Source organism: Ambystoma mexicanum, chromosome 3q, assembly GCF_040938575.1.
Source record: "Ambystoma mexicanum isolate Mex_15411 chromosome 3q, UKY_AmexF1_1, whole genome shotgun sequence".
Lineage (NCBI taxonomy): Eukaryota > Metazoa > Chordata > Amphibia > Caudata > Ambystomatidae > Ambystoma > Ambystoma mexicanum.
Genome location: NC_090926.1, coordinates 881,719,621 through 881,791,709, shown reverse-complemented (window position 1 = coordinate 881,791,709; position 72,089 = coordinate 881,719,621).

Genomic DNA, 72,089 nt, shown 5'->3' with positions numbered 1-72,089 from the left:
AGTCATCCTGACAAAGGCATCTATTATGAATCCTAAACTTATAAAGAGAGGCATTATAACTGTTGACCAAGAACTGTGTTCCACTAACATTTGCAGAAGCGGTCTTTCCTTTAAATTGTGATAATACTTCTTGAAGAACTGGAAGCTGTGGAAAAAGCATTGTAGCTAGAAATAACACTGATGCTATTGTGGTGAAGTGGAAAGTCTTATCACCTAGAGGAGAAGCGTTGTTGTAACTTTGGTTAACAAAACTTTACTTGGACATTGAAACATCGAGAACTAAACTGAGACTGTTCTTGTATTGTAGTATTGTATGAGTATTTACAGAGCGCAAACAAAGACAGAGAGGCATCAACGTGCTAAGAGGAGGGAGAGAAAGAGGATCACTTCAGACAAGCAGGGCTAGAACAAGTGAGTTTTCAGAGTCTTTTGAAAAAAAAGATATTCCAGAATGTTACGAAGCTCAGGGGCAAGGCATTCCAGAGCATGGGGGCAAGCAACGTAAAGGATATTCCTCCAGCACTGGAACAACTGAAACTGGGAATGCATAGCAGGGATTGGTTAGCCGAGTAGATAAGCCTCCTAGGATTGAAAGGGCACAAGCCTAGATCATAAAAATTCTGCCCCAACATCGTGGGTGGCACGATGTACAGACAGAGGATTTAAAACTTGACTCAGCTCCTAATATGGAGCCAGTGTACCTGTCTGGTTGCCTGCTCTCTCCTTCTCTTTATTGTCCTTGAACTCTGGTGCGAGGTATGGGTAGACATCTTTGGTGAGTTTTTTTGTGTTTTTTTTCACAAGTCCTGAGAGTGTATTATTCTAGGGGATCCCAGAGCGAGGTGAGCGGCTGCGTTCTGGAGAGTCTGTAGGCACTGTAATAGAGCCTCAGCTTGGCCAAGATAAATGCTGTTACAGTAGTCTAGGGATCCCATAATGGACACGGTCACAATGTCTGTCCTAGACTCAGGTGGTAGGAATGGTAAGACATTTTTCAGTACTTTTAGTTTGGTATAACCAAGTTGGCAAACTGCAGGGATTTGGGCCTCTCCAGAGCCCCATGTCATTAATTTGATCCCCAAGCTCTTCACTACCGGAGTGGGTTCAGAACATGGGCCAAGGGAAGTTGGCCAATACTCACAGTGTAAGAGCATATATGGAATAAAGGCACAATAACCATATACTAATGACACGCCAGTCATGAGGGTCATTTCCCAAACAAGTCTCGTTTATTTTCAGAGTATCTCAGTCAGCCGACCGGGTCTCAATGCCTCACAACGTGTGTTCACATACACCGTGAGAGGAGAGAGAGTGAACAGCGGTAAAGCAGTAATATATATACATAATACATCATCATTCTTCAGCATTATTTGGTCCGCCCCTATATGTGACATACAAGCTAGGGTTCGGTAATTGACAGTTATGCACGTAGCTTCATTCAGTCTAAACATTAGTATTTCTAGCTACGGCTGCATAGACAGTTTTCTGTTATGGAGAACACAGGGCATCAGCACAGGGAAGGATATCATGTTCTAGCAGGGAGACTTTCCAACTAACGTTATCTGTTCGCTGCGCTCATGGGCTAAGGGTCAGACAGTTCTGAAGCAGAGAAAATACCATCCTTCGTGAAGGAGCACCGTTAGTTGCATATAATGCTCATTTAACTGCCTTCAAGACAGCCTGGCACCTGGGCTACTGATTAGTCACCGCTTTTGCACAACTTCAAGGCTTTACCGAATAAGAAAAACAATGTATTTCTGCAGAGTTTCACATTCCTGTCTACGTTAGCATTCAGAATTCAAGCTGTGGCCTTGCACCGTGTGTGGATCTGAAGCACAGAATATGTTTGCAAAGCGTTATAGAAAAGAAAATGGCAGGCAATTACAAAATGGACTCCCAATGGTCACATTCAGGTTTCATTGTTTGCAATGTTTGTCACATGATGCAATTCGCTTCTGGCCAACATACTATTCATACTATTCGGGCTATGCGATTGCATTTAAGGTTTCGCAACAGGTCCAAGGCTGTCCTATGTTGTTTGAACCGACCAACAGGACCTCTGTTTTACCTCCATTGAGTTTAAGCCAATTATTGCCCACCCAGTCCCCGACCGCAGATAGACAGTCTTTCAGATTGTGGGGGGTCAGATTATGGCACATTGAGGCGAAAGAGAATCTGCGTTTCATCAACATATGAGAAAAAATGTACCCTGTGGCTAGCAATGAAATTGTCCAGAACTCACATGTATAAATTAAATAAAAGGGAAGATAAAGCAGACCCTTGGTGGACCCCACAATTCAAGTCTATAGGAAAAGAAGTGAAAGGGGGAAGGGAGACTGTTTGAACCCAGTTGGACAGAAAGGAAGAAAACCACCTCAGCGGAATGCCTGAAATTCCTACCCTCTGAAGAAACTGAAGCAGGTTCTAATGATCAACAGTATCAAAGGCCGCAGAGAGGTCAAGGAGAATCAACGCTCCCACCTCTCTGTGGTGTTAAAGCAGAGCAATGTCGTCCATGAGAGCACAGATTACCTTATTTCTTTTTGTTGAAAATTGCAGTTGCATTTACCATGAATCCTGGGTGAGGGAGTTTGTCCAGGTTCCTCAGAGGTTATCAAGGAACTGTGCAAACAATTGTTGATGTTATTTAAAATGCCATATGTTTTCTTTGTATTTAATGTTTCCCCTTAGCTTTGTTAGGCAGGGACATCCTCGCCAGAGTAGGGCTAGCGAGGTGTTAAATTACTATTTATAATTGAATGAAATGGCAAATGTTGAACAAACATACCAAAGTTGTCCGCCTCTTATTGCTGACCCCTCACAAGGGAGACAACCCGTGACCCCACTGCAAGAGTAGAATTGAGTGCACAGTTGATATTCATTAATGCGCTATTATAGGAATTCCCCCTGAACACATGCCGGACAAACAGCACAAGGGAAAGCCAGGCAAACCAAAATGGAGGCTTTCACATGCAAAGGAGATGGCGGCAGGGCAGCCCTGGAGAAAGACTGTGCCACACAGATGGCCTCCCCCCCAGGCAATATGGAGGAAGCGAGTCGAATTCTAAAGGATATTGCCACGCGGTAAGGTGAGAGCCCCGTGTGTCTTTTTGTTATTGAGTGGTTTGGCCTCATTTAACGACTGCGTTCGCAGTCTGTGTCTTTTATGATTCTTTAACTAACCGATATGTAATTTAGTTCCGATCACGTGATCCGCCAAACGATCACGTGACATATTACGTGAGTAAATAAATACACGATGCAGGACGGGAGGCTGTACCTGCAGCCGACTTTCAGTTCCTGCACCGCGTAGCTGAACAATTTGGAACATGGTAGGAATCTTAGGGTCTTCTTTCTCTGGACACTGACATTATAGAGAATTGCACCTCCAGGGCTTTGCTTTATTAACAATTATGAACATGAGTGTTGATGACATGATATGTTCTTAGATCTTTCAGATTGGGCTCAGTACACTCTTTCTTTGTTGGAAAGGATCACTTTACCTGCCCTTCAAATTAAACACCTTCGTATAACAGCGTAGAAGGATTCTATTCTTTGTTAAATATTGGAAGGCATCTTGGAGCCTCCAAGCGACATGTAGCCCTTGGACATTCCTAAGGTCAGTTAAATTAACAAGTTTAGCTATTTTCCAATACATTGGTGTTCACCTGGATGATGAGACAGTTTTAGTGACTTTGGTATCTTTGTATAATGTTTTTTTAGGTAGTGATAGAAACACAATCCACACCTACACCTGAAGAAGGGGTCAGGACAACCCCGAAACGTGTAGTGGACAACAACATGTGATTGTGTGATCATACTCTGATAAATTATTTGATTTGCAATATATTTAGAAATTCAGAAACTTTTTGGGATATAACTCTGAATTAATTATTTTTGTAAAAATCATTTGTTAGTCTATTCAACAATTGTCATTATTTCTTGTACTAATGAATGATGTAATTAATGTTACTTTGATATTCTGAATGAATCTATAAATACAATTGATCAAAAAAAAGATATACACTTTGTATTTTCTCATTACTTTTTTCTTTAATCTGAGATTTCACTGTGTAAAGAGTTTTTACATTTCATTCAATTGAAGAGATTTATTTCTCGATTAGAGTGACCAGTTTTTCGCCTTACTGGCATGCACGACACCAGTACCCCCATTGGTTCCCCGGTCTCACATTCCCCTCCTTCAGGTAGACATTCTGCTAGGGTTTCCCCATCAGCTATTAGCGGCAATCCACTAGTGCTGCAGGGGTCACGTGAACAGTTTCTGCCCCAAAATAAAGGCCGTTTTCAGCTTCGTTCGTCTCCTTACGGGCATTGGCAGCTGCCGTGGAGGCTACGGTCAGGGAGAGTCAGGCTGTTACGCCGAGTTCCGGATCACGTGACGGTATCCCAATCACGTGATTCCATTCCTGCTCGTCTGATTGGGCAGCAAGCCAGATAAAAGCTACAACCATACAAGCGGTCTTTGCTTCACAGCTGTTCCAGTAACTCTGTTCAGCGTTTTCGATTATTTTGACTCACCTTGACTTCACGGATTCACGGATCACGGTTTACAGGCTCTTGGACTTCTATTTGGATACTCCCTGGCATTGTTGTTCTTTTCTACGTCCTCCCAGCATCATCGGACCTCGGCTTGCTACGCGGACTTCTTTGCTCAGCCCTATTGACTCTCCTTGTATTACGCATCCATCAGAACTATGCCTTGCATAAAATACCTAAGAACCAATCAGGTGTGTGCAGTCAACACTTACCATTCTTCAGTTCGACTGCAGCTGATGTTCACGCACCCTTCCCGCAAGTATCCCAGACCCAGGTTACAGCATTGGGTAGCCCTCTTTTAGGTAAGACTTTTTCCTTGTGTTTATACGCCTGTTGATACTTACTGTGCCTGTCTGTGCTAATACCTGCTTTCTTTACAGCGGCCTTGGGGTTATCGGCGTAGCGTGGTTCCAGCATCTCTTCATCCACACCTGTGGCCTCAAGGACCGCACAGGGAGTATATTTTACACCTCTCTGTGGGGAACTTGGGGACGGAGGCCCCTATACTCTTCACGACAGATCAAGACTTGACACTTACAGGTCTCTGTGGTAATAATCTTATTGGTTTTTGTTATTTGGACCACATGGTTTATTTTCCTTTCAGGCACGGATTACATTCCCTGCAATGGCACGTGACTGGGCGCGGCTTACTCTGCATTCATGCTAATTATTTCTAGCATTCTTTTTTTTTAAACTATTTATTTAAATTTTCAAGAAAAAACAAGAAAACAATAACAAAGAACTAGGCCTTACATGAGTAACATATTCAGCATAGCAATACAAAACCATCATTAAAAAACAGTCAGCAATGAAATCAGGAACAATATTACATATAAAACAAATAACTCATCTATGCAATTAATAACTGACCGATGGTATAACAGTAAGTAATACAACAAACCAAGAAAAACACAAAACATAAGACAAGACAAAACCCAAACCAACAAAAACAAATACCCACCCCACCAAACAATATTGAATAATGATTTACGCACTCTATTTAATCATTATTCATAAAATTCATTAAACGGTCCCCACTGTTCCTTATAAGAATCTTCTCTATGCTGTTTATCTAACTTTATCTTTTCAAAGCTTGAGAGAACTTGTACATTGACAAGCCCTTCTGCCACGCATGGTTTTTTCATGGTTTTCCAGACTCTTAATATTTGTCTGGTTGCAACCAAGAGAACTTTGTTAATCCAACTCAATGTTGTACAAATAACAAACCTACAATCTTTTGGGGATTTCAGAAGCACCGTAGACTGAGTTCTTGGAAAAATGATATTCCATATCATGTCAATCCTATCTAATACGTCATTCCAAAAATACCTTTCTCTAGCACAATTCCACATCATATGCACCAGAGTACCTCTCTCCTTCTGGTATCCCCAGAAACTTTCACTTTCTATCAGTCCTAATCTGTGCATCCGAACTGGTGTCCAATAAAGGCGTCCCAAAATTGTTTGGTGAATGTAACGCAGATTTAAGTCAATTCTTGCCCTGACAGGAAACCTCCACAGACTCTCCCATTCCTTTATTGAAATAACTCTACCCAACTCCTCAGTCCAAGTAAGTCTCAATTTATCCCATGATTCTGTCAAATGGACCTCTAATGGAAAAGGTTTTTAAAAGGTTGACACTTAATGTGGCGCAGTCATGAGAAGGCTGCATCGTTCAGGCCTCTGCATCATCGGAACCTCTAACATTTGTTGTCTTTCCGAAATTAAAGCCATCAGCAATCCATATCTCCTCAACTCCCTCTTATGCAAACCAAACTTTTATCTCAAATGCTCAAAGGTTGCCATCTTTCCATAACACCAAATATCCTCAATTAATAATATACCCCTATTAATCCAACTCCTCCAACATAAAATATTATTATTCTGCAAACCTGCATTGTGCCAAATGGAGGCCTCACTATAAAGGAACAATCCTTGTCCACTTCCCAATATCAGTGACGTTACAGCATCCTTTGTGGCAACCACTGTTTACATGCTAGATACATGTTTAGGTAATTTCCCCAATTAATATAAACTCACAATAGGATATGGCTTCATTTTTTGATTTTCTATTTGCACCCATATTGGAGTCGCAGGACTATCCATGGTGAAGTAAGTGACCGATTTTTTTAAAATAAATACTTTGCAGTATTTTTCGAGGATATTGAAATCCCCCCTCTTGCAAACTACGAACCAGAATATATCGAGGTATTTTTGGCTTTTTAACAATTCCCCACTGAAATTCCTGGAATACCTTATCAATACGCCCTAAATTCTTCTTGGAAAACTTAACATGAAGTGACTGAATGACATAAGACCTTTGGCAATAGCACCATTTTAATCGCATTAATTTTCACCCAAATGTTCAGTAAAAGTCTTCCCCATTTGCAAATATCCCTACGAAGTATCTCTATTACCTTGTCTACATTATATCCAACCAGTTTCTTCAAATCCCTAACAAGATGCACACCCAAGTATTTTACATTACCATTCTCCCATTTGCAGTTCCAATCCAACAAACAACTACGAACAGAAGTGTCCCTAAAAGGGAAGACCACCGTTTTATCACCGCTGATTTTATAAGCCGAAAGAAACCCAACCTCTTCAACCATATGTTTTACAATAGAACCCCCCCTCGTTTGGATTACCAAGAATAATCATGACTTCATCAGCATAGGCTAGCACCTTGACTTCTTCTTCCCCAACCTTTAAACCTTTTAGAATCAAACTTTGTCGAATATAAATAAAAAAGGGTTCCAGTACCAAATTAAAAAAGGTAAAGAGACAATGGGCACCCTTGTCGTGTACTCCTAAACAGATTAAAAGATGTGGTCAAATTCTCATTCATCCAGACTCTGGCACTAATATCCAATTGAAGCGCACCTACAGCATTAATAAACAAGGGTCCAAAACCCAGTTTCGCTAACATATAATTTAGAAAAATCCAATTTACCCTGTCAAAAGCTTTATCAGCATCTAAAAAAAGAAATAATAATTTGCCAGCCTCTGAGTTTGTCAAATTCAAAACATCTAGGAGTGTTCTAATATTATCCTAACCATAGCGTTGTTTCATAAAACCAACTTGTGTTTTATCAATCAGATCCCCAATATGCTTATCCAGCCTGTTCACTAGAATCTTCGTAGAAATCTTACATTAAGAAATGATATAGGATGGTAATTACTGCATTTAGAAGGATCTCATCCTTCCTTAGGGATCACTGTAATCAGAGCCTCTTTCATCGAGGGACATATAGAACCTTCCACCAGAAAATGATTGTAAAGAGCACACAGTTCCGGCGCTAACTGAACAGCAAAAGACTGATAAAATTCAACTAGGAGTCCATCCAAACCTTGCGATTTCCCAATTCTTAAACCATTAATAGCCTGTACAACTTCTTGGACATAAATAAGGGCATCTAGAAACAATCTACCTTCATTAAAAAGGCAAGGAACATCAATGTTTGCAAAAAAAGTAATCTAGTTCATGTTCTAATGGAGCATGATCTTCAGTATATAGTTTGGCATAAAAAGAACAACAGCTTTCACTTATCTCTTCCTTCTTAACCGCCACACCACCCAAATCATTATCCATTTTTTGAATAAAAGACCTTTCTGAGAAACCCTTTAGTTTTTTGGCCAACAATCTACCCCTACGATGTCCATCCTCCCAATATCGTTGTTACATGTAGAAAACGTCCCTATCTGACTGAGCATCAATTTCACACCTTAATAGCTCCCTTGCCTTGTCAACTTTAATACGATCCTCCTCAGACCTTGAACAAGCATATCATATTTGTAAGTCACATAACTCCAATTCAAATTCTCTTAATTTGATTTGCCCCTTTTCTCTTACTCTAGGGGTCCGGTTCATCAAATCCCCCCGAATTGAGGCTTTAAATGAGTCCCTTACCATGAAACTATCCATTGGGCCATTATTCTCTGAAAAGTAGTTCACTATAGAATTACATAAAGCCTTCCAAGCCTCGTCTTCCTTCAGGATAAATGGCTTAAGCCTCCACCTACAAAAATCCTTTTTGTTCCGCCCCAAATCCAGCATAATCCCAACTAATGAGGGATCCGAGAGGTGTCACTCACGAATGTCTGCCTCTATTACAGCCTCAACTAATTTATCAGAAACAAGGATATAATCTATTCTAGAGAAGGAACCGTGAACTGGTTACCAAGATCAGCATTCTTAAATATTTTAACTGTTTTTTTTCTGTTTATTTTGCTTTCCTTGTAACCGGTGCCCTCAGCGGTCTTAGAGGATGCCTGGCCTCCTAAAAAGGGTTCTGAGGCTCATGCTTGGACTGCTGTCCCATTTTCATTACTCACTCCCATACACTGCTGCTAGGCAGTCTGTCTTCCCTCTTTACTGGCTGCACAAGGGGTGTCCACCTTGGAGCTTTTAGTTCCATTCTTGCAGGACCTCAGTGGATACACACAGTAAGGCGATAGCCCCTTGTGTCTTTTTGGTATTTGTACCACATGGTTTATTTTCCTTTCATGCACGGATTAAGTTCCCTGCCACGGTGTATGAATGGATGCCGCTTACTCTGCGTTCACGCTAATTTTGAGCATTCTTAATTATTTTAACTGTTATTACTTCAGTTTATTTTGCTTTCCTTGTAACCAGTGCTCTCACTGGTCTTAGAGGGTGTCTGGCCTCTTAAAAAGGGTACAGAGGCTCGCGCTCGGACTGCTGTCCTATTTTTATTTACCACTCCCATACACTGCTGCTAGGCAATCTGTCTTCCCTGTTTACTAGCTGCACAAGGAGAGTAGCCTAGGTAATAGTTATGTGTGTGTTTAATGCACAGCCTCATCGACAGTGCAGCGGTCATGCGCAGGGGGCGAGATACTGTTGTGCCGAAGTTGCACCTAAGTTAAGGTCGTCTGGGCCTGTCCGGGATGAGGACGGGCTCAGAGGGCTGCGCTTGGCACTGCTAGTCCAATATTCACGTTCTGCTTTTTAGTGCTTGCCCCTGCTATCACAGCATTTCCTTTGAACTTTAGTGTGAATGACTGGACTAACGCGCTCTCATGTACAAGTACGACTCCTGTATTTAATGCTTATTTTCTTAATTCTCTTCTCTTTTAGCCCTTGTTGATTTTGTGCTCTGGTTTTTCAGTGACTTTTGTCCTGATATACTTTTTATCACTGAAACTTGGCTTTGTGATATATCGGCTCCTGTGCTCTCCCATTTGCTCCTGGGGGACTATAAAATCATCCATCAGGATAGAGTGGATTTGCATCTGGGTGGAGGGTTTGCAGTTATTTTTAAAGATTCTCTGAATGTCTCTATTATCCCTTTAGCCCATGGCTTAGCCATGGAGGCTTTCTTGGTTCGCTTGGCAGTATTTGCCTCCTATTCTGTCAATTTTGCCCTAGTTTATCGACCCCCTTCATCCTTTACTAGATTTCTGGACCCCATATTGGAGCTTGTTGCTTCTTTACAGGTGAAATACTGCAATCTGGTATTGTTAGGGGATTTTAATATTATATATAACCCCTCTTGCCCCGGTGTTGTATCATTTTGTTTTTACGCTCTTGCTGATCTAGGTGTTACCTAATGTGTCCGGGAGCCCACCCATCAGCAAGAGGGAATCCTGGACTTCATTTTTTCTGCTGAACCTTGCTTCTCAGTTTTACCTGTAAGGCAGGTTCTGTAGGTTGACCACTGTTTGGTCCCCTTTCCAGTGCCTTGTCCACCTCCTGTGACTGAACCCCATTTAGCATTCATCCTGAGGAGAAACGGGCGAGGGTTGGATGTGGTACACATGGTGTCACTGGTTAAGGCAGAGTGCCCCATAGGTTCTTCTTTGGATCTTTCTACTCTAAGGCACTCCTTGCTGCCACAAACCAGCTACCACCACTTAACCATCCCCAGGTGCGTTGCCACCCCTCTAAGCCGTGGTTTTCTGAAGAGCTTAAGAAGGCTCATTTGGAGCTGAAGCAATCGGAACGCAAGTGGCGTTCATCTTTTAGTCCTAGTGCAAAAACAATCTTTGGAACGCTCTCTAGGAATTTTTATAGGGCGATTCAGTCAGCAAAATTAATTTTTTTCACCCTCAAGATTGAAACTGCCATAAATCATTCTAAGGAGCTATTTGCAGTAGTTAAATCTTTCTCCTCTACTGCATGTTTATGCCGGTATCAGCCCCGTCTCAGCTACGCTGTGACGCGTTAGCAGACTTTTTTCACACTAAGATCATGGATATACGCCATCACATCCAACAGGGTCAATCGACCATAACTTTGGCGTCAGGTAATCTGGATCAGCGGACAGCCTCTAGCTGGTCAGCTTTTCCAGTGTTCTCGGATGAAGGTGTGTCTGCGCCCATATGCCAGCTGAAACACGCAGCCCCTTCCGATCCTGTCTCGCTCAGTGTCCTTAAGGACGTTCTGCCGGGTATGATCTCTTGGGTTATCCAAACTGTAAATCTATCCTGCCAGTCAGGATGTATTCCATGAGAGCTTATAAAGGCCATTGCGGTTCCTCTTTAAATAAAACCTCACTGGATGCTTCTGTTCTGGCAAATTTCCAACCTATCTCTCTGCTCCCTTTTTCATGAAGCTTTTAGAGTCTCTGGTAGCTCCACTTTTTTCTTCTTTTTTGGAATCTCTGTCTTTGCTTAACCCCTTTCAGGCTGGTTTGCGTCCCGGGAGAGGCACTGAGAGTGTCCTGGTATCTGTGGTGGATGACTTGGCCAGGCTGGTTGACGAGGGAGGAGTGGGGGCCATGATATTGCTCGATCTGTCAGCAGCCTTCGACACTATCGACCACTCTATACTTCTGTCCCGACTGGCCTCTGCCGGCTTCTCGGGTCTTGTCCTGGCTTGATTTACCTACTTTTTGACTGACAGTGCCCAATCACTGTCTTTACCTCCTTTTCTCTCATCTCCTCACCTGCTCTCCTGCAGGGTCCCCCAGGGCTCCACCTGCCACCTGCTCCCTGAAGTTATTTAACATTGATGTTCAGCCACTTATTGGCCTCATTCGCTCCCATGGCTTCAGGTGTTATTCTTTTTTTTTTTAAATGTTTTTAAAACAATTTTTATTATTTTTAACAAACACACCAAACATTACAACTTTTAGGACGTTCGTAGTCAGAAACAAAGCATCACATTATACAGTGTTATTCTCTGTCCAACTGCCACCCTCCCCCCCAACTCGAGCCGTCTCATCCGCATCATTTGCATGAGCATTTTCAGGAATCTCAGTGTTTGTCGACTCATCTGAGTCTTCTGTTTCATGATTGACCTGGTGGGGGTTTGCCATTGAGGTCACCAGTTGCCTCCAGGCTATCAGGGGGCCCACTTCCTCCTCTCTACCCCTGGTGACAGCTTCGAACCAGACCGCAGTTTCTGCTTCCACCCATCTCAGAAGGTCTGCCCACCATATCTCCACTCTGGGCCTGTGGACCGCTTTCCAACACATCGCAATTCTGCGCTTAGCCAAAATATAGGCCAGGTCCTTCATCTTACTGACATGCTTTAAATTACGTGGCCTGGGGAAAATCCCAAGCATACATGCCCAGGCGGACTCTATGTCAAGCCCCAATCTCCCACCACCCATCTTCGCCTTTATTTCTTCCCAGAATCTGTGCACCTCAGGGCAGGCCCAAAACATGTGCAACAACCCCGCCTCCTCCTCCCCGCACCCGGGGCATTTCTGTATCGCCGAGCCTCCAAACCTGGCTATTCTTCTGGCAGTCGAATAAGCTCTATGGGTGACATACAGCTGGATCTGCTGGAGTCTCGCATTCCGGGACACCTTTTTATGGTACCTTTGAGCTCTATCCCACTGTCTCTCTGTCATGGGTTCTCCCACCTCCTCCTCCCAGTCATGCCTCAGTTGGAGCAGCTCCTTCCCTGCCTTCGCTCTCAGGAGCTCATATATCCTTCATATTTCATGCCCACCCTCTGAGACATCATACATCATTTCTAGGGTGGCATCAGGTTCTTCCATTAGCACCGTCTCTGGCCACCTCCCCCTCACCCGTTTCATGAGCCTGGTGTAAGTAATGTATTGGCCTCTATGCATCCCCGTTTCTTCCTGCAATCTCTGGAATCCCAGTGCCTCCCCTTCCTGCCATATATCTCCGAGGGTGGCTAAACCCACCGGCTCCCAGTATCTTCGGACCGTTTCAAATAATTGGGAGTCATCCCCGCATAGCACCGCCAGCGGGACCTGCTGGGAAAGCGGATCTGGGTCACCCACCGTTCTCCATGTCCTGCACCAGACCTCCCAGCCCAACTTCAATAGTATTCCCCTCCTCGCCAATTTGGTTTTCTGCAGCTACACCGTCTCTCTCAGAAAGTATGGAGCTAGTTCACCTTGCAAAAGCCTAGCTTCTGCCGAGTCCTCTGCTGGCAACCACCGAGCCACATAAAACAACTGTCCCGCCAGGTAATACAGTTCAAAATTTGGCAGGTTTATGCCCCCCTTATCACATATGTTCTGTAGTTTCCACAGGGCCACCCTGTTTCCTGGAGTTGCCCCATATGAAGTCCCTGCATATGCCATGAAGTCTCACAAAAAAGCATCTAGGGATCAGGTATGGGACATTCACAAAGAAATGCATGTCTGGGCAAGACCACCATCTTGAGCAGGGCTGCTCTCCCCGTCATGGCTAGGGGTAATCTAGACCAGAACGCCATGCTATTCTTAACTCCCTCAATCGCTGTCGGCTTCCGGTGTTATTCTTACACGGACGACACTCAGATCTTGGTCCGTTTGGATCTTGGACAGGGTGAGGTGTTGTCCTGCCTGCGTGAGTGTCTCGAGGCTGTGAGGAGCTGGATGAGTGACAACTGGCTTAAACTCAACGGGGTCAAGGCTGCGGTCTTGGTGGTGGGTGCTTCTTCGGAACTGGGCTCTTGGTCTTCCTCTTTCTGGCCAGCCTCACTGGGTGATTTTCCCATTCCAGGGACGGTAGTGAAAAATCTTGGTGTATATCTCTCTTCTTCTCTTTCTATGGCTTCTCAGTTGAGCACAGTATGTAAGACAGGAAAGTCTCTTGGTGAAGGTTCTTAGCTAGGTTCTGCCTTTCCGGTCTCCTCACCTACATTGAGCAGTAGTTTCCTCACTTGTTACCAGCCACATAGATTATTGTAATGCCCTGTATTTTCCCATTGGCCTGATTCATTGCCTCCAGCTATTGGAGAACCTGATGGCACGGTTAGCTCCTGCCACCCTTTATGGTTCCCACATTAGCCCGGATATGAGATCCCTTCATTGGCTCCATGTGAAAAAGAGGATCGTTTTTAAATCTCTGTGCCTGGTCCGTCGGGCCTGCTAAAAGGTGGGAGCTGCTTTTTAGCAGCAGAAATACCTGCCTTATATTGCAGGAAGAGTGCTCCGTTCCAGTAATGAGTGTAGGTTTGTGGTCTCTAGATTCCATCTCTACGGGGTGGGGGGTGGACATTCACAGTGGCTGCGAAAAATCTTTGGAATGACCTACCAGCTTGTTTAAGGCATACTAGTAATCACTTGCAGTTCCGCTGTCAGCTTAAAACCTTGCTATTCTAAAAGCTTGGGTTGGCTATTGTTTTCTTTGAGTGTATTCTCGCACCAAGATGCCTTAGGGTGGACCTGCGTGCTATAAATGCATATATCATAACATAACATATTGCAGCGCGGCGAACAACATTGCAGAGGAAGCTAGATGAGGTGATCATTGATGCGGGCCTCATCAGGCAAGATGCCTGGGCACTTGCTTATAGAATCAAAACCATGGAAATGCAAGTGGATGAAAACAAGCAACAGATTGCTGCAAACCTGTTGGAGGTGCAGGAACTGAAAATGTGGGTGAAAATGCTGGAACATAGTGCCAAGGACGCTGAAGGCAGAGCTGACTGAACAACATACTGTGATGACTCTTGCAGAATTCTCACAGAATCCCTGCTTAAAGTCTCCTCCCAGATGGCCAGTGAAAGGCAGACGCTTCCGAATCCTAGCTCTGGGGGAATCCTATCCCTGGGGGTGGTATTAGCCGGGTGGATCACCTGGGAGGAGAAGGGCTCAAAAAGAACAGGAGGGTTCCGCTAGGAGGGATGCAGTACTTATCTTTGAAGGATGAGATATCCATGATGCCAGAATACCTAATGGCTTGTTGTCAGAGTCAGACTACCTTTCATGAAAGGTAACCCACGTGTAGGTAGTGAAAGCCATTATGGTCAGTATGATAATCAGAACATCAATACCCTCCCTTCTGAGAACTATGATCTTTCCTTTGGTTTAAACTGTGAAAACAAGAAACAACCATTAATATCTTTAAGGCCCTCATTTAGATGTATGGTTTAAAAACAGGGTGAGTTAAGTAAAAGGAACAATGAAATCTCTGATAAAAGGAAGAATCAGAATGTTGGGGACTTCAAGTTGCATAATGTCATAAGCACTGGGACGAGGAAGAGGAGCTCAGAGGCACAGAACTGCAATATGCAAACTTGTGTTCTGAAACAATCTACGCAGGAATTTTGATTATTTAAATCCACCTCAGGTGCGGAAGCGGGGGAGTGGCAGTAGTAGTAGTAGAAAAAGTTAGCAGCGGCCGTGTATGCAGTAGGGGCAGTGAGCCTAGGACGCCGGGACCACCCTGTGTTTGTGGTGGGTGATGGTGCTGAGAGAGTCTTGAGAAAGAGAAGCCCAAGCTGCAGAGGATGCACAGCAGAAAGTGCTGTTGTTGCAGGTTACCCCATGGGAGAGAGGCACTCTCTGCACGTTGTGTCTGTTTCCGGTGACTGGCAAGCACCGGGACGCAAGTGGAGTAATGAGGACTCCTGCATGGGAAGGCACCTGTCACGGGACCGCAAATGGAGCTCTCAGAAGCTCCTAAACCTAACAGCAGAGCAGAAGAGGCAGCGGGATACACGAACACGCAGGGAAAACCCAGTGAGTTATACTCTGATAGGTGACCCCGGGGTGCTCTGTTGTAAACCGCTAACCATTTGCCAATCACTTGAATACCAAACTAATGAATATAAGTGTTTTTGGCCTAAAGATTATATGAAAAGGAAACAAAAGAGAAAGTGCTTAACTATCTTTTGTAAGGAAGGCATGGTATCAACAGTATGACAGACACAAGTGACCACAGTTCAAGGGTGTTATTAAGAAGTGTTCACAAAATGATATGTCAAGATGTGCGTGCCGTTGGCCTCCCTGCCCCACGTTTTCAGCATGGGACAAGGCGGTACACTTGAGCTTAGCACAGTCTCTAGCTTCTCTAGCACGAGGATACAGTTCAATCATTAGCATCAGGGCCTTCCGTGCCCAAGTTGCTTTGCTTTTCAAAGTCTCTTCATTCAGAGGGCCTGATGCCACAAACAAACAATACGTTATTTTCCGCTTCCAGATTATCACAAGTACTCAAGTTCTTAGGCGATTCGCTATTCACCTCGGATCCCCCTCAGCTGGGCTCAGATCCTTTCACCACAATCTTCGTACATTAGTTATGCATCTAATTCCTCATAGGATATTCTTTCTTGGGTGACTCACGGTTCACACCAGATCCCCCCTCAGTCGGGCTCAGATCCCAGATCCCCCTCGGTCAGGCTCAGATCTCAGCTCGGATCTCGGATCCCCCGGCCGGGCTCAGACCAATTTCCATTCAACTCAAACTTGCTTTAACAAATAGCTTTCAGCTGATCTCCCTCCTCTGGGCTCTGACTAACTTCCTTTATGATTTAATCAACTATCGAAGACTTTCGAATGTGCACAGAGTTTTTTGCTTGACCCGTTGCAGGAGCATTTCGATTTCACAATTCTTTATCACTCTTCACATTTTCCACCTTTCAGCTGGATACCTAACAGAGACTTTAGAATGAGCACCCACATGGTGCTGGACCACTCGGTCCACAGTATCGTACCTTGGCTTTCAAAGTTCACTCACTCATCTGCTGATTAATTGTGTCCGCAATGCTTGCAACTTTCATTATACAATGTTGCCACTTGCAACCTTGGCTTCAACACAGACGGGTCTGGTATTAGTCTTCCCAACTCACCGGCTGTGCTGACTTCACTGGCGCTGCTTTGTTGTAGGAGCCAAGGACAGTACCACAGCGGCAAACGATTCTTCCTGCCTTGATTCCTGGTCTTACGTTTTCTATTCTCGAAAGGTTTGTTGAAAAGATCAAGGGCATTTCCCTCCTTGCAATCCTCTTCGGTTTTGCCGTATTTTGCCTTGTATTAAACTGCCATCTTGGAACCGCTGTTTCATTGTGTGCTTTGCCTTGCTTTATAATGACTCTGAGCCTTTTCCCCACTCACCTTAAGAAAGGACTGAGATGAGAAGGAGCAGGTGAGCAATATGGAGCACGGAACTAGAGACGCGCGTTAGTAGTTTGTTGAAAGTAGACAGTGGCGCAGTGTTTAAAAAAAGGAAGTGTCAAGATGGTGAGAGAGTTACTGTCGGGCTAGCCAGAAGAAGCAGCCTGTATTGTGGAGTCAGGAAGAGGCTGGAGATGCCTTCGCGAGAAGCCCAAGAGACGGAAGTCTGCCGCAGAGATGCCGAAATCCGGGAAAGCTGCCTGAGAAAGTCAGAGGTCTGTCTCGGAGACCGGGAAGCAAGCAAGGCATCTGCCAGACCGGACAACAGACCATAGACCGACTCGGAGGGCGTGAAGGGACCTGAAACTGCCACTGAGAACCGGTTAGCCCACACACAGGGATTGGGATGGCGGGCGGTTAAAAGGGTATGTCGCGTGCCAAAAGTATATAAAGGTTGGGGAAACCCAAATGAGGAAGTAGGGCTCCCGGGCCATTACTGGAGAAAACCACGAGTGAATAAGAACGGGTCTGAGACCCAATGCCATACTGAAAGTGACACTGAGTTGGAAAACAGTAGGCATGAGAAAATAAAGAAGAGATGGGATAATCTGAGAATTCCTGGTGAGGAAGTGAACCGGGCACTGAGAATTGCAAGTCTGGAACTCGGACCCAAAGAAGTCTATGAAGTGAAAGTCCTGGCTGGAGAGTATACCAGGCAGTATAACTGTGAGTCTGGGACCCGCTCCCAAAGTGTATGAAGTGAAAGCCCTGCCAGGAGAGTATACCAGGCAATGTAATTGCTATTCTGGGATCCGCACCCGATCGGAAGAGAACTGTGAGAAATGAGAAGAGGAAAGCAACCTCTTGGGAATGCGAAGAATCCAGGGGAAGGAAGCAATACCCTCTGGACAGAAATTGTGTTTGAACTGGGAAAGCAAGAAGCAACAGAGTGCCTCTTGAGTGGGCAAAATACATGGGAAGGAAGCAATACCCTATGGACAGAAGTTGTGTTTGAACTGAGAAGGCAAGGCGCAACTGAGTGCCCCTTGAGAGAAAATCCAGGGGAAGAAAACCATACCCGTTAGACTGGAGAACTATAAATCTTTGAGAAAAAGAACTGTCTTTGTTCTGAGAAACTCAGGGGAAGGGAGGATCGCTCCTGAGGATTGTGGAACTTTGATTACTTGTTTCCTTTTACACCTTTTCACTTTGGAACTGTGTGTTGAAACTGTGGAGAGAACCCCGATTGCTTGCTTGATAGACTATACCCCTTTTCACAATGCAAGTTTAGAATGTAAGGGTCAGATTAGGATTTTGGACCCAGGACAGAGATCTCATTTACTTTTTGGACATTCTGACAAGTGACATCCTTAGTTTCATTGAGGCAGGGGAACCCCTCATAGTGACATGGTGAGATGGGTCTTTTCCCAACCCATTTTGTGTTCATAAAAGTCAATAGCCATCATCACAATGCCTTTGTGTCCGAGTCCTACTCCCGATTCCTTACAGTAGCCTTTCCAATGCATTAAGGAAGCTAGGAGACCGTGGTATGGGCCTTTCGCTCTTTGACATCCAGTAGCAGTTCATCTTTATTGATCTGGAATTCTAAGGCTGGAACAGTTTTATAGCCAATCATACAGTTAGACGGATGATGTTGGAGAACACCATATTATTATTACAGGAAACATGTACATGGTTAATAACTACAGTACATGGAGTTGGTTATAATACAATGAAGCAGTTGACAGGGCCTAGTGATGGGGGTTGCCCAATAGGGGGACTAATCACTTTGGTACAAAATGAAGTAGTTGAAGCCATTGAAGTTATATCTAAAGACATTTATGGTTTACTGGCGGTGAAGATATCGCTTAAAGAAAACCACGTTTTGAACCCAATGTATGTTATTAACATCTATTGGAATTCTTTGTGCCAGGATCTTGACTCGTTTTTAGCCAAAGTTTTTGATCTCTGTGAAAGATTAATAGTGGATGTAGGGGGACCAAATGTACTTCTTGGCGTAGACCTAGATTCTGATTGTTGAACAGTGCCTTGATCAAAGCATGGAACAACTAAACACTCAAAGATCGAGAATACAAGGAAGGAATTGGTTCGAAAATGATGCCTTTGAACTCTTCGTATGCTGCCTCCTGGGAGAGGATGCGCCAGGCCTGGTCCGAGGACTTGGGGAGGGAAATCACTGCAAAGCAACGGGATTATTTGTTGCGAGTGGGGATCAGATCTAAGATGGACATGAATCTGCGGTTCATTCGTCCGGAGATCCTGTTTCATCTGTATTGTACCTGCGAGCGGATCTTTAAGTTGGGTATGACGAAGGATGAGGCTTGTTGGGGCTGTGGTCAAAGGGGTGGCACATTTTTCCATATGCTGTGGAAATGTTCTAGAGTGACCGACTATTGGAGAGGGGCTCTTGACAAATTGGATGTGATCTTGGGAACAGCATTTCCTAGAAAGTTGTGTGCGTGATTCTGCTTGCGAAATCAGGAAGGTGTAATGTGGCAAGAAGTCATGGTATTTGCTGGTAGTGGCCATCAAACAGATCCTTCTAAGTTGGAAAACAAAGAGGAAACCTTCAGTAGATAGTTGGCTGTTGGATTTGCAAACACTGGGGAGCTATGAGAAATTCATGAGCATTTAATGAGCTGTATGGTTGAAGACGGGTTTTGACGGGTTTTGAATGGGGTTAGGGCTTCATAGCGTGACAGGTTTAGGTATGAGATTAGACTAGTGGGTGATTGTTGTGTGTGTGTGTGTGTGGTCTTTTCCTTTTCCCTTTCAGATTCTATCTAAAATGAAGGCATGGGCTTAGTGGTTTATGTTGGTCATGTACCAAGCGTTGTTGGGAGAGTGAATGTGCAAATCCTTTTATTTTGTTTCTCATGAGGCTGTCACTTGATTCCCTGTAAAATTGACTTACTGTTTTTAAGCCTGTGTTGATATTGTTTACTGTTGCTGTTTCGAAATGATAACGTTTTTAAAAATAGTTAATGGTAACATAAAAGGGGATATTGCGTGTAAACCCACTTGGAAGGGACACAAGTCTGTTTCATGTCTTGACTATTTGGCCTTAACGCCCATCTTGTTTGATTATTGTGACCAATTCTCTAAAATAGAGGAGAATGCTAGTGACCACATTATTTTGAAAGCAGTATGTCATTTCAGAGTGGCATTTGCTATGAAAGGGCCCCATACGAATCTTATGATAAGCAATCAGGTTACCAGGGTGATGAAGAACATTGCTAAGAGAAATAGGCTTTATGGAAAAAGTTAAAACTGTGGTGGATGCGACCAGAGTTGAAGAGAAGACATGTATATTCTCGCTTGATCAGTACCCACATTTTATTAAAAACTGCGAGCCAATGGCTAAGGAACAGAGAGGGAGACAACCATGCTATAACAAACAAATCCAAACTAAAACGAGGCTGATGAGGGTTGTCATTAAACAATTAAGAACGTTGCACCAACATAAAATAGATTACTGGAAAATCTATACAAAAATAAAGCAAACTACAAAAACTGGCTCTGGTCGTATAAACATCCATGCAGTTTTAAAGAGGGGGAGAATATGCTGAGGATATTGACTATGAATAATTCCTGATGTTTCGGGGGACTAGTAAATAGTAGAACTATGTCGCAGGAAAATCTCCAAGCAAACCCAGTTATGGAAGAGTCATGGGCAATGCATATTAATCTCCTCTACGGGGATAGTTTCCACCTTGTTAATAACATACAAATAGACACTAACAGGCCCCAATTTAGAATGAAGGAGATTGAGATGCTGATCAGAAAGGCCTCCTCGCCGGCGGCCCCTGTTCCATGCGGAATTACCAACCAGATTCTAAAGAGCAATGTGGCTACATTGACCGTCGTACTATATACATTCTTTGTAAATATTGAGAAATAAAAAAATCTGCCAAAGAGCTGGTGTATGGCGACTGTTATCCCCATTTGTAAAAAAGGTGATAGGTTGGATCCTTCGAGCTACCGACCTATCGCCTTACTGGACCCAGAGAGCAACATCTTTGCTGCATTGGTGCATAGAAGAATTGAGTAGTGGACAGCCCAAACAAGCTCATTAAGCATTAGACAGACTGGATTTAGAAAAAGCATGAATACCTTAACAAATGGCTTTATTGTAAACTGCATGCAAGACAAAGTATTAGGCGAGGAAGGAACATCAGTTTTTATTACCACTATTGATCTCACGCAGGTGTTTGATACAACACGTAGAGAACATCTTTGGTCATAACTGAAAGCCTAAGGCATCCCTGTGTATCTACTGGACATACTTGTACAGCTTCATTCGAGATCAGAAGTACAGGTGAGGTTGTACAGGCAGGGGTTGGTAACGGGGGTCCTGCCCCCCCTTTAGGAGATTTCAGCAGGGCTGTGTTCCTGCCCCCTGCCTCTTTAATTTATACCTGTCCGATTTTGACTCTGCTCTTGACACTGTCGTCTTTGCTCTGCCTAAGATCGGCAATTTGGTGACAAGCTGGTTATCGTAAGCGGATGACATAATTTTAATAGAAAGAACTCAATTGGGGTTCCAGCGATTGATTGAGGCAACAGTAGAATATGCGAAAGGAGAATGACTTCACCATCAACTGTTGAAAAACGGATGTCATTCAGCTTACAAAAAAACATTAAAAACCGTATGGGTATGTCTGGACATTGGTGGGTATATGTGTTTGTCCTGTCAATGACATAAAGTATCTGGGTTTGGTTATTGACTCACAACCGAAATAAAAGGTACTGTTGGACCAAATTAAAGCCTGTCACAGTAAAATAGCTCAAGTCTCGATATTGTAGGTTTATAATACGTCCCTTAATTGAATATTATAGTTCCAATGTGACTTCAGCACGTCTATACCGCTTAGAACTGAATCACTTGCTTATTGAGAGGCTATTGAATCACTCCTTTGGAAGCACGTACTGTCTCTTTCAAACTGTGTCCCTATTTAGGCAATACGATTTTGCAAAGATGGTATTACTGGAAAGTGCTAACTTTGTACGGAAATATTCTAGAACCTATTAGGGGGGCCCCTCTTATAAATTAAATGTAAGCGCAAACACAGGGGAAAAGATAACCCTATTGGTCGTTTCTGTATATTTGCAGAACGAATTCTGACTGAGAACAACTGTTCAGTGCAGTTGTTAATAACCAATCCTTGTAAAGCAAATAGGTTCTTCCATTCAGACTGGGGAAAACATTTCTCAGATGAAATCACACCGATTGTATACGAATCTAGCAGTTGTATTGTCAAATTATGTATCCACATTTCCGAATTCGCATTAGACAACCCAATTTCTTTGCTTCAGATTAAACATTTTTTTAACGGGTGAAATTGCATATCTGCGTTCGAATAAACCTTTAGATATGAGAATGTGTTCTTTATGTAAAAAGACAGAAACAATTCACACGAGCGAGCACTTAATCATTCATTGTACAGCTCTCCCATTTATAAGGGGTACAGTATTTGAGAAATGTGTACATGTTGTTGCCTGGTTATTGTTGCGACTGGACCTGCGGGCAGGCAGGCCGGTCCATCTCTCACTGGGGGCACCCAGCAGACATGCTGACATCAGAGCTGCGGGCTGGCATACGGGCACATGAGCCAGATCGGGCAGCAATGGGGGCACCCACCGGACATGAAGGTGACGATGGAAAAAACACAAAAAATGGAGGAGGCACCCCGATAACTCGGGCAGGGTCTTCCTCCTCCCTGGGCAAGGGGGAGGGATAATGAGAAGCGTGCTAAAGTGCTTGGAAAGTCCGCGAAGGGCAACAAAGGAAGGGGGCGGGCTAAGCCCCCATACAAGCAGCGGGCGTCCGGGGCAGGAAGCATCCAGCCCCTCCTGAAGAAGGACGCCCCCCGCAGCAGAAAAGGAGTTTCGTTTTCCACCCACCCACCCTACATAAGGGACAGCTACGGGGAGGCCTAGTTGTTGACGTCATAGGACGGCGAGGCAGTGTTTTGGCGACCAGTGACAAGAGACAAGACTCCGAATGAGCCATGGGAAAACCGGAAGGGTCTACGCTCTTCTCGGACCAGCACCTCTTGGGAGCCTAAGCGGTGGGGGCGTCTGGTGGTAACAATGAGAGGCTCAGCTTCCTGTGAACAAACAGCTCCCTCCCAGCCCAGGAACACCTGCAGGGGCAAGCGGGTCTCAGACACAAACGGTTGGGGGAGTTGTGCCTACTATGGACTGTGTTGGGAAAAGGGGGAAGCAGGTTTTGGACACGGAGCAGTCGCCGCACCTTCTGAGGTATTTTCACAATTGTTTACTGTGTTTTTATTATGTGTGTGAAAATAAATCTGTGGCCTTTTTTATGCCAAAAAGAAGACATGTTTCATTCTGCAACTTACTGATTGGGAAAGGAAGGGGCCAAGAGGAATGAGCAAGACTAACATATGTTGGCATAGTAATGGACAAATGCCTGGGTTATGGTTGCAGGCGTCACCCTGTAAGGGCCGTGATCACATGGACCCTAACAGAGGCCTGAGAGCACCCATGGCAAGCAGCGCTGGAGGTACCCAGCAGAGACTGTGGAGCATGCAGACAGACATCATGGATAGCGTTGTCCATCAGGTGTACTGTCCAGGCACAGGGCCATGCAGCAGCAAGCCCTCTGCCTAATGCGCAGCACCTGCCTCGCACTGCACCCACGACACATACAGAAGGCAGGAGTCAGGTCGATGGACTAGCTGGAAATGGCTAGTCCCTTTTATTATATCGGTCACATGGTAGCCCTGGGAGATACCATACTCCCAGGAGGGGTGACACACCACACTCCTCCTTTTCCGTATCAACAAACAGATAGGAAACACCAGTAAACATTACAACACTCAAACAATACAAACAATAATGCTTGGAATACAGGTACAACTAATATTCACATACCTAGGAACTCCGGTTGGGGCACACACCCATTCCGAAACATAACACATTTACAAAACCTTGGTACCCATGTGGGGTGACCGTCAGGGTTGGTGGATTGTTGATGACACATTAGAAGGTCCACATTCATAACAAACCCTTTATTAACCTGGCTGATTGGCACCTGAACCACTGAGAGACCCCCATCGTTCACACCCGACACCATTCGACAGCCTGCCTACCACGCAGCAGCACAGCTTCACATGACATTTTGCCAGGGTCTGCGTGCTCCCAGCCTTCATATGCATGGCTACTGAGTCCACTTGAAGCGCTTGCAGGTCTGCAGGAACTTTTTCAGTCATCCTTTGCTATCTGTTCAGTACAGTTCAGAGTGCAGGGGCCAGCAAAGCCGCACCTGGGGGCACAAGGGGCCACATCGGCCATGTCCCAAGATGGTGGGGGCAAAACCGTGGCAGGATGCTGGTGGCAGAAGGACGGGTCACTCACCTCACTTCCCCCTCCTCATAGGGTGTGCTGGCAGGACACTGCTAAAGGCAGAGTGCGCACAAGCACTTGCGAGAGCTGCAACCCTCCTGTGCTACTTATTTTCTCTTTCCCCTCCCACCTCTTCAGGGGAGTTGCTAGGTCTGGAAAAGACCCGGGGCTAAGCTGATGTCGGAACTGTTGGGACTCGGGGCTAGCTAGTCTTTCGGCTGTAGCTCCTGAGATTCTATCTGGGCCTACAACCAAAAGATCAGGGACTATAACCCCCTTAGACCCCCCATAGCAACGCCCCTGCTCTTCAGTATTCAAATTTTGATCTCACCGCTGCTGGGCCCGGGATCACATTAGTGCCTCTACTTTCCAGAGCTCCGATGGAGAGCTTGCATACTGCACCACCAGCCCCCGGGATGTTAGCAGGGGCACTCGCATTTTTATTCTCGCTATGATGACCGGAGCACAGAGCCCTCACGGATTGCCCCCTTATGTTCTTTCTTTTTGTGTGCTCTGACAGAGAGCGCTTTAGAACACACCGCTGATGCGGGGATCGGGCAGATGGCCGGGGAGCCGGTGCGGCTGCACATTGATGATTCGGTACAGCCGGTGGCCCTCAAACATCGGAGGGTACCTTTCCACCTCCGTGAGCAGGTCGACAAAGAACTGGACAGCCTCGTCGATCTAGACATCATAGAAAAGGTGGAGGGCCCGACTCCCTGGGTGTCACCCATAGTTGTGGCAAGGAAACTCAAACAACCGGGCGCAGTCCGGATCTGCGTGGACATGAGGATCCTCAACAAAGCCATCAAGAGGGAGAGGCACCTCACACCGACGCTGGATGACATCATTGCAGAGGTGCAGGGCGCTCGCTTCTTCTCGAAACTCGACCTCCGGGCCGGCTATCACCAGGTCGTCCTACACCCCGAATCAAGGTACATTACCACCTTCACCACACACCGGGGACTATATCGCTACAAGAGGCTGAGCTTTGGGATGTCCTCGGGGCGGACGTATTTCAGAACATCATTCCGGGTGCCCTAGCTGACCTCGACGGCATCCTAAACATAAGCGACGACATTCTGGTGTTCGCAAGGACGGAGGTGGACCACCTGAGGCGTTTGGCAAAAATATTCCAGAGACTGCAGTCGTTGGGACTCACCCTCCACAAGGAGAAGTGCGAGTTTCTGCGCACCTCCCTGGAGTTCTTCAGGTTCGTGTTCAAGGGGGGGGGGTGTCTCCTGACTCTAAGAAGGTACTGGACATACAGAAGGCACAACCACCGGAATCTGTGTCGGACGTGCAAAGCTTTTTGGGTACGGTCACGTACTGTGGGCGGTTCATCAAGAACCTGGCATCCAGGTCTGAGCCTCTCCGGGCCCTGACAAGAAAAGACACCATCTGGAATTGGGGTCCACTGGAGCAGGCGGCTTTTGATGATATTAGAAGTGCCCTCACGGCCGAGGACACAATGTCGTTCTTTGATCCTGCACTACCATCGGAGATCATCGTCGACGCCAGCCTATTTGGCCTGGGTGCTGTGTTGACACAGGTTGACCGTGACGGCGGCGTCCGGCCTGTCGCGTATGCCAGCAAAGCGCTGTCAGACGCCGAACAACGCTACTCGCAGATTGAGCGCGAGGCGCTGGCGGTGCTGTGGGGATGCCGCCACTTCCGGCTCTATGTACTCGGACGCCCGGTGACAGTGGTTACTGACCATAAACCACTGCTGCCCATCCTAGCAGGGTCGTCATCCAAGCCGCCGGCACGCATTGAGAGGTGGATGCTGGCTCTTTTGGAGTATGGGGTGACCCTGGTTTACCGGCCAGGGGCAAATAACGCAGCTGACTACCTATCCAGACACCCCGGAGCACCTGGAGAAGGAGACTGCGACACCTGTGAGCAAGAAGCTGAGGAGCATGTCCAAGTCGTGGTGGAGGCAGCCACGCCGAATGCCATGCCTCTCCAGGAGTTTGAGGTTGCGGCGGCACAGGATGAGTGCTTCAAGGTGCTGAGGCAGTCCATGCAGCAAGGCTCCTGGAAGTCAGCGCTCGAGGCCCTGGCGGGGCGCACTCAGGAGGCCCGGACTGGTTTAGAACAACTATGGAAGGTCCGCGAAGAACTGTCTTTCTCTGCATTGGGCCTGCTACTTCGGGGTGATCGGATTGTAGTTCCCCAGTCAAAGGTGGGTGAGGTGATCGCACTGGCACACCGGGGCCATCAAGGGGCCGCCAAGACCAAGGCCCGCCTCCGGATGAAGGTGTGGTTCCCCGAGCTGGAACGCAAGGTGGATGACTTTGTGGCGGCTTGTGTCTGGTGCCAGGCAGCATCGCCCTTACAGCGGGAGCCGGTCATCGAGGCGATGCCAAGGGGGACCCATCCGTGGGAGGTGGTTCATGCCGACTTTGGGTCCACCACCATGGGCACCCACTTCCTGGTCCTGGTGGACGAGTACTCCAGGTACCCCGAGGTGGAGTCCGTGGCATTTGAGCACGTGGTGGTGGCTGTGGAAAAGTTGTTTGCGGCTCACGGGTTTCCACACACGCTGTGCTCGGACAACGGTACGCCATTCCAGGGTGAACGTTTTGCCGAACTGATGGTGAGCTGCGGGGTGGTGCACCGGAAGATCATGCCTCTCTGGCCTCGAGCGAATGGGGAGGCGGAACGTCTGATGAGGACCCTCAATAAGACATTTAGGATTGCCCATGGACAGGGGCAGTCCCTACAGAGAGCCCTGTACCAATTCTTGAGGGTATACCGCACCAAGACCCATGCGTCCACGGGGGTGGCCCCGGCGGAGGCGATGTTCAGAAGGTGTCCGCGAGGATTGTTGCCAGAGGTCGGAGAACGAGAGCTTGCGGTGATCTACGACCAACGAGTCGAAATGGACCGGCGAGTGAGAATTGAGCAAGAGAACGTGCGGAGGGGGCTTCGCCAACAACAGCTGGAGCCGGGCGATGAGGTTCTCATTCGCAATCGACATCCGCATGGGAAGCTCTCCCTACCGTATGAGCCTGAGCCACTGGACGTCGTGGCGGTCCGCGGCTCCATGGTGACTGCGTCAGATGGACGGTCGGAAGTAACTCGCAATGTAAGCTTCTTCAAAAAGCTCAGAGATCCTAGGACTGACCCACCTCCTGATCCGGACTTGGGAGGAGTCCTGGAGGACGAGGGAGAGCCACCCTGCATGCCGGAGTCCCCAGCTCGGGGCCCGTCGATGGACAGATCACCCGTGCCGGAGGCGAGCCGGAGGTACCCCCAGAGGGCTGGGTGAGGGAAACCTGCTCGCCTCACCGATTACGTGCTGGGACAACTGGCTGATGATCCAGAGGGTGAGAAATGCTAGCTAAGGGGACCCGGGTGGATGCCAATAAAGGGGTGTTCATGGCATAGGGGTTTGTAGCTTGTTCTAGTTGCAGTGTTGTTTGGTTTGCAGTGCATAGTTGAATGGCAATTGTTGGTTCTCCCCGAAAAAGGAGGAGTGTGGCGCCGCCCGATGACGGGCGCGCACGCGGCGGCGTGACGTTGCACGCCGTCGCGTGCAGTACAAATAAACGGGGCGTTTCCCGGCTGCATCAGAGCGACCGGGAAGCCCGAACCAAGACGGACGTGAGCGTCCCAGTCCTTGGTGCCGGGGCTTGCGGCGATGCGCGCGGGGGGCGCCAGTCACCCTCAACACTCGGGATCTTCTTGGTGGGGGGACCCAAACTCCTCCTCCCCTTTTCCGCAGCTGACACTGCCTCCTAGAGCCCACAGCAGACCCCTCGCAGGGCCCAGCAGGAAACGCCAGACAGCCACGGCGGTCGCACAGGCTCTACATCCTCGTTGCCATTGCATAGCTCTCAACTCACACGCTTTTGGCTGGTGTCACCCGCCTTGTAACGAGTGGACTCACCCGCCAAGCTTCCTGTAGGCCATTCATTTCAATGGGCCTCTAACCCGCCAAAAACAAAATCGGGTGTTTTCACCCGCTTTTGCGACTCAAATGGTTGAGAGCTATGCCATTGTTGAGAATGGACCTGCAGGCACGCAGGCCAGTCCATCTCTCACTGGGGCTGCCAGCAGACATGCTGCCATCAGTGCTGCGGGCTGGCTCAAGGCCCATGAGCCAGCTCGGGCAGCGGTGGGGGCACCCACCAGACATGGTTGCAGGGGTCACCCTGCAAGGGCCGTGATCACACAGACCCTAACAGTGGCCTGGGAGCACCCAGACCGAGCAGCGTCGGAGGTACCCAGCAGGGACTTCGGCGCATGCAGAGTTGCCCGGCAGGGTCTCTGACCTACTTCAACAACCATGACATCATGGACAGCGTTGCCCAGCAGGGCACTGTCTAGGCACAGGGCCCTGCATGAGCAGGCCCTCTCTCTACTGCGCAGCACCAGCCACGCGCTACACCTAGGACACATACAGCAGGCAGGAGTCAGGATCACGTCGACTGGCTAGTCCCTTTTATTAAATCGGTCACATGGTCACCACCATGTGACCATGGCACAAACACTGGGAGATACCATACTTCCAGGAGGGGTGAAACACCACTGTCATTGACAAATTCTGGAATTGCGTTAAAATTGGCCATGAGACTAGACTGACGATTGCAGTTTTGAAACTCTTGGGTGTGGCAGGAGTGATTTCTATTAAGGAAAAATTATTTGAACAATTTTGTTGACTGCTCCCCAATGCTACCAATATATGACAGCGAAATGTGTCATGACTTCACTGTAAGATTGTTTCGTGGTTGTTTTAAAATGGAATTTTTTCTAATGGAACGTTTGCTTTTTTTTTATACTGGAACATAATATATATTGGCTAATCCCCCACACTAACGTGAGATGGGGGTTTAGATTCTATTAAAGACAAGGAAGCGATTATTATGCATAACAATCTTTACTCTGAAACCACAGCAGCAAAGAAAAAAACTTTTACAAACAAAAATGTTGTAAAGAACAGAACTAAATAGAGTTCAATGTCAATGTAAGGGAGCTCCCCAATCCATCATGGAGGACAGGTCATGCCCTGCAGGAGACCAATGAGCAGGGGCCCTTCCTTATATAAGTCCATTACTCTAATCCCAATTCCTCTTTCTGTAGCTGTCTTGAACCAGACGTCCACTGCACAGATCAGATGATAAACGATGAAGGCAAATCCAGCGAAGCTCTCGTACCACGCACTCCATAACTTGTAACTGCGAGCCACACTCCTGATCAGAACCTCAGCTCGTAGCTGTAAGAACAACAAGCAAGAAGGGTGGGTGGATGGGAAGAACAACAAACCAAAGAATGTTCTCTCTTGAAACACCTGTGTACATGCGTGTCATAACTGTCATATCATATCACGGGTGGGTGGATGGGATAATAATCGCCTCCTTGTCTTTAATAGAATCTAAACCCCCATCTCACACTAGTGTGGGGGATTAGCCATTCTATGACAAGACAGGAGGCTCATATTATGCAAGTTCGAAGCCCTTGCATCGCATTAGTACAACATGATCAATACAATAGAGACAAAATAAAATAATATAATAAAATAATAGGAAAAGAAAATGTTTAAAATGCTTTCATTAAATCAATCAGCTGACCACAAGAGAATTGCCCAAGACTAGGCTGCCCGAATAACTGTCTTATAAGGCATAGCCAAATCCACTGCAAGAAAAAACAACTGGAAGATTTGCCAATTCCAGCGTTCCTTACAGGCCACCAAAACCAACTGGTGAAAAAAAGAGGGTGGAAAACACTGAACAAAGTTTTCTTATACTAATAGGTTAGGAAAAAACCCATCAGAATAATAAACTCCTCTGTTGTCCAATCAACCATTTAAACACTTAAATTCATACCATCTTTGGGAACCTAGATAACAAACCAAAGAAGATAAGCACTTAGCTCTCCTGGGGATAAAGAAAAATACCCCTAAGGGGTGAAAGCATTTTAGGTTCCATCCCATGCATTAAAGGAAGATATTGCATTAGAAGCAGGGCATGTCATATAACTACACTGGGGAACAAGTGGAAAGACAAATCTTCATAAAAAGTAAAACGGGAGTAAAAATGTTGTTTTATTAATCTGTAATAGGACAACCTATCCTGAGCGGAGCTGAAAATCAATAGACTTAACACACAATTGTCTTCAGACATATGGGTATATTAAATAAGGTATGTCTTCTGGAGGCAGAAGCAGAATGGAAGAGAGGGGCCCCACCTGAAAAGCTAAACATGCCAACCTGATAAAACAGAGACCTTCAGACCTCCCAAGCTCTTGAAGAAGGACTCTGCTACCATGACAAAGGCAGATATTTACAAAAACCTGACCCTTAAGAGACCAAACCTGGCAAGGAGAAAAAATGTATCTTACATCCAATCGCTACCATTATAGTGATATCTGAACCCCCTTGTAGATGTGCCCGGTGCTTGAACCTTGTTCCCTCATCCGTGGTTGAAAAATCCCCTAGAGGATCATAAACTAACCGAAGGAGGACCCTTAAACTCCAAAGTCTTAGCAAAAACTCTAAACTACAAAGAACTGATCACTAAACAGTTAAAGTGAAGTTGCTCCCCAGAAGGACCCGCCTCTATCTTAGGCAGTCCAAAAGGTCTACCTGCCATGCAGGTGACTAGGAGAATCAAGTAATTAACTAAATATATATATATCCCAGCTCTCTGGGAAACACACTGACAGACACCTTTTGATATTTAATGTAGAGACGCTGGAACACAATGTGAGAAGAGGGTCGTAATAACTTGGATGGGAGATTAGTAGCGCTCTCATACCCCTCTATCCCACCAAGGGATATTGAGCCTTCCCAAAGGAGGATAACCCTCCCCCACTTATCTAAGGAACACCTTGCAACCCAGACGAAGGCTACCCTGAGGACCACACTAAAGCCCCACCTTACACCTTTAAAATAAATAAATACACTCTTGCACTTCTAACCAACCCCCTGACCGTGGAAGGGGCTCCAATTAACTTATTGAAATACCAAGAATTAGCGCAAAGGAAAGTAAACTGACGGGAGGGAAATGCTCAGTGTGAGTCTGCACTGGTCACAAGTCAGAACTCCTGTAAAAGGAAAAACAAAAACCATCGGCTGCTACTCCAAGAGGTGTAATATCATGATGCAATCTCCCCCGAGGATGGCGGGAATGTGAGGGGAAAGGACTCTGGGGAATTATCATGTCCCGTAAATGAAAGGTTGTGAAAGAATATTGGGACCACTGTCCCCTCAAACCCTGAGGTCTGAGTCTTTGTATGCGTGTGAGGCTGAACTGGCCACTAAGGGAATCAGGGGAAGGAAAAATATTAAGCACATTGCCCATAGCAAAAATAGCACTTTTATAGTGCTACAAACCCTCAGGTATACTAGTGTTGCTCATCACTACTACCAACAGTGTGTGGTGTGAGGTGTTTACTTATCGATTGCAGCAGGATGAAAGACTGATTTAAACCTTTCCAAGTTAGGAACCTGCATCAGTAGGCTCAGCACGGCTGTGAAAGCCAGCACTCTATTTGCTGCACTGTAGAAAAAATGATATGCATATATAACAAAAGAGGCTAAACAACTCTCTTGAGGGTACAGAAACCTGCTTGTACTCCTCGAGCGGAGGAGAAATTGTAACAAGCTGCTAGACGGTTAGCTGAACAATAGGCCAAGCTTTGGGAGGAAACCCATGGGGCAGGCGCCAGAAAGTTATTATTTGGCAACTCGTCCATCTGATACCAGCAAGTGTTTCCAAACACTCCATCCAAGCAGAACATGGATGCCCAACCTGCCTTGCAACAAAACTGAACAGTTACCCTCGAGCTGACCTTGTCTCCACCAATAGTGTCAAAATGGGACAAATAGAAAGGGAAACACCTCCCCACTAGAGAGCCTCAAGGCCTGCAGACCTCAATAGGGGCATAAAGTATCATTTTTTCTTCCTCATGACGAGAGAAAATTTCTGCAGCTTAATCAGCATGGGTATTGGGTGGAGCAATTGTTATTGGGGAAAGCAAAAACCTAAGGAAAGGACTGAGTTGTCCTAAAACTAACTAAGGTAAAGGGCGCCATAATTTTAACTAAAAGACGAAGGTTAACACCAGAGAGATGGCTAGAGGGGAGGTACAACCCCCACATGAGTCTGTTTATAACTACCTCCTCACACTCTTTTCTTTAAAGTACTTAATAAATAAATAATATAAAATATATAAAGTATATAAAATATCCAAAGAAGAGGGGTTACGGCCTCACAGGGGTCCGAACCCCCGGCCCTTATAAAAGCGGATACCTACTGAACTATCCGGGCTACTGACAATTCTGAGAAACGCAAATGTGTTCCAGTCAACACTTAAACATATTGTTTAGCAAAAGAGTACACTGAGCAAGTGCACACTCAACTGCTCACCCTAGCAGGGTGTGGCAACCAGCAGTACACGAGGGAGCACCTCGCAGTAGAATCCAGGCAAAGCCTGAAACCGAGCAGGTTATGGCATGCTTATAGAAAAAAATAATGACATCTGCCAAATGCAGGACTTAAACAAAGCTGCCGACTTTAAGGGAGGAATACACTGAGCAAGTGTGCCTCCATCTGCTCGCCAGAGCAGGGCGTGATAACCAGCAGTACACGAGGGGGTAACCTCGCAGTATAACTCAGGCAGAACCTGAAACCGAGCAGGTTATGGCACACAAACAGTTAGGGCAATCACCAACGCCATATGCGGCACACAAACAAAGTTGCCAAATTTAAGCGAGGAATACACTGAGCAAGTGTACCTCAAACTGCTCACCCGAGCAGGGTATGGAACCCGCAGTACACGAGGGGTTTACCTTGCAGAAGAACACAGGCAAGCCTGCCACCAAGCATGTTTATGGCTCCCATACAGTGAAAGAAATTACCAAGGCCATATACAGCACCTAAACAAAGCTGCCGACCTTAAGCGAGGAATACACTGAGCAAGTGTACGTCAAACTGCTCACCCGAGCAGGGTGTGGAACCAGCAGTACACGAGGGGTTTACCTCGCCGAACAACACAGGCAAAGCCTGCACTGAGCAGGTGTATAGCACCTACAGTGAAGGTATCCTTTATGCCATATGCCGCACTTAAACAAAAATGCAGACTAGTAGCTCATCAGGCACTGGAGCGGGAGGGTTTCAAACATATAAAATACAAAACATTCATATTCAAAAGTAATTAAAATGATATATAATCTTGTTAAAGTGAAAAATTGCGGACTGGGCTGTCTCAAGTTGTCTCGCATAACTAGGGTGACCAGGCAACCCGGATTTCATTTTAGAAACCCCCTCTGGGATTTGCATGGTTGGGCGGTATGGTAAATAAAATTGTAATTATTTTCCCCCAACATGTTCAGAATTTTTAAGTTGAAGGATTGGTTCGAACCTCGAACCTTCCAGGTACCAGTGACAACCCCTATTGACTGTGCTACAGAGACTGGCTTCAAAATAATAGAAAAGAAGGAAACATAGGAAATAAAGCAGACCCAGCACGCCCGCAGCACCTGACGGTCCCAGGTGTAATTCAAAGGAAAAAGGAGACATAAATGTAACCAATATACATTTTTAAATATCCATGCTGTTCCGGACATTGTATTAGAACTCTGGTACCCAGCTTCCCAACACCAAGCACTTAGCCGTTGATCCACTGGAGGGTGTGCTAACCAAAGAACACTGCAGCCCACAACAGGGCTTTGTACTCGGGTAGCCAGCAGAGCGGGCCCTGAATAAGCTAATTTGACACACACGGAGGGCTAAACCAAACAAAAGAGATGCTCGCGTGCACTGGCCTTGAAGTCAGACATGCGCGACGGCCGTAAACCTAAAATAAACAGCAATTAAACCACCAAGAAGGAGAATGCTTGCGCTCGTCTGTTCGAAGCATTAGCAGCTTCTGTCAGACCATACATTTTATATAAAAGAAAACAGTACACACTTATCATAACGCCCAGAGGCAAACCAGCGCGAGCGTTGGAAAGTCAAATAAACAATACTTTAAAGGACCAAAACATATTAAATGTACACCAAGAAATGCTACAAGTACACAATTATCCTTCCATAATGTAACCAATTAAGGTTTATTTCTTCTGACAACATGCAAGACACAAACTGAAAGGCGTGAACTTAGCTGTGGTGTCAGCAGCAAAGAAAGAGGAATTGGGATTAGAGTAATGGACTTATATAAGGAAGGGTCCCTGCTCATTGGTCTCCTGCAGGGCATGACCTGTCCTCCATGATGGATTGGGGAGCTCCCTTACATTGACATTGAACTCTATTTAGTTCTGTTCTTTACAACTTTTTTGTTTGTAAAAGTTTTTTTCTTTGCTGCTGTGGTTTCAGAGTAAAGATTGTTATGCACAATATGAGCCTCCTGTCTTGTCATAGAATTTGTGATGTGTCAAATGTGAAGTCTGTTATGTGTAAGGTTAGTCTGTCTAGCCATTTCACAATGATTAATAACTAAATAAATAAATATAGCCTGCAGGAGACTGTGGGTCAGTAGCTGAGAAGGGGACAATGTGGTCTAAAGGCACCCTAACATCCTTCTCCCTCCCCTTTAAATCAGTGGAAACCACTGACTTAATGTTTCTAACCTTTAACGTTTCTTTTTTTGGGGGGGCACCCATTACATCTGCTCACAGAATGGACAAGAAAGGGGCTCTGCTAGTTAAGGCTCTCTTTATAGGGAAACCACCAGAGGCATTGATACTTATGAGGGACCTGGCCTTCCTCCCCTAAATTCTGTTGACATTTATGAAACACTGGAGTTTGTTTTGCTGGTATTCTACCCAAATAGAACCTAAGAGGGATATGATATGGCATTTATAACATGCCTATACACAAGTGTTTAAAGGCGCAACGGGCAAGGGAGGGGAAACAGAGGGAAGAAAGAGACAGCGATCCTACTAGGCCAGCTGACATAGAGATCACGAAAGTGCAGGGGAAGGGGAAAAGTGCAATACATAGGATAACAGTAAAATAAATAAAGATAATAAATACAATAAATAAGACAAAAAATAAAAAGTGCGGCCAGCTTGTGGTAAGTGCATGGGTAAGTACAGACATCAGGGGTCAAGTGCTAGTAGGGGCTGAAGGGATACAGAAACAGTCCCCGAGTGAAAGGGTTGCCCGGGGGGCAGTGCGGGTGTGCAACTGGCAGGGAGGAGTCCTGGGCCCGAGATCAGAGGGTAGCCAGTTAACTAGTGCAGTTTAGATACAGCCAGCAGATCAACAGGGGAGAGCAGGAGAGAAAGCAGAAGTAAAGAGGAATGTCCTGAGGTGCTTCCGGAACCAGAGATGGTTCTCCTCAAGTTTCAGAGAGGCACGGAGGCTGTTCCAGAGGGAGGCCTCAGCAGAAGAAAGAGATCTACCACCAACTCACTGCTTGGAGAAGTGACTGACACTGAGGGAGTTGGAGGCGAATGAGCGAAGAGCTCGAGACGTAAGATATTTAGGAAGAAATAGTTGAAGGTATTGAGGTCCCAGGCCCCAGAAGGCCTTGTGAACAATCCAGAGGGTTTTGAACTTAATCCTCGCCGCCACTGGGAGCCAGTGTACAGATTTCAGTCCTGGAGAGATACGATCCTAGGGCTTGAGGCCAAGGACAAGTCTTGCAGTCCTGTTTTGGATGAGTTGCAGAGGGCGGAGAGTAGAGGCAGGCAGATTTAGAAAGAGGCTGTTGCAGTAGTCCAGCCTGGAGAGAACCAGAGCTTTGCAGACAGTGAGCTTCTGGGGGAAGGAGAGGAAATGAAGAATACCTCTGAGGAGGTGCAGCTGGCAGTGTGACTTCTTAGAGACGTGAGGAGAGAAGGAAAGTGTGGAGTCGAAGATGACCCCGAGGTTTTTAGCCTCACAGGTGGGAGCAGGAATAGGGACAAGAGAGGCCGTCCAGAGACTGACAGAAAAGGAGGGAACAGGTGTGCCGATGAGGATAATCTCTGTCTTACTTGCATTAAGGCAGAGATCATTGGCGACACACCACTCCAGGATGGCAGACAGTCAGAGATGAGAGAAGGAGAAGAGGTGGAGGAAGGGAGCCTGAAAATGAGTTGAGTGTCATCCGCATAGCACTGAAAGTTGGGGCAGAGAGCGGCAATGCGGTGGCCAAGAAGTGCCAGGTATTGGTTGAACAGCCAGGGAAAGAGGTTAGACCCCTAGAGAACACCACAGGTAGAGATTGAGATTGAGGAGAGGAAGTACCCAAGTTGGACCTGGCAGGGTCGATCGGAGTGGAAGGAGATCAGCCAAGCCAGGGCCTGATCAATGATACCCAGGTTATCACGGAGACGGTTGAGCAGGATGGCATGGTTGATGGTGTCAAAGACAAAAGAGAGATCAAGTAAAATAAGGACACAGGGGGTGTTGGTATCAAGATTGGCGAGCAGGTCACGGTATTCAGGAAAGCAGTTTCCGTGCTTCTGGCAGCTCTGAAGTCAGACTGATGGTCATGGAGACAACCAACAGATTCAGTGTAAAGATTATGCTGGGAGATGGCCAGCTTTTCCAGGAGTTTGCCCAGGAAAGGAGTGATGGCGATTGGACGATAGTTGGCCTGGCAGGACTGGTCAGCAGAGGGTTTCTTAAGAAGAGAGTGCAAAAGGGAGTGCTTCAGAGGGGAGGGAAGACTCCAGTGGCGAAGGAGTGGTTGCAGAAATCAGCCAGAGCAGGAGCCAGGTGTCAATGCGGTCCTTGATGGTTTTGGAGGAACAGGGGTGAACCTGTTTTGAGGAGACCTTCATAGACCGAACTTGTCTAGAAACCTCGTCTGGGGAGAACAGGGGAAGTCAGAGAAGGGAGGTAGCTGAAGAAGGGCCAGAGGAAGAGAGGAAAGTAGAAGGAGGCGGAGGAGAGGAAGAGAGAGAGAGAGGACAGGATGTCCTGTGTTTTAGAGATGAAATGAGAAGCCAGGGCCGTGCAGAGGGCCTGGGAGGGGACAGGAGAGGTAGAGACTGCAGCAGGATTGGCCAGCTCCTTGCAGATTTTAAAGAGTTCGGCCGAGTTGTTAGATGCCGCGGAGATACACGCTTGGATTTGGGCTCTCTTCTTGGTGCAGACAGATTGCCTTTGGAGCTAGCGGCAGGCCAGTTTGTCAGAAAATGTACCGGAAGCACACCATTTCCTCTCAGCCACCCTGCACTTGCGTTTAAGGGTGACGATCTCTGAATAGTAACAAGAGTTGCACTTGGTTTTCGGTTTCAAGCGGATCCTCATGACAGGGGCAAGAACATCGAGAGTATCAGATATAGCAGAGTGGAGAGTGGAAATGGCTGTGTCAGGGTGTGAGTCAGCTAAGGGATGACTCGGGGGGGGGGGGGGGGGGTGAGAAAGTGGCGGCGAAAGCCACAACTGACAAACGCTTCATTGTTACACCATTTCGCCGATGGCAGATTAGGCGTCATAGGTCCCTGTGTGGAGCTATGATTCGAGGAAACTCTGTTATAGCAAGGGTTGATCCACTGGAGGGTGTGCTAACCAAAGAACACTGCAGCCCACAACAGGGCTTTGTACTCGGGTAGCCAGCAGAGCAGGCCCTGAATAAGCTAATTTGACACACACGGAGGGCTAAACCAAACAAAAGAGATGCTCGCGTGCACTGGCCTTGAAGTCAGACATGCGCGACGGCCGTAAACCTAAAATAAACAGCAATTAGACCACCAAGAAGGAGAATGCTTGCGCTCGTCTGTTCGAAGCATTAGCAGCTTCTGTCAGACCATACATTTTATATAAAAGAAAACAGTACACACTTATCATAACGCCCAGAGGCAAACCAGCGCGAGCGTTGGAAAGTCAAATAAACAATACTTTAAAGGACCAAAACATATTAAATGTACACCAAGAAATGCTACAAGTACACAATTATCCTTCCATAATGTAACCAATTAAGGTTTATTTCTTCTGACAACATGCAAGACACAAACTGAAAGGCGTGAACTTAGCTGTGGTGTCAGCAGCAAAGAAAGAGGAATTGGGATTAGAGTAATGGACTTATATAAGGAAGGGTCCCTGCTCATTGGTCTCCTGCAGGGCATGACCTGTCCTCCATGATGGATTGGGGAGCTCCCTTACATTGACATTGAACTCTATTTAGTTCTGTTCTTTACAACTTTTTTGTTTGTACAAGTTTTTTTCTTTGCTGCTGTGGTTTCAGAGTAAAGATTGTTATGCACAATATGAGCCTCCTGTCTTGTCATAGAATTTGTGATGTGTAAAATGTGAAGTCTGTTATGTGTAAGGTTAGTCTGTCTAGCCATTTCACAATGATTAATAACTAAATAAATAAATATAGCCTGCAGGAGACTGTGGGTCAGTAGCTGAGAAGGGGACAATGTGGTCTAAAGGCACCCTAACATCCTTCTCCCTCCCCTTTAAATCAGTGGAAACCACTGACTTAATGTTTCTAACCTTTAACGTTTCTTTTTTTGGGTGGGTACCCATTACATCTGCTCACAGAATGGACAAGAAAGGGGCTCTGCTAGGTAAGGCTCTCTTTATAGGGAAACCACCAGAGGCATTGATACTTATGAGGGACCTGGCCTTCCTCCCCTAAATTCTGTTGACATTTATGAAACACTGGAGTTTGTTTTGCTGGTATTCTACCCAAATAGAACCTAAGAGGGATATGATATGGCATTTATAACATGCCTATACACAAGTGTTTCAAGGCGCAACGGGCAAGGGAGGGGAAACAGAGGGAAGAAAGAGACAGCGATCCTACTAGGCCAGCTGACATAGAGATCACGAAAGTGCAGGGGAAGGGGAAAAGTGCAATACATAGGATAACAGTAAAATAAATAAAGATAATAAATACAATAAATAAGACAAAAAATAAAAAGTGCGGCCAGCTTGTGGTAAGTGCATGGGTAAGTACAGACATCAGGGGTCAAGTGCTAGTAGGGGCTGAAGGGATACAGAAACAGTCCCCGAGTGAAAGGGTTGCCCGGGGGGCAGTGCGGGTGTGCAACTGGCAGGGAGGGGTCCTGGGCCCGAGATCAGAGGGTAGCCAGTTAACTAGTGCAGTTTAGATACAGCCAGCAGATCAACAGGGGAGAGGAGGAGAGAAAGCAGAAGTAAAGAGGAATGTCCTGAGGTGCTTCCGGAACCAGAGATGGTTCTCCTCAAGTTTCAGAGAGGCACGGAGGCTGTTCCAGAGGGAGGCCTCAGCAGAAGAAAGAGATCTACCACCAACTCACTGCTTGGAGAAGTGACTGACACTGAGGGAGTTGGAGGCGAATGAGTGAAGAGCTCGAGACGTAAGATATTTAGGAAGAAATAGTTGAAGGTATTGAGGTCCCAGGCCCCAGAAGGCCTTGTGAACAATCCAGAGGGTTTTGAACTTAATCCTCGCCGCCACTGGGAGCCAGTGTACAGATTTCAATCCTGGAGAGATACGATCCTAGGGCTTGAGGCCTGTAGTGATACACGAAATTGCAACCTTGCCAATCAGGGCTTTAGATGACAGCATTAGCCGCTGAAAGCCAATAGTGTATTCAAAGTATGTGCTAAAAATGCTGACAGTAGTCTGTTGTAGCACTTCCATTATGCAGTAGTGAGCTACAAGGAATATGCAGGCCTAGTATGAGATAGGTCAAATTAAACATTGTTGATAGACAGGCAGGGAGGGCCCCTAGCCATGTAGCTAATAGGTTTTTGGAGTGTTTGGAACATCATGGCACCTATATAGCGCTTAGATAGCCAGTCTTAAGCGCTATAAACACTAAGCTATGAGTGCATGCCTTTTAGAGCTTGCAGATGGGGTTAATACATCCCTGCTTCCCTTAGAATATTCAGCCTCACTAACGTTAGCCCTGGCCCCAAGCTAATCTTCCTTTTCTCTGGGAAGGTACTGATAAGACATTCCTCAGCCAGCGCAGATGGGAACAAGGGAGGGGGTAGGAGCGAGCAGGGAGCATCTCAGAGAGAGCTGGGTTTTTTCCATGAGCCAGTTGCACAGGGAAAGTTCTGGAACTGTGCGTCATGGTGACTGACAGCAAGAAGTTATAAAATATCCATGCACACATGGATCAGGGGGAGATCGCCTGTGGACTTGATTCGTGCAGAAACAGGTGCCCGGCATTGGCTCATACGGTGTCCTTCAGCATTGTCCTCTGAGCGGGGCTTGTTTACAGCTAGCTTATGAGGGCCCAAGGTCTCCCCAGTGCTGATTAAAGGGACGTAAGACTGTGTTTCTCTATGTTTCTCTATATTTCTCTATGTTTCTCTATGTTTATCTAAGTTCCATGTTTCACTATATTTTGCATTGCTCTAAGTGTTATGCTTTCTAATATTCTGTAACTTGAATACCAAATGTATATGAAATTCACTGCTTAGAATAAATATGCTAATAACACTTTGAGGGTGTCATTTGTCACTTGCATGAGATCACTGCTCAGCACAATAGAACCTGTATTTTGGGCTGAATTGGGTATTTTTGCTCTCAAAGGGCTGGCCCCGAGGAAGATTTTGCCCAATATCAAGACATTTGGTGGCAGCTTTGTGGGATTGTGAAGAGCAGTGCCATGCTGACATGACAAATGGTGTGAGAGAACACAGTGTAGAGTGGGGAGCAGGCTGTCGCATTTCCTTGATGGTCTCACTGCAGCTCTGAGACTTCAAAAGGCAGCAATGTTGTGTCGGCTTGCCGTGGCCGATAGCTTGTGTGGTTAAGACTCCCTTCATGGGATTGGTGCCAGGGAGTACAAGGCAATAAACGAGCGGGAAATGGCTTTGTTTAAAGCACTCCGATGAATGGTTAAGAAAGATGTATGCTCAATTAGAAAAGAATTTTATCATGTGGTTTCCCAAGTTTAAAGTTGTAATTTGGAATGCATAGTGAGACGGAGTTCTCATCTCTATTCTGTCATGAGGGCAGGAAAAAAAAAATAATTGCAGGGATTTGACATGCAAATTGTGAATAGTGATTTAACCATTGACTCAGCCCCAGTGTGCTAGCGAGTGGGGGCTGTAATGTTCGGAGGCGAAGGTTCGTCTTTTTTGATGTATGCTTTTGAAGGGTTGGCATTCCTGAATAATGAGGAAGGGGAATGAGCCATGCTTAGGAGAATGAGTAACATCTGTGCTGAGAGCCTAAAGAGTTTTTTTCTTTCTTTTGGCAACTGTAAAATTCCATGTGCTAATGGTGGCAAATTCTGTTTAAAGGAAACACACTAAAATGGTTATATTGCATTTTAGGCTGTGCCATGCTTATATTGGGTGAGAGACTCACTTAAAAGGAAAGTGAGTGAATGTTATTTGGATTTTCGATTTTTGTGTACTGATTTGAAATTGCAGAACCAGCTTGCAATGGTTGGGGGGAAAGACAATTTATATTTTTCTAAATTGCCCCTGGAGTATTTTTGACTGTCCCCATGCTATGCCATGGATTTGTGCTGTTGCCTCAAAAGTGATGTATGCTTTGAAAATAGTGACCTGTTGACTGTGATACATGGGGAAAAATGTTGTTGACACATTAAACAGCCCACAAGCAATAGAGTGTGGGTTGTTCTTGCAGAAAAAAAAACGTGCAGGGAGCTGCACTAAATATGGCATTTTTATTTTTTAAATGCACTGAACTGAGTGGTTATAGTTTGGCAATGGTACAACAGAATGAAACATCTGTGTGTGATAAGATAGCACAAAGATTTAATGGGTTGTGAGTTCTCTTGAAAGATCGCACATTACAAGAAAAAAAAGACGCTTTGACATTTTGCAAAATTACATGGAGTAGAAAAATGACAAGAAAAGTGCCGCTTTTGAAAACAAGAGTCTTGCTGTGTGTGCAGAGCTTGTGCCTTGAAGCTGTCTTGGGCGAGGTGCGTGAAGGCAAACAAAAGCAGAAACAGTACAAGAAAGAGTTAATCTGGATGAATTGTCTGAAACGAGTGAAGCCGCCACAGTATAAGAGTTATAGGCAAAAGAGATAAGCTGCGTGCTAATGGCGCTGCCAGGTGCACACGAAAGATAAACATGCCTGCATTCCTGAGGAAGGGGGAGCAAAAACAGAGAGCTGTTCAAAAAGTAAAGAATTTGCCTAGTAAACTGTGGTACGGAGCAAAGGCTTCATGCAGGATGGCAGACGGGCACATCACATCTGAACATTTACCTATGCATCTGTGAATGGGCCAAGAAAAGACAGCTGCCCATTCCAACAGATATTACTGTGCAAACCGCATTCCCATGTGATGTGATGTGAAGTGAAGTAAAGCGCTATTGCTGTGCAAGCTGCATTCCAATGCTCCATGTGATGTGAACTGAAGTAAAGCGCTGTGCACTGGAGAAGAAACCTCTAGGCGCTTTGAGAAGAGAAAATACACATCTGGCAAACTGCAAGCTACATTGCCAGGGGATGGAGTAACTGACAAAGACATTATGGCCTTCCAGATGGAAGCAAAACTGACAAAAGTGCTTAGCCGTTTTGCAAGAGACAACATGCAGAGCGGGGCTTTGAAGTACAACATGAACACTGCACATTAGCCATGATCCAGAAGCCACACGGCTTAGTGCAAGAATGAATGATTTGTTGAAGCAACAAAAGAAACTGACTCAGACTATCGCACTCAAAGGAGTGGTTCAAAAACAGCAAACGCCCTTTGAAAAAAAAAAAATGACAAGTGAAAAAACCAGAGGCTTGAAAAGACACTGCTAAGAAAAGAAAGATAAATACTGAAAGACTTTACCTTTGAAAAATGGAGTGATGCCAGCAGGGCAACCTAAACCAAGATCATGGGACACTGGAAGCAAGTTGGCGCCTGGCATTGGTGATCGCTTTGGTGAAAAAGAAAAGCATTGTGCGACCTGGGTACTTACTATATGGCTTTGTAAAAGCACAGATCAGTCTGAGGTACCATTGACCAGCTATGATTGCATTGCACAAATGAGTTTGTGATTAGGCAGTTACACCCCGTATGGTTGAGTGTAAATAAGCCCCCAGAAACATGCAGAAAGGTGATAAATAATTGCAGTAGCAATGACAAAGTGTGTAGTTACCTGATGAGACTTTTTGAAGATGGGGGTGGTATTATGGGAAGGGGTGGATAACGCTGATATTGAAGTTTTGATGACATCCTAACATTTCTGTTTGTATTTTGCCTAGGCAAAGCACGACAAGACATTTCATAATATAGGAAGATAATGTGCAGTTTGTGGGTGACACTGATCAAAGAAGGGTCAGACGCATTCTCAGAGAAAGCGAGCCACTGCGACATGCTATTTCAACTTTAACGTGCCCTGCACCGCACTCAATGCTGTAACCTGCGAATAGTGTCCAACAGAGTAATAACTTTTACTGAATTGGCACGATGCAGACTTGGCTAATTATCAAGTATTTGATGCTACACATTTAAATGACATGTTTTGCCCTTTCTTGTTTAAAGGACTATGGACAATGAATTGTGGACTGTAACATCAGGCACCACATACAGCTGTGTGACACAGCAATTGAATGCTAACACATTGAAAAATGGTTTTTAAATGCACTGTTGAGATGAATCTGAAAAAACCAAATGGTTTTCCTCTTCCAACTGAATGGCTTTAACCAGAGATGTTTTGTTTTTTGAAAAAAAAAATATTCTACATTGCACGTAGGCAGGAGAATGATTTATGAACTGTTGGGGCAGCAGAATTATGCAAGCAGGAGCGTAATTTATTTTGAGATAAGATGGGTGCGCACATCAAAGTCACCTGTGCGTAGGTTAAGATTCTTAATTGAAGTAATGCTGCCAAGTGTATGAGCTATAATTTGAAATGGTAATCTTTGAAACACTGGATACTTTTACAGCCAGCTTAAGGCAGGTAAATGAAACCATGACTGACTTGATGTTTGATTTTATGACACAGAGTGTGACACGGTTTTTTGTTAAACCAACCAGTTTCATGTTTTTGTGGGGACAGCTGTCTCCAGCACACTAATGCAAAGAGTCACCTTTTGATTGTAAACATTTGGAATAATTCTTTGGAAAAGCGCTGCAAATGAGTATCCACATGGAATTGCTAGAGTACTGGCCTGGCACATTGTCAGGCATCTTTTGTCACTGAATGGATACCATTTGTTTAATTTGTCTAATGTGATGTTTTTCTGACCAAGAACTGCAGCGAGTGTTCTCGCCAAGATTTAATGAACTATAACTTGACTAAATGAATTTTTTCCATGGTGTGATGAAACAGCCACTGCCGGATAGTAGTATGGTGTTTGTGGCTAAAGTTAATATTGTATATGGTAGATATCCCACTTGAAGAAGGGTATTCTCCAAGTCACAGAAGGTAGACACTGTGAACCTGTTAGATTTTCCAGTAGTAAGACAACATGTAAATTGTAGACTGGTAATGCACACCTTCATTATTACAGTGCTACACTTAGACATAGATTTATCATGAGGCAATGTTTCCTTAGTACTACCAAGCTGCTACAAATGGAGTCCATTTCTATGGCCCATCACTAGAGTGCGTGTAGCTAGGGAGCTAGATTCATTAATTGCAGGAGCTTTATATGCTTGTGACATAGAAACTGTGCACTATAAGCTAGCCACTATGGGTTCTGATGCCAGCTCTGCTATAGAACTTCTGGCCTAGTGGGGCCCATTGATATGCCCAGCACTGCTACAAGTATTGACAGCCAATTGAAGATAACAGAATTTTAGACATGAAGACATTTTTGTCTGCCATAGGGCAGGTCAACAAGACTGCTAAATACACACAATGCATTGTATGGCAAACATTGTTAAATCAGCAGGTGTTGGCTTTTTACTGGGTGGGGGCGACCATCCTCCACACACTGGCACGCAGAGCTACAGTTACCAGCATACATATGGATTGAATTGCTTGCTTTTGATTGCATGAATAACACATGCCATGCTTTGATGTAAATTAGTAGAATTGTTTTTATTTAGACAACCTGGTGCCCATGGGTTCACCTTGTTCAAGAAATTAGATGGTTTCTGGTTGGGTTCCACCTACCTGGGGGAAGTGTCTAGTCACACAGCCCATAGTCACGCTTGAATGCCCTGGGATCAGGGGGAGGGTAGGCCCTTAGGGTGAAAGGCTGCCAGGTTTTAGAACTGGTAACCATACATAAATGCAATAGTGCATTGTAGATTAGACTACACTGGATTGCCTTGACATTTTAACTGCATGCTGCTTTTTAACTGACAATCAGTTATACAAAATTGATTTAGGTATTTTTGTGTAGGCCAGGTTTTGGCTAGAGTAAATGACCATGTTCACTTGGCGTAGGTATTTTTGTGTAGGCCAGGTTCTGGCAAGGGTATATGTCACTGTTCACTTTGTGTACATTTTTGTTTAGGTAGTGTTTTACCTTGCATGCCACGCTAACTAACCGCTAGAAGATAGTTTGCTTAAACCTCTTGCAAAGCCCCTAGGTCTTTATCACTGCACTAAATACTATGTTGATAGGTATTAGTCAGCATTTGTCGCACAAACGTTGAATAGGGGTGGAATGTAGTGATACACGAAATTGCAACCTTGCCAATCAGGGCTTTAGATGACAGCATTAGCCGCTGAAAGCCAATAGTGTATTCAAAGTATGTGCTAAAAATGCTGACAGTAGTCTGTTGTAGCACTTCCATTATGCAGTAGTGAGCTACAAGGAATATGCAGGCCTAGTATGAGATAGGTCAAATTAAACATTGTTGATAGACAGGCAGGGAGGGCCCCTAGCCATGTAGCTAATAGGTTTTTGGAGTGTTTGGAACATCATGGCACCTATATAGCGCTTAGATAGCCAGTCTTAAGCGCTATAAACACTAAGCTATGAGTGCATGCCTTTTAGAGCTTGCAGATGGGGTTAATACATCCCTGCTTCCCTTAGAATATTCAGCCTCACTAACGTTAGCCCTGGCCCCAAGCTAATCTTCCTTTTCTCTGGGAAGGTACTGATAAGACATTCCTCAGCCAGCGCAGATGGGAACAAGGGAGGGGGTAGGAGCGAGCAGGGAGCATCTCAGAGAGAGCTGGGTTTTTTCCATGAGCCAGTTGCACAGGGAAAGTTCTGGAACTGTGCGTCATGGTGACTGACAGCAAGAAGTTATAAAATATCCATGCACACATGGATCAGGGGGAGATCGCCTGTGGACTTGATTCGTGCAGAAACAGGTGCCCGGCATTGGCTCATACGGTGTCCTTCAGCATTGTCCTCTGAGCGGGGCTTGTTTACAGCTAGCTTATGAGGGCCCAAGGTCTCCCCAGTGCTGATTAAAGGGACGTAAGACTGTGTTTCTCTATGTTTCTCTATATTTCTCTATGTTTCTCTATGTTTATCTAAGTTCCATGTTTCACTATATTTTGCATTGCTCTAAGTGTTATGCTTTCTAATATTCTGTAACTTGAATACCAAATGTATATGAAATTCACTGCTTAGAATAAATATGCTAATAACACTTTGAGGGTGTCATTTGTCACTTGCATGAGATCACTGCTCAGCACAATAGAACCTGTATTTTGGGCTGAATTGGGTATTTTTGCTCTCAAAGGGCTGGCCCCGAGGAAGATTTTGCCCAATATCAAGACAAGGCCAAGGACAAGTCTTGCAGTCCTGTTTTGGATGAGTTGCAGAGGGCGGAGAGTAGAGGCAGGCAGATTTAGAAAGAGGCTGTTGCAGTAGTCCAGCCTGGAGAGAACCAGAGCTTTGCAGACAGTGAGCTTCTGGGGGAAGGAGAGGAAATGAAGAATACCTCTGAGGAGGTGCAGCTGGCAGTGTGACTTCTTAGAGACGTGAGGAGAGAAAGAAAGTGTGGAGTCGAAGATGACCCCGAGGTTTTTAGCCTCACAGGTGGGAGCAGGAATAGGGACAAGAGAGGCCGTCCAGAGACTGACAGAAAAGGAGGGAACAGGTGTGCCGATGAGGATAATCTCTGTCTTACTTGCATTAAGGCAGAGATCATTGGCGACACACCACTCCAGGATGGCGGACAGTCAGAGATGAGAGAAGGAGAAGAGGTGGAGGAAGGGAGCCTGAAAATGAGTTGAGTGTCATCCGCATAGCACTGAAAGTTGGGGCAGAGAGCGGCAATGCGGTGGCCAAGAAGTGCCAGGTATTGGTTGAACAGCCAGGGAGAGAGGTTAGACCCCTAGAGAACACCACAGGTAGAGATTGAGATTGAGGAGAGGAAGTACCCAAGTTGGACCTGGCAGGGTCGATCGGAGTGGAAGGAGATCAGCCAAGCCAGGGCCTGATCAATGATACCCAGGTTATCACGGAGACGGTTGAGCAGGATGGCATGGTTGACGGTGTCAAAGACAAAAGAGAGATCAAGTAAAATAAGGACACAGGGGGTGTTGGTATCAAGATTGGCGAGCAGGTCACGGTATTCAGGAAAGCAGTTTCCGTGCTTCTGGCAGCTCTGAAGTCAGACTGATGGTCATGGAGACAACCAACAGATTCAGTGTAAAGATTAAGCTGGGAGATGGCCAGCTTTTCCAGGAGTTTGCCCAGGAAAGGAGTGATGGCGATTGGACGATAGTTGGCCTGGCAGGACTGGTCAGCAGAGGGTTTCTTAAGAAGAGAGTGCAAAAGGGAGTGCTTCAGAGGGGAGGGAAGACTCCAGTGGCGAAGGAGTGGTTGCAGAAATCAGCCAGAGCAGGAGCCAGGTGTCAATGCGGTCCTTGATGGTTTTGGAGGAACATGGGTGAACCTGTTTTGAGGAGACCTTCATAGACCGAACTTGTCTAGAAACCTCGTCTGGGGAGAACAGGGGAAGTCAGAGAAGGAGAGGTAGCTGAAGAAGGGCCAGAGGAAGAGAGGAAAGTAGAAGGAGGCGGAGGAGAGGAAGAGAGAGAGAGCGGACAGGATGTCCTGTGTTTTAGAGATGAAATGAGAAGCCAGGGCCGTGCAGAGGGCCTGGGAGGGGACAGGAGAGGTAGAGACTGCAGCAGGATTGGCCAGCTCCTTGCAGATTTTAAAGAGTTCGGCCGAGTTGTTAGATGCCGCGGAGACACACGCTTGGATTTGGGCTCTCTTCTTGGTGCAGACAGATTGCCTTTGGAGCTAGCGGCAGGCCAGTTTGTCAGAAAATGTACCGGAAGCACACCATTTCCTCTCAGCCACCCTGCACTTGCGTTTAAGGGTGACGATCTCTGAATAGTAACAAGAGTTGCACTTGGCTTTCGGTTTCAAGCGGATCCTCATGACAGGGGCAAGAACATCGAGAGTATCAGATATAGCAGAGTGGAGAGTGGAAAGGGCTGTGTCAGGGTGTGAGTCAGCTAAGGGATGACTCGGGGGGGGGGGTGAGAAAGTGGCGGCGAAAGCCACAACTGACAAACGCTTCATTGTTACACCATTTCGCCGATGGCAGATTAGGCGTCATAGGTCCCTGTGTGGAGCTATGATTCGAGGAAACTCTGTTATAGCAAGGGAAACCTGTGTCAGCAGTCTAGTTGTTTCACGTTGCTGTCAGGAACATGTGATCAGTCATCTGATCCCTCTTAAGGAACCCAGAACTCCGCTCTGGCGCGTCGCTTCTGCTGAATATGATGCTTCGTAAATTCGCAGAGAATCTGACCCCCGAACTCCATCCTATTGACAACTATCTAACTCTCTTTGTCTCACTAACGTTCCTTTTGTTTGTAGAATTGTGTCGCGTCTCGGGCTGCTCACTTCCTCTCCCTCGATCAGTCCAGGGGATTCTCCCATTCCCTCAAGCGGGGCCCTCCATTTGATATTCCGCTCTAGACAGCAAGTCCGCCTAGCGGAAGTAAGTCCCGTTCCTACATTTGACTTATCTTTACCTTGTTTAGAACCATACTTATCATTCTTCCCTTGTCAGTTGTTCTCCTCCTCTCTGGACTACAACTCCTTCAACTGCCAGGAAAGACCCATTCGAAGGATCTAACTCCAGTCATATCTAAAGTTAGTTTTCGTACTCTCCACATCAATTTATCCTTCATTCTGCCCTTCTTACAACTCACCTGTTATTCTCTCGTCATGTAAGTCTCTTTCCACTACACCACCTAGAGAAGGGCCATCCTGTGATCAAGCCAGTCCTGACGTCCGGAGTCTTTCCTTCAAGAAGACTGAGTCAAGATCTTCAGGGTTTTTTCCCCCAGAGGGTTTTCCTGGAGTTCGTGTTTGCCCTTACCGATTCTTTTATGTTCGGTGCTAGGGGGGAACAGGGATTCCGGGGTGATCCTTCTCCTCTGCAGTTGCTGCTCCGAACAAGTTGGCATCCGATCAGGTTAGTGTTTGTACTCCTAAAATATCCTTTTGGGATTTGGTCATACAATACCGAGAGGTACGGAATTAAAACTATAACAGTAACATTCATGGGTCGAATAACCAAGAAGGTAGGTGGCAGTGCTGGAGTTGGCTTGGCCTGAGGGGTAGAGAGGGTGAGATGGGGAGAAACAAGGAAGTGGTCACTCCAGGAGAGAGGAGTGGTGAGAGAGATCGAAAGGGGAAGGTCTGAAGAGATCAGAACATCCAGAGTGTGCCCTGCAGAGTGAGTCGGTCCAGAGGGGAGAATAGAGAGTGAGAGAGAGAGTCGCAGAAGTCACGAAAGAGTCCAGTGGAAGGACAGGGAGCATCCAGGTCGATGTTGAAATCTCCAAGAAGGAGGAGTTGAGTGGTTGAGATCAGAAGGGAAGAGGAGCGGTTTGCCCACTCAGAGAGGAAGGAGATATGACCAGGTGGCCGATAGATGGTAGCCACAATAAGGGAATGGGTAGGAGAGAGAGCCTGCAGACGAGGCATTCGAAGGAGGAGTAGCCTGCCTAGGAATAACAGAGGCAGGAATCCACTCAGGGAAGATCAGGGCTACACCCCCTCCCGGACAGTTGGATCTGTGCACAGAGCGGATCTTGTAGCCACCAGGCAGGAGAGTGTCAAAGCTCGTGACAGAGCTGGCCGTGAACCATGTCTTGGGGAGACTGAGGACATCAAGGTCAAGTTCCTCCAGGAGGCAGCAGATGTCGGACAAGTGTTTGACAGCTGAGCAAGAGTTTAAAGTGGCAATATGGAGAAGGTTGCTGTCCTTGAAAGACTTCCGGGAAGGGGCTCAAATCAGAGGTACGCCCTGCGGAGGTGTAGAAGCAGCCCGAGGGGGGGGCAGAAGAGGAAGAAGGAGAGGGCAAGGTAGCCAAGGAGGAGACTGCAGGGGGGAGGCGAGGAAGCCATGGAGGATATAGAGGGAGAGGCAGGGTTGAACCAGCTGGATGTAAGAGGGCAGTATTAACACACCTGGATATAGCATATCCTGAGAGGATATCTGACAGTTTATTTGTGAGCTTGGGATTTTCAGGTAAAGGGAGAAAATCCTCAGTGATGATATCCATAAACAGATGGATTTGGGCAGTCGCTGCCCTGGCATACACTTCTGCGAGGCTCCAACTGCTTGCCAAGATTCAATGTCGATCGGTGATGACAACATCTTGGACAGATGTTCATGGTGTTCTCCTCCAAGAGATCTGCTCCGGACCAATTTGGCCTGACTCAAATATCCCAAACATTATTGCCTGGAAACACGTGATCCTGAGTTGTGTCACACGTGACGTGGACAACTATTTAAATAATGTATTTATTATTATGGTGATTATTTAAACATTTAAATAAAATTGATGTTGGAGTGCAAATCATCACACATTGTGATATGTGTGTTATCAATAATAGGCCCCTTTGTATTGCAAGTAATGGGATGCTAGAGTTCGTACACCTAGACAGGGAATGGGGCGTGAATGAATACATTAAAATATTGGTCCCGTCATAGAGGGTGTTGCCTCAAACGTAAGCACCCAGGCTGATAATCAGATCATTTCTCATGATGTCATCTGGGTCAGAAGTCAGAGGCATTTCCTGTAATCTGTCTGAGCTGTCACATCTCGTGATTTAATTTCATGCGATATCATCACACTAAAAGCCATTTGTAAAAATGTCCATAATATTATTTCTAGTGGTGATATCGTTACGCAAATGACTGTAGTAAAAGCTTTTTAGTTTTCATAATGGTGCCAAGTAAGGTGATACCAAGCCTCTACACCGCCCATCTTCTTCCTCCCTTCGACTTCCTCCTTCTTCCTTGTGTTTCCGGTCTACTGTGTCTCTGGAGCATTCACTCCGCCTCAATCAAACTCTTTTCTTCACTCCATCCATTCCTCACTTGCCCTACTTCCCCCTCTTTCCTCTGGCATGTATCATCTTTCAGTATCCCCTCCCCTCCCCCCTTTCCTGTTCTCTTCCTCGCCCTTTCTCGCCATGCGTTCTGCGGCTCTATTGCCGACAGGACACCTGCTTCTGGTCCAGGAGGACAGAAACAAATCTGACGGAAGTGCACAATAAAGGTGTGGGGGCTGAGCCTATTGGAAACGAAACGTTCTGTTGTTGTTGTTGCTGCTGCCGCCGCCATTCCGCTGCTAATACTGCAGGTGTGCTTGAAACATAAGACGGCCCGCCCAGCCCCAGCCGTCTTTGCGCTCCCTTGGTTGCCTAGGCTACGGTGAACACCTGTTGTTGCAGAACTCGCTCTCTCGCAGCGCCTTTGCCTGCTGCCTGCTCTGCTACGCTCCGCCCTCATGGACATCACTGTAGAGTTGATCACCGCCTCAACTTATGGGCGGTGAGATAGAGTTCCCACACCCCCTTTGAATGCTCTCTGAAGCGGCCTCCATCGACATGAAGCGCAGCCCTCGTTTGTTATAGCTGTTCTTTCCTTGCTGCTCACATATAAATAGACACGAAAAGAAATATAGCATAATGACAGAAACAGAGCACCTTATAGTTTAGGCTTAGTGAAACAGAGGCATAAATGTTCAACCTGGCCCACGCAAACTATATTATCTATCTATCACATCTGCGTATTCAAGCTAAGCTATTCCCAAATATAAACATAGTTCTTCTGGCTACACGAAAAACACTAACTCACACTGCCCACTCAATTAAACTATAGTATTAAATGAAGCTACCTAATACTCAATGGAGTATCCTCAGGGGTGGAGAAAACCTCAACATTTTGGGGGCCTGCATGGCAGTTTTTTTTTTTTTTTTATTTTCACTTTCTCAATTTTTTATTTTATATTAGTCATAAACAAAAGATACATGACAACAAAGTTTCAAATATTCAACATAGGATCACAGATGAATTCATAAATTCGGTAACCAAAGATGAGTTTGCTAAAATGTACTGAACAACAACGCTATGGAAGAGAAAGAAGAGACAAGAAAAAAGAAGAGGAAGAAACAAAAAGAAAAAAAAAATGGTCAATTAAGACATAAATAAGTCATACAACTGTATAATTCATGAAAAATCACAAAACATTTCCCAACATGACAATTTCTTTGGCTACGATATCAATGGCCTATACGGACACAAGAACTGACCAATGTACCTTGCAAACAACATTGAATTACGACAAAACAGAGCAGTATATGCCGTCAGTTCGGACACATCAGCCATAGACATCGAGGAAGCTCCCCCATGTGTCCAAAAACGTATCAGTATCCCTGGTTTGTTTGTAAATTGCTCTTTCATAGGTGGAAACGGTAACCAACTCTTCCACCCAATTGTCGATGTAAATAGAGGCAGACGATTTCCAGGCCCTTAAAATAATCTTTTTTACAATCATACAAGCCCAGAGGAACCATATTTTTTTGTTACAGAATTCAGTATCCTCCAACCAGGGCCATTTTAAGCACTTTTGGGGCCCTGGGCGCGAACATCTTTCGGGTCCCCCTCCCCTCGACAAACCAAAGGAATTAAGGGATCAAGAATACTGGTCGTGCCCTCCTCCCGCCAGCTGTCGCGCTCACAACCTATAGTTTGATATGCTGTCTCGCAGCATAATAAGCACGTTTACTCCCTTTAAGTCCCCTTACCCTCTTCATTCTTGGTCTAATCAGAATGATAAACAAGTTGCATTTGAAGACCAACATTAGCAGTCTTCTAAGAGGTTACTGTTCTAGCACATACAGGATCATTTTTACCAATAGCATCCACAAAGATATGCAGCCTGTAGTATTAATGCAGGACTGTATGTAAAAGGTACATGTAACACATAATAGACAGAGAACTCACATTAGCTGCGTCACAGAATGCAAAAGTGCTCTTGCATGGATAGAGGTGACCAATTGGAAGGAAAAGACAGCTACACATACCATAGCATGGATAGTGGATACAGATTAGAAGCTACCAGTATGGTGTCTTTATCCAGACAGACTGAGATTAGAAGTGGGATATGGTTTTCAAATAGTGTTGCCATTAGATATGAAAGGAACAAATGCCTGTGGTGTGCGATATAAATATGCTCACTATTAAAGTGGAAGCAACCCCATAGCCGGTGAAACCATGAATAAGTCTTTTATGAAGATCATACCATGAGAAGGAAATCACTCTGAAGGGCTGACAACTTTTAAAGGTTTAGGGAGTAGCAATATTGAGAGGTTAGGCAATACAAGATTAAATGAGATGCCCAGGATCACACATTGGTTAAGGGGTGAAGCTGGGATTTGTGCCATCTCAGCAATTTTTGCATTTCAACACTTTCTTTTCCAGTTCGTACCATGAACTAAAACAATCACATTTTATAAAAAAGAACTTGGAAAGTACACAAATCACATTAGCAAACATGACCATTTCTAAACAAAATATTATAGAAGGGTGTTATGCAAAATGGGAATGGTTATAGCTTCATTCTCTCCATCATCAAGGGAAGTATGTAAGTACCAGCATACCAATCGATGTGATTTAACAAATTTAATCTGGGTCTGTCTTTTGCATTTCAAAGCTTTAAATATTTCCAAAACAATGGCTTGTGACATTTTAATTTATAAACATGCATAAAACCTTCGACTTTTACCAAAAAGCAAACCGTTTTTTGTGTCAAACAAGGTGCTCTCTTCTGTCTACCAAACCTTCCACCCAAATGGCCTACATAAGAAGAAAGTAATGGGCTAAACGACACTAGCAGCACGCAAGAAGGCAAATCTCACAGAAGACAGCACACTAATGTAAGATATATTAGATGATTTGACCAGGATCACTTTATCGACTGCTGGCAAATCCAGGAAACAAGCATGAATGCTTTCGTTCCATAGTCTTGAATTTGGATACTGTTAGGAAAGATTTCATAATTGTATGTAATTTTCCCTCCATGTGTCAACCCCCAAACCTTTTGTTGCTCTTTAGGCACCATTGACTGACTTTGCCAGAGAAGCACAGCCTTCAGCTGCACTCCTCTGGGCTATCGATCACTTTTTATGGGGAAACTGACATGCCCTTGAGCCAGTCAGTACTGGGAGACTTTGTTTTCCTTAGTCCTTTCCTCATGTTGCAACTTTTGTGCAACATGTAACAAGTGTGCAGTGTATCTTACCATACAGCACACTTGGGTCTATAGGCATTTCCAAAGGCCCTAGATACTCTCGCTGGACTTTTTACGAACTGTGCAGATGTGTCATGGACAGGACTGGTGGCAGCTATCTTTTTGCATTATTTTTAACCCTTTCCTGCCATGTTAACCGAGTTAACCCCGTTTGGCACAAATAGGTGGCCTGGCTCCAAAATGGTTATGCCACAAGGTTCTTTGTCCTGTCCTTTGGCCATCTTGCCCCTTCACCTTCCCCAGGTCGAGTCGACCAGGGTCAGTCCTTATTTGGTCATGCACTTTCCCGCGAATCCCAATGCTTTCATGGGCTTCTGCATGCCTTGTGTCTGTGGCTCCAGGATGTGGGCTGGAACGTCTGGTTCCAATACATATCCTGGGTGCCAGAGAGTCTGGAGTACCATGAATGACTGGGATCACAGTGGTCCGTGATTGGTCCACGTATGGAGTGTGTGTTTGTGAGCAGATCTCCCATTGGGTGCTCTCCGTTTTGGCGCAAAGAGAATTTTGTATAGGAGGAGGCTGAAAACACCAATACCATGTCAATCTCCTGAGTTCTCACTGAACAAAGGATAGAAACCAAGTATCCTGCAACACGAAGCTGAGTCGAGGAACCGCTGGTGATCCGCTGGAAGGTTTGGCACCAATAGTGGGACCAACTATTCTCGGTACCTTCACCAAACCCTGCAAGTAAGCTTTCTCGGAAGTGTCCCTGGGTCAACCAGTGGACTGACCCACTTACCCAGTTGCTTTGCTCTGTCAGGAACGCCATTTCGAGGAGGCCCTCGAAACTTGGTATACTGCTAGCTCTGTGTCCCCGGCACCCTCACACTGAATTTCGTACACTTGGCATTCCCAGGTCTGAAGTGAGACGAGTGTGCCAGGACCGGAGTGAATGCGGTTACCGTGTTGCCCTGCCGCGGCAACGTCCTTTGCAAGTCTGCTGCATTTGTGACCCTCTTGCCCCTGAAGCCTGCTGCAGTGAAACCAGGTTGATTCATCCACCAGGAGCAGATAAATCGCTGCTGTCCCATTTGGCAATGTTCGCTGTATCTCAGGAACTGAAAGGTTCCGAGATGTCCTTTTTGCCACGTTCGAACCTGCAAGCGAAGTGGACTGAACTGGCAAAGTTTGGGTCCGCTTGCATTGGGGACCGCTGAGTACTCCATACCCAAACCGGTGGCCCCTAGCACAAGGGCCCATTTCTGCACACAGGTGGCCCCTGGGGGCCCCTCTCCTTTACACTGCTATTGCAAAATAGCGACTCCATCCCGAACTCTCGAACTGCCTCTGCCTTCAAGTGGAGGTCCTTCTTGAATAGGGGGAACTTGTTCTGCATCGCCTCATCCACCTCCCCGAGCTGCTAGAGACCCCTGAAGAGACCCAATGCTGCCCATTGGAACAATCATGTGCGCTTGCATTACATGCACTATTGAACACAGGGCTCATCTCTTCTTAGGGCTTGGACTGCCTCTTAGTTAGATGTATTTTCAATGTTGAACTGGGCCTAAAGACTATCTTCACTGCCTGTTTCCTTCACCTCTAGGTTGTTGACATATTTCGTGCATTTAACCCTCTAGACCCCAATGGTCTTGTATGTACATTGTATTGATAGAGATGTGTTGGTTTAATTTGTGTTACTGTGATTCTTTTGCTATGGTCTATGTTACAAAGGCCTTGTAATAAATGTGTCTATATTTTTGATATAACACCAGTCTGGAGTAATTTGTAAGTGTCAATGCTTTGTGTGCTCATTGAGGTCCTTCAGTCACCCTCACCCCTCCTGAGACTTAGTGTTGACCGCCTGCCATAGCTACCCTGTTTGGTCTGGCTTGTCCAGAGGTTACCCTGTTCCAAGAAACTAGGCTGGCCTTCTGAACCCCTTCCCCTCCAGGTCAGAGTTCAGAAATCCATCTTAACAAATTGGTGTACAGTGGTGGGATAGGACTGAAGGTATCCAGTGTTGCACACTAGTGAAGGCATTTTGAGTTATTCCTACCAGGACACATAGTGAATCGTTGTAGTATAACTGAAAAAAGGCCATAGCACTATCTAACAATATGGAAACAAGTACCTTGTTAACTTTAAATGCTTCCAAATCTGAAACATTGAGAAAGTTGTGTGCTGAGAGAGGTATCTCTGCTCAAGGCACAAAAAAGGAAATGATCCAAAGAATCATGGACTGGCAAGAAGCTCAGCTTAGTGCCTTAGCTTCTGATGATGTGCAGAAGCAGGTAGGGCTGCTCTCACTGGCAGAACTGGAAGTTCTGACGCTGCACTGGTTCATAGAGACCATGAGGATTTGAAGGATATAATGTCTAATGTTTCCTCTGCCAGTGCTGAAGGTGAGGCCATACTTGAATTCAAGAAACAAGAACTGCTGTTTAGGCAGAAGGAGCTTGAATTTAACATGGCCAAACTGAAGATAGAGCAGGCAGAAAAACAGAAAGACAGGGATCACCAGTTAGAACTGGCCAAGCTTCAGGTTGCCAATGGATCCAAGGGTCCTGGACATGGGTCTGGGTCCTCCTCTCATCCAAGGTTTCCTAAGGATCTGCTCAGTGCATATGAGGAAAAGAATGACATTATGGACTGGCTGAATACATTTGAGTATGCATGCGAAGTTCAACAAGTCGACAATGCTGATAAAATTGCCTGGTTACTTAGCACACTGCCCCATTCTGGCTGCAGTGCCATTATGGAAATGTCAAAAGCTGAGAGAGCAGATTGTGCAATGTTGAAGCAAACTCTCATCTTAACGTTTGGAAAGACTCCTGCCCAATACTTAAAAAGATTCAGAGAGTACACAAAGAAAGAAGGTGGTACTTGGGTATCTTATGTAACTGAATCCTTAAAAAACTTGACTGGCTGGGTTGAAGGTTGTAAGGGCTCTACTTTTGAAGGTATGATATGTCTTGTCATGCTTGAACATATTTTTGCATCTTCTTCCCCTTAACCAGCACTTGGTAGATTCAAAGGAAATAGATCCTAAGAAACTTGACATAGCAGCAGATTTGTGGGTGTCACATAGAGTGTCCCATAAGGACAAGACTCATCCTGGTAAGCAGGAGGAGGAGAAAAAGACCAAAGATAAGGAGGGTGGGGAATCTGATAAAGCTTCCTACCAGAAGGGCCACAAAAGGAAAAATAAGGGTAAGACACAAGAGAACTGTTACACTTCGGCAGAGAAAAACTTCCCTGCGGAGTACGTCCCATTCACAGGCTCCTTTGTGGAGCAGATACAGGTTGCCATGGTGCCTGTACAAGCTACGGCGGAACCCGTGTCAGCTGACACGTCTCGTACGTGAAGGACGTACAACAAGGCACGCCCCCCTTACGGGTTTAAAACTGCCATCTTCCAGAGGGCTTGTTGCTGCTAATTAGTGTTTCTTACTATTTGCGGTTACGTCCTTTTTCCTTCGTGAAATCTTGTTACGAAATCCCGACTTGATCTCCTGGTTCCGACCCACGCTCGAACTTTTGGATTGTTACGTCTTCTATTCCATTGGCACTTCTTATAGACCGCTACGGTATCGACCCGGACTGCCCCTGGACTGCCTTCTCTCCATCCTTATCATTGTCGTGATCTTCTGGTATTTGACTCGGAACGTTATTTGGATTGTCCTTCCCTGCTCCTGCTGTCTTTGCAACTCATTCGTCAGCTGTTACTCGGAACACCTCAGTTGCTCCAACCCTCGTCTGGGAAGCGTGTGTTTCAGGTAACCAACTGTGTTTGTTTTCTGCTATTTCTGCCAGCGCCATCTTTGACTATTGGGACATTCATTGAACTACAACACTCAACAAACTTATTTTCAAGTGCATATTGACGCTCTCCTGATCCTGCACCAACCCGGCTCTAGCGCGACCCTCATGCCGCCTAGGTTTACTTCCCTGTATTAACTTACCTGTTTATTATTTTTTCCTGTCGTTTTCTCCAATCCTGGAAATCGTTAACCCTTGAGAGCCCCACAATTCAGGTCTGTAGTTTTGGCTAAAAACTCTCTATAGGAAGAATCCATTAGATTAATTCACTCATTTGGGTTTAATTCTTTACTTGTAGGTCCATCCCGGGGAAAGTTCCACTCCAATCCCTGCCTAGGTATTTCCTGTCCAATACTGTGCTTGATTGCTTACTTGTTTTCTCAGCACTGTCTAATATCTTTGTATTCCTTTGCAACATTGGTATTGGCGGTGTGTGTTCTCCCCGCTGTTTAATTCAACTGACTCCTCTGCCTGTTCCAATAGAAACAGCAGAGAGGTACGTTGTAAAGAAGAGCCCCTCTTTGAGAAAGCCTGAGTCTTGTACTCAGGGGAGCTGGAATTGGAGGCTGAATATCGATTCCTGTGTACATATCATCTCCAAGGTCATCTATCTATCTTGCTGACCTGTTTACGGAGCGGTGAGTAACAGAATTAGCAGCCTAACAATGTCCTCGGAGACCAGTGATGCGTTGAATCAGATCGTGCAAATGGTCACGAATCTACGAACCAACTTGACCAATGCACAAGAGGCATTACGTCAACGTATGGATGCTATCCAGGCCTTGGTAACTACCCCAGCCTCAGGCACTGGTGCTACTGCTTCGGGGTCCGGCTTTCCAGCTCCCACACAGGAATCAAATCCTATCATGCTTACCACCCAGTTTCCTCTGTCTCCTCCTGAACGCTTCCTGGGTGATCATAAACTATACAGGACCTTCATTAATCAGTGCAAGCTGCACTTCTTGTGTCATCCTGCTTCATTCCCTACTTCCACGACTAAGGCGGCTTTTGTTTTGACACATTTGGGTGGCACCGCTGCCGCCTGGGCAAATCCATTGTTAGAATCAAACAGTCATGTTCTCTACAATTGCGATGCCCTTTTAGCTATGATGAGTAAAGTATTTGATACACGTTATACTACTCAAGCTACCGACTTGGAGCTGTTGAAGCATCGACAAGGGAGCAATTCTCTATTGGTTTATCTGGCTCACTTTAATCAGCTGGCAGCAGAAATGGATTGGCCCGAAGAAAAGAAGACTGCAGTCTTCTATCAAGGTCCCTCGGACGAACTAAAGGACATTCTCTCCACTGTCCCAGTGGTTCCCACAGCATTCGGGGAAATGCTTGATTTTGTCCTTCAGATTGATGCCCGTAAAACTGAAAGGCGCAGAGAAAAGAAACCTGCTCTATTCGCCTGAGCCCCTGCGGATACATCATCCTCAACACTTCCTGCACCAGAACCTATGCAGATCGGTGTGGTTAGGGGTCCACTCACGCCTGCTCAAAGAGAATATCGCAGATCGCACAATCTTTGCATGTATTGCGGGGGCCTCTGATCATCTGCTGCCCGAATGTCCCAAAAAACCTAAGAGAAAGGCGGGAAATGCCAAATCCTGACAGTAGATGGAGTCCCTACGTCGGGAGGTCCACCTTTGGACTCTCAGATACAGAATCCGTTTCAGCTGGTCCGCCTTCCTGTTACATTTTCTTTGAACCAGGGCCGTTCGTTTCAGGCAAAGGCGGTGATAGATTAGGGAGCAACCGGTAACTATGTTGACCAATGCTTTGCCTCTATGTCAGGCATACCGCTAATTCGCAAAACCGTACCAGAAACTGTTAATGCGGTGGACGGTTCGATCCTTGTCTCTGGAAAGGTAACTCATCAGACAGTTCTATTGCATATGAGCACTGATGAAGGCCATACAGAAGTGATATCATTCGATATTATCAAAGCTCCCGCGTACAAAGTCATCCTGGGTATTACATGGCTGCAGTTCCACAACCCTGTCATTGATTGGTCGACATATCAGATCCAGTTTCCTTCCAATGTTTGCAATAGTCAATGCACTTCCTTGCCTGGAATCAGCCAGGATAGCCCTGCCAGGGCACTGGTATCCTCTACCATGCATATTGGAGCAATATCAAACAACATCACGTCCATGGTTCCTTCTCATTATGCAGAATATTTGGACGTATTTGACAAAGGTATGGCAGAATTTCTACCTCTGCATCGGTCCTATGATTGTCCGATAGACTTGATACCAGGGATGAAGATACCTGCTGGAAGGGTGTATTCACTCACTCTCAAGGAATATGCAGTACTCAAAGAGTACATAGATAAGGCTCTTGCCATGGGGTTTATTCGTCCTTCAAAATCCCCAGTTGCGTCCCCGCTCTTTTTTTTCCAAAGAAAGAAGGGGATTTACGTCCCTGTATTGACTATCGCGCCTTTAATGCAGCTACCATAAAAAACCAGTACCCCCTTCCCCTGATCTCTGTTCTCCTTGATCAGTTGGGATCCTCAAAAATATTCACTAAACTCGATCTCAGAGGGGCCTACAATTTAATCCGTATGAGAAGAGGGGATGAGTGGAAAACTGCGTTCAAGACACGTTACTGTCTATTTCAGTACTTGGTGATGCCCTTTGGGCACCGGCCACCTCCAGGCATTTATGAATTATATATTCCATGACATCCTTGATCAGTAGTGGTAGTTTACCTGGATGATATTGTGATCTATTCGCAAAACCTGAAGGACCATTTACTACATGTCAAAACGGTGCTCCAATGGCTGAGGGATCACAATTTGTTTGTAAAAGCCAAAAAGTGCATCTTTCACGCCTCAGAGGTGGAATTCTTGGGTTACGATCTCACTAGCAGTGGGGTTCGTATGAGCCAATCTAAAATCAGTGCCATTTTGGAATGGCCAGAGCCCAAAACTGTGAAATCACTACAATCATTTCTGGGTTTTGCAAATTTTTATAGGCGTTTTATCAACGACTTTTCGGAGATTTCTGCGCCTTTTACCTCTCTGACCAGTGCCAAGGTGCCATATGTATGGTCATCTGAAACCCAAAAGGCTTTTGACCAGTTAAAAACCGCTTTCACTTCCGCGCCTGTCTTCAAACATCCCGATCCTGATCTCCCGTTTTTTGCAGTTGGTGCTGTGTTGTCTCAACATTGTCCTCATTCCGGCGATATACATCCCGTTGCCTACTTCTCTTGCAAGTTGACACCTTACGAGAGGAATTATCCCATTACGGAACATGAACTCCTAGCCATCAGAGACGCTTTTATGGAATGGAGACATCACCTCCTGGGGGCAAAACATCCTGTAACAGTATACTCGGATCACAGAAGCCTGTTAGCTTTCAAATCAATGAAATGTGTTACTGCCAGGGAGGCGCGGTGGCACTTATTTTTTTCACAATATCAGTTTGTTATCACCTACCGTCCTGCCAAGGCCCAAGTGTCAGCCGACACTCTCTCCCGCCTCCATCCGGGGAACCAGTTCCGGCGAAATGAAGCACTACCTCTCCTACTAAACAGAGTTGTTTGTGGATGTTCTGTTCAACCGTCTTTACGTTCAATCATCGTTGATTGGGTCTCAACCCATCCAACGGAAATTGCTGATTTCAACCTGGAACTAGTTCAAGGTTTGCCATTCATTCAAGGACGCGTCTTTGTTCCACCAGGCCAGGCCCGGACCTTGGCTCTCCAGTGGTCCCATGATTCTCTGGTTGCAGCACATCCAGTGTAACTCTCACCTTGTGTCTCCACAGGGGCGCCTCTCGATAACCGGGAAGTTCTTCGGAACCCTTCGCCTGCCCCTGGAATTGGTAGAGGTAACACTGGAAGACAGTAGGGGCGATTTAGAAACTACTCCTTCTTCGAGACCCTCCATCCGGGTTCCCCCTGTAGTTTTTCCCCCAGTGACGGCTCTCACCTTGTATAATGTAAAGATGCGCTCTCCGTCCTGCCACGCTGGGCAGGGGCGCGTTGATGTGGCACCGTATCGCCGAGTTACTTCACTGGCGAGGGCCGGAGGTCAGGCCGGCTGAAACTCCTATCCAGGTAAGTATTCAGGTGAGTCTTGATTGGTGGAACATTGTCTTTGGGTGGAGTTTTGCTGTGATGAATTTGCCGGTAGTAACCTTCTTACTATTGCTGCAGGTGATGATGCTGCGAAGTAGCCGAAGGCGAGTCGAACAGGTAAGTGAACGCCAAGCGGCGCGGAAGCGGCCATGCAAATGGCTAACCTGTGATTTGCTTTATCTTGCAGGCCAGGGCGGCCTGGAGGTGAATTGTCCTCGAAAATCCGGGAGGAGAGGGTACTGCCCAGGCGGTGGATGCAGCTGTGCAGGGAAGGATGAAGACGAGACTGGTCTTGGAAGTCGACGAAGCCGGAGGACACTGTCTAGCCGACAGATGCAGAGATGCAGGTAAGGATGAAGAAGAGACTGGTCTTGGACGTCAACAAAGCCGGAGGACACCGTCTAGCCGACGGATGCAGAGATGCAGGTAAGGATGGAGAAGATTCGGGCCTTGGATGTCGATGAAGCCGGAGGTATGCTGGACAGGACCAGATGAGCGTCACGCTGCTAAAGCAGATTAACGCGAAGCGCATGCCTCAAGACGGGCGTGGTTTAAATAGCAAGGCGGTCTCCCAGGTGTCTTTGGGGCGGGCCCCACCCTGGAAGCTAGACCGCAGGATGCAGTTCTCCTGTATTCCACACGGGGGCGGCCATGCTGGTCCAATGCTCATTGAAACCCAGTTCCTGCAAACGTCTCCTATGCCAGCAACGCTAAGACTGGCTCCAGGGCATCCAAGGCGAGCCAAATTAGGTCCTTAAGGGCCCGTGACCCCTAGAAGGGGATAAGGTCGTGACAGCACTCCCCCCTAAGGCCCCTTTCAGGGTAGTTCTCCGGCCAGGTCAGATGGAAATGTCAGATGAAAGCGTTGGAGCAAACGAGGGGCATGAACGTACTCAGTAGGCTCCCACGTCCTGTCCTGAGGTCCATACCCTTCCAGTCCACCAGGTAGTAAAGCTTCGACCCTACCTCCTTGGAGTCCAGAATGTCTTTTACCTCGTACTTGGGTTCTCCTTGGATGATGATCGGGTCAGGTGGGGTTGTTACATGGGTTCCCGGTTTGAAGGGTTTCAGGAGAGACACATGAAAAACTGAGTGTATACGCATGTTGGCTGGTAACGACAGCCTCACCGCTGCTGGATTAATGATAGCTTCCACTGGGTACGGTCCCAAGAACCGTGGATGAAACGTTCGCTTTCCCTTGATTGGTACGTGCTTGGAGGCAAGCCACACCATGTCTCCCACCTGATAGACAGGAGCTTCTGAACGATGCTGGTCCGCGCACTTCTTCTAGCGTGCCTTGGCTTGTCGTAGATGTTCCTGAGCCTTGGCAAAAACTTGGGTAATGGTCGTATGCAGACTCTCGACTGCCGGCATTTCCAGGGTGGTAGGGATGTCTAGTTCGGAAGTCCGTGGGTGCCGACCGTAGATCGTGAAGAATGGGGTTTGTCCCGTGCTGCTGTGTAACGAGTTATTATATGTGTACTCTGCAATCCATAGGAACACTCTCCAATCCCCTGCTCCCTGGCGAAGCATGCAGCGCAGATACTGCTCAAGAGTTTGATTTGTCCTCTCGGTCCGGCCGTCAGTTTGAGGGTGGTGACTGGTGGATAGACGGATGTCTATCTGGGCCAAGGAACAGCACTTTTTCCAGAAGCTGGACATGAACTGAGTACCCCGATCAGATACTAAGACCGATGAAAATCCATGCACGCGCACGACTTGTTCAAAGAAGACTTTGGCGAGACCGGAGGCAGTTGGGAGTCCCTTAAAGGGGAAGAAGTGGGCCATTTTGGAAAATAAGTCCACAATCACCAAAATGGTATCGAAGCCTTGACACGGGGGAAGGTCGCTGATGAAATCCAGCGACAATGTGTGCCACGGGGCTGGTGGGATGGCCAGGGGCTGAAGGAGTCCGGCTGGTCTTTGCTTGCTGGACTTGTTTTGGGCACACACTCCACACGAAGCCACGAATTCGATCACATCCTTCCGCTAGGTGGGCCACCAGTTGTTCCTTTGATTTTGGCTAGAGTCTTGCCGATTCCTGGATGGCCTTCCATAAGGGAATCATGATGCCCGGAGATGACCTCCTGCTATTGTAATTCCTTCACCGGGACGAATAACCGTTCACGATAATATGGCAGATGCTTCTTGACACTTTAGTGCTTTCCTCTGGAGGCCCACTCTTGTAGCTGCTCCTGGGTGAGAACCTGTTGGATTTCATACAGAAGTTCACTCTGGGTCATAGTAGTAGTAATGCCCAGGATCTTATTCTCTGGTATGATAGCCACTGGATCAGGCGGCGTATGTGCCAACTCGTCTGTGCCCATGCGGAAGAGAGCGTCCGCTTTGCCGTTCTTGACACAAGGTTGATATGTTATTACAAAGTCGTATTCTGCGAAGAATAGAGCCCAACGCAGCTGCCGTGAAGATTGGGCCTCTGCCCCTCTCAAGTATTGGAGGTTCCTGTGGACCGTTATCACCGCGATGGTGTGCCGGGCCTCCAGTAGGTAGTGCCGCCAGGCCTTGAAAGCCGCCTTTATGGCCAATAACTCCTAATCGGTAATTGCGTAGTTGAGTTCGGCCGGCGTGAACTTGCGCGACCAAAAGGCTACTGGGTGTAGCTGACCAGGTAGCGGATCCCTTTGTGACAAAACTGCCCCCATGGCCAGACTGGAGTCATCAGTTTCCACCACTTAGGGGAGTTCTGGACGCAGATGATGTAAAATGGGGGCCGAGGTGAACTTTGTCTTAAGTTCTTGGAAGGCCTTTTCCCCTTCTTCGGTCCAGGTAAAAGTCTTGTTGCATTTTCTGAGCAACGAGGTGATTGGGTGCACGATCTGAGAAAAACCTGGGATGAAGCGACGATAGAAGTTCCCGAACCCCAGCATGCTTTGGACTCCCTTGATTGAGGTAGGGTCTGGCCAATTGAGGACTGCGTCCACCTTATGTGTGTCCATTCGAATGCCCTGGAAGGAAAGAACGAAGCCCAGGAAATCCACTTCCGTAACATGGAACAAGCACTTTTCCAGTTTCGCATAAAGGTGGTGCTCGCAAAGCTTAGTCAGGACCGCCCGCACGTGCCCTATATGCTCCTGCTCAGACGTGGAATACACCAGGATGTCATCAATGATTACAAGAGCACAGACATCAATGAACTCTCGGAGGACTTCATTCATGAAGTATTGGAACGCGGCTGGGGCATTGCAGAGGCCAAACGGCATTACCTGGTATTCTAATAGGCAGTACTTCGTACGGAAGGCCGTCTTCCACTCGTCCCCTTCTCTGATGCGCACCAGATGATAGGCCCCTCTTAGGTCCGACTTTGTGTAAATCTGGGCTTCCTGGTCCAGTAGCTCCAGAATCAAGGGCAATGGATAGCGGTTTTTGACAGTCACTTGGTTCAATGCACAATAATCGATGTATGTTCTTAGTTCACCTTCCTTTTTTGGTACGAAGAATAACGGCGCCGCGGCTGCAGACTTGGACGGGCGGATGAAGCCATTGGCCAGGTATTGCTTCAAGTATGCCTTAAGATGTTGATTTTCAGGCTCAGTGAGCGCATAGATGCGCCCACACGGAATCTGGGCTCTGGGCAGCAGGTCAATTTGGCAATCATAAGGTCTATGGGGAGGCAACGTGTTTGCCTGTTCATTCTGGAAAACATCGTGGAAGTCTTGGTAATGAGCAGGCAGGGTCACGACCCCTCCAAGGGTGTGAGCCAGTCCCTCTCGACCCAGTGCACTTACGAGTTTGGCCTTCCGTCCCTTTGGGTAACAGGTATGCGTACAGCTATGGGCGAAAACCAGTTCCCGAGCTCGCCAGTCAATTCGAGGATTGTGAGCCACTAACCAAGGCATTCCCAGGATCAGCCGAAACTGGGGCATCTTAACTAAATAAAAGGCTATGATTTCACGATGCCCATCTTCGCACAGAAGGGTAAGTTCAGTGGTGCACTCTGAGATGGGGCCTGAAGCAATCTCGGTGCCATCAACCGTGGTAACAGTCTCTGCAGTTGGTTTGGAGCACAGGGCTAGGCCCATCTTTACCGCAAGGTCCTGATCGATATAGTTCCCCACTGCCCGCTGTCGAGGTAAGATTCCAGTGAATGCATTTTGGGCGACTGCTGGTGGGTAATTAAGATCACCGGTAGCCTAAAATGGGAGGTCTGAAGCTGGGTTTCTCTGCTCGACAATTGGACCCCTACAAATGCCGGGCTTCGTCATTCCCCGATTCCTCTTCCAGAGTTTCCTTATCGGGGGCACTGAGTGCTCGTCTGGGGGGCTTAACCGGGCATTCCTTCAAGAAGTGGCCTGCTTTGCCACAGTAGAGACACAACTGCATCTCCCTTCTTTTCCCCCTCTCGGCCTTGGTTAACGGAGGTCTGGCACCTCCTATCTGCACGGGTTCACTGGTTCCCTCAGGGCCCCGCGAGGAGTGTTCCTTGGGACGTAAGAACAAGGGACGCAAATCTGATCTCCCATGGTCACTCTTCCTATCCTGTAGGCAACGATCCAGTTGTACCACCAGACTGATGAATTCAGCACAATTCTGGGGCGGTTCCACAACTTGGGCCAAGACGCCCTTTAGCTCTCCACGAAGACCCCGATGAAACAAGGTAGTTTGTTTATCCTCCGGCCAGCCAGCCTCGACCACCAGCCGATTGAACGTAGCGATATAGGTTAGCAAGTCCTGACTCCCCTGACGGAGTGATAGGAGTTCGTTGTCTAGAGCCTGCCCATGGTGGCATCGAGCGAAGAGTTTCTCCAGCTCCCGTTGAAACCCATCAAAGTCTTGCAGCAGTGGGTCATCTCGACTGATGAATGGCACAGACCAATCCGCTGCACTCCCACTGAGGTAAGATAGTACAAAGGCAACACGGGCTTGGTCTGTAGGGAAGGCCCCCGGTCGGCACAGAAAGTGGAGGCGGCATTAGTTCATAAAAGTGGGGAACCGCCAGGGATCTCCTGCAAAGCGCTCAGGAGGAGCTAGTGGCACGGTCCCAGGGAGATTGATTTGAACTGGATTACTGGCGGTGGCTGAGGTGGATGGACCCAATCCGGGCAAGGGAGCCTGTACTGCCTGGGACTGAAGAAGCTGCCGCCCTAAGTCCTCCGTCCTCTCTTTGGCGATAGTCAGTTCCCTTCGTAATGCATTGGTCTCCTGCCACGCGGAATGGACTTTCGCACGCAACTGTCCCAACAACTGGGCTAGCTGATCTGTTTCTGAAGTTTCCATCCTAGACGGCCAGGTGGATTATTAAGTTAGGGCTTCGCGTTCTGTAACGCTCACCTTGTGTCTCCACGGGGGCGCCTCTCGATAACCGGGAAGTTCTTCGGAACCCTTCGCCTGCCCCTGGAATCGGTAGAGGTAACACTAGAAGACAGGAGGGGCGATTTAGAAACTACTCCTTCTTCGAGACACTCCACCCGGGTTCCCCCTGTAGTTTTTCCCAAGTGACGGCTCTCACCTTGTATAATGTAAAGATGCGCTCTCCGTCCTGCCACGCTGGGCAGGGCCGCGTCGATGTGGCACCGTATTGTCGAGTTACTTCACTGGCTAGGGCCGGAGTTCAGGCCGGCTGCAACTCCTATCCAGGTAAGTATTCAGGTGAGTCTTGATTGGTGGAACAATGTCTTTGGGTGGAGTTTTGCCGTGATGAATTCGCCGGTAGTAACCTTCTTACTATTGCTGCAGGTGATGATGCTGCGAAGTAGCCGAAAGCAAGTCTGAACAGGTAAGTGAACGCCAAGCGGCGCAGAAGCATCCATGCAAATGGCTAACCTGTGATTTGCTTTATCTTGCAGGCCAGGGCGGGCCAGAGGTGAATTGTCCTCACAAATCTGGGAGGAGAGGGTACTGCCCAGGCGGTGGATGCAGCTGTGCAGGGAAGGATGAAGACGGGACTGGTCTTGGAAGTCGACGAAGCCGGAGGACACCGTCTAGCCAACGGATGCAGAGATTCAGGTAAGGATGAAGAAGAGACTGGTCTTGGACGTCGACGAAGCCTGAGGACACTGTCTAGCCGATGGATGCAGAGATGCAGGTAAAGATGGAGAAGATTTGGGCCTTGGATGTCGACGAAGCCGGAGGTATGCTGGACAGGACCAGATGAGCATCACGCTGCTAAAGCAGATTAACGCGAAGCGCGTGCCTCAAGACGGGAGTGGTTTCAACAGCAAGGCGGTCTCCCAGGTGTCTTTGGGACAGGCCCCACCCTGGAAGCTAGACCGCAGGATGCAGTTCTCCTGTATTCCACCTGGGGGCGGCCATTCTGGTCCAATGCTCATTGAAACCCCGTTCCTGCAAGCGTCTCCTATGCCAGCAACGCCAAGACTGGCTCCAGGGCATCCGAGGTGAGCCAAATGAGGTCCTTAAGGGCCCGTGACCCGTACAAGGGGATAAGGTCGCGACATCCAGGAAGTCAGCAAACCCTCGAGGCATTACGTCGTTGGGCTTGGTGGCCTTGCATGGCATCCTAACCTGTGCCAGTTGCACCCAATGTAAGACCTCCAGAGCCAAACCTGTGGGTTTGTTACAGCCTCTGCCAATCCCATACAAACCTTGGCAGATGGTGTCGATGGATTTCATTGTTGACTTGCCTGACATCCAGGGACACAACACCATTTGGGTGATTGTGGACTACTTCACAAAATATGCTTTGTTCATTCCTTGTTCCGGTTTGCCGTCAGCTCCCGGTCTGGCTAGATTGTTCATGACGAACGTATTTCGTTTCTTTGGCTTGCCATCTGTCATCGTTTCCGATTGTGGGACGCAATTTACCTCACAATTCTGGAAGACTCTTACGGCTTCCCTAGGTATTGAGGATAGGTATTCCTCGGCATACCATCCTCAGACTGATGGGCAGACTGAAAGAACCAATTCAGTCGAACAGTTCCTATGCTGCTTATGTCTTCAATTTCAACAGTCATGGTTCACTTCATTGCTTAATGCTGAGTTTGCATACAATAATTCTATGCATACGTCCACGGGGGTGTCTCCCTTCTTTGCCCTGTATGGTTGCCACCCTAGGGCACTCCCGCTTGATCCACCATGCCGGATATCAACCCGGCCGCAAGAGATTGCGTAAGAGATCTGGGCCAAGTTCATCGGGATGTTCGCTGTCACTTGCTTCAGGCTCAAGATCGTGCAAAGAAGTACGCGGATGTTCATCGTTCGCCGGTATCAGTCTATCGGATTGGCATGAAGGTGTGGTTGTCATCCCGTAACTTACGGATTGCTGGTAAACGCTCTCTTCTGCCTAAATTTGTGGGGCCCTTTACCATTTCTGATGTTATTAACCCTGCAGCGGTCAAGTTGTCATTGCCACCTTCTTGGCGCATTCACCCGGTCTTTCACGTCTCCCTGATCAAACTTTTTGTGTGGTCTACTCGTCTACCGACACGTCCTTCACTGATTTTGGTGGACGGCGAAGAGGAGTAGGAGGTCTCACGCATTTTGGACTGCAAAGTCTCTAAGGGTACGGTGTTCTATCTGGTGGATTGGAAGGGTTTCGGGCCTGAGGATCGTACCTGGGAACCTTTGTCCAACTTGCATTTCCCTGATCTTTTGAAAGATTTTCATTCCGCCCGGGGGTTGCCGGTGTCTTTGGGGGAGGATGCTGTTACACTTCGGCAGAGAAAAACTTCCCTGCAGAGTATGTCCAATTCACAGGCTCCTTTGTGGAGCAGATACAGGTTGCCATGGCGCCTGTACAAGCTACGGCGGAACCCGTGTCAGCTGACACGTCTTGTACGCGAAGGACGTACAACAAGGCACACCCCGCTTACAAGTTTAAAACTGCCGTCTTCCAGTGGGCTTGTTGCTGCTAATTAGTGTTTCTTACTATTTGTGGTTACGTCCGTTTTCCTTCATGAAATCTTGTCCCAAAATCCTGACTTGATCTCCTGGTTGCGACCCACGCCCGAACTTTTGGATAGTTTCGTCTTCTATTCCATTGGCACTTCTTATAGACCGTTACGGTATCGACCCGGACTGCCCCTGGACTGCCTTCTCCCCGTCCTTATCACTGTTGTGATCTTCTGGTATTTGACGCAGAAGGTTATTTGGATTGTCCTTCCCTGCTCCTGCTGTTTTTGCAACTCATTCGTCAGCGGTTACTCGGAGCACCTCAGTTGCTCCAACCCTCATCTGGGAAGCGTGTGTTTCAGGTAACCAACTGTGTTCGTTTTCTGCTATTTCTGCCAGCACCATCTTTTGACTATTGGGACATTCATTGAACTACAACACTCAGCGAACTTATTTTCAAGTGCATATTGATGCTCTCCTGATCCTGCACCAACCCGGCTCTAGCGCGACCCTCGTGCCGCCCGGGTTTACTTCTCTGTACTAACTTACCTGTTTATTATTTTTTCCTGTCGTTTTCTCCAATCCTGGAAATTGTTAACCCTTGAGAGTCCCACAATTCAGGTCTGTAGTTGTGGCTAAAAACTCTCTATAGGAAGAATCCATTAGATTAATTCACTCATTTGGGTTTAATTCTTTACTTGTAGGTCCATCCCGGGGAAAGTTCCACTCCAATCCCTGCCTAGGTATTTCCTGTCCAATACTGTGCTTGATTGCTTACTTGTTTTCTCAGCACTGTCTATTATCTTTGTATTCTTTTGCAGCATAGGTATTGGCGGTGTGTGTTCTCCCGCTGTTTTATTCAACTGACACCTCTGCCTGTTCCAATAGAAACAGCAGAGAGGTACGTTGTAAAGAAGAGCCCCTCTTTGAGGAAGCCTGAGTCTTGTACTCAGGGGAGCTGGAATTGGAGGCTGAAGTCGATTCCTGTGTACATATCGTCTCCAAGGTCATCTATCTATCTTCCTGACCTGTTTACGGAGCGGTGAGTAACAAAAAGTCAGAGGGTAGTGGAGGTCAGCCTCCAAAACAGAACTCTGGTTATAGTAAGCCTCCCTATGTAAACAGATCCAGTGGACCTTGTTTTGCTTGTGGAGCAACTGACCATGTGAAGGGGATCCCAGATGTAAGGGCAAAACCTTGGGGGTCCACTCTGCTAATCTAGCATTCTCCTCCTATGAGGAAGAAAAGATTACAGGGGCATCCTTCTCCTTCTTCTCCAGTGGGATAGAAGCTGAGGTAGTTTTAGTTTCTCTGGGTTTCTGGGAGCCTAAAGTCTCAGAGGCTTATTCTAGGATTCCAGATAATACCAAGCACTACTTTAAAGACATTGTGCTGATCAATGGAGTAGATACTCCAGCTCTTAGGGATAGTGGGTGTAGTCAAACCGTAGTGGAATCTATCTTGGCAGACCCAGAGGAAGTTGCCAGAGCTCTTCTGGTACCCACTAAGTTGGCTGATGGCCCACCTCTCATGTTCCCAGTAATACCTGTAAATCTTACTATAAATGGTACAGCAATCAGGATTCCAGTGAGCATATAGAGGAGTGTCCCAGGAAAGGTGTTGCTGGGAAATGATCGCAGAGCTTTACGGCTTGTGGGAGATACAGCTGAAAGACCCTGTGCAAGGTCTCAAACAAGGGCAGCACTGGCCACGACATCTGCGATGACCCAGCCAAAGGGGGGGGGGGAACCCAAGGCTAAACAAGTAAGAAAAGCCAAAAGAGGGAAAGAAAACATTCCCCCTAACTATCCTACCACTGAGGTGGAGGTAGTTGGTCAATCACCAGGACCTGACGAGGAGGTGGCGATGTCTGAGGTATTAGACCCAAATGGCCATCCTGAACTAAA